This window comes from Diabrotica undecimpunctata, chromosome 4 (genome assembly GCF_040954645.1).
Source record: "Diabrotica undecimpunctata isolate CICGRU chromosome 4, icDiaUnde3, whole genome shotgun sequence".
NCBI classification, from domain to species: domain Eukaryota; kingdom Metazoa; phylum Arthropoda; class Insecta; order Coleoptera; family Chrysomelidae; genus Diabrotica; species Diabrotica undecimpunctata.
The window spans coordinates 120,967,205-121,039,293 of NC_092806.1; the positions used below are offsets into that span (position 1 = coordinate 120,967,205).

At 33.5% G+C, this 72,089-nt stretch overlaps 5 protein-coding genes across 5 annotated transcripts; all 5 read right to left on the reverse strand.

Moving 5' to 3' along the window:
• Positions 1-283: 283 nt before the first annotated feature.
• LOC140439936 (microsomal glutathione S-transferase 1-like) lies at positions 284-19,353 on the reverse strand. Its single transcript, XM_072530124.1, has 3 exons — positions 18,964-19,353; positions 18,680-18,756; positions 284-639 (listed from the first exon to the last, which is right to left on the reverse strand). The coding sequence occupies exons 1-3, from the start codon at positions 19,102-19,104 to the stop codon at positions 396-398; spliced, it is 462 nt and encodes a 153-aa protein (XP_072386225.1). The 5' UTR covers positions 19,105-19,353; the 3' UTR covers positions 284-395.
• Positions 19,354-24,729: 5,376 nt separating this feature from the next.
• Positions 24,730-25,809, reverse strand: LOC140438931 (ATP-dependent DNA helicase pif1-like). Its single transcript, XM_072528565.1, has one exon. It carries the CDS (start codon positions 25,807-25,809, stop codon positions 24,730-24,732), a length of 1,080 nt encoding a protein of 359 aa, XP_072384666.1.
• A 320-nt stretch (positions 25,810-26,129) lies between these two features.
• LOC140438932 (uncharacterized) lies at positions 26,130-27,938 on the reverse strand. The gene has a single exon (XM_072528566.1). The coding sequence runs from the start codon at positions 27,936-27,938 to the stop codon at positions 26,130-26,132; it is 1,809 nt and encodes a 602-aa protein (XP_072384667.1).
• An 8,885-nt stretch (positions 27,939-36,823) lies between these two features.
• LOC140439937 (microsomal glutathione S-transferase 1-like) lies at positions 36,824-42,634 on the reverse strand. Its single transcript, XM_072530125.1, has 3 exons — positions 42,494-42,634; positions 42,187-42,263; positions 36,824-37,183 (listed from the first exon to the last, which is right to left on the reverse strand). Exons 1-3 carry the CDS (start codon positions 42,632-42,634, stop codon positions 36,940-36,942), a joined length of 462 nt encoding a protein of 153 aa, XP_072386226.1. The 3' UTR covers positions 36,824-36,939.
• Positions 42,635-48,644: 6,010 nt separating this feature from the next.
• LOC140439938 (microsomal glutathione S-transferase 1-like) lies at positions 48,645-51,593 on the reverse strand. The gene is made up of 4 exons (XM_072530126.1): positions 51,434-51,593; positions 50,868-51,056; positions 50,713-50,789; positions 48,645-48,996 (listed from the first exon to the last, which is right to left on the reverse strand). Exons 2-4 carry the CDS (start codon positions 51,006-51,008, stop codon positions 48,753-48,755), a joined length of 462 nt encoding a protein of 153 aa, XP_072386227.1. The 5' UTR covers positions 51,009-51,056; positions 51,434-51,593; the 3' UTR covers positions 48,645-48,752.
• Between the last annotated feature and the right edge of the window lie 20,496 nt (positions 51,594-72,089).

Below are 72,089 nucleotides of genomic sequence, written 5' to 3' on the forward strand. Positions count from 1 at the left end.
AATAAAAACACAATAATAAACTAGTATGACATAAAATCATTTAAACAATTAAATTGTTAATGACGAATTATCTGACAGGTTTTCAGCCGCCCGATACCCTCGAAAAATAGAATCTACGCACAAAAAAAACATAAAAAACGTCAATGTACCGAGGGGACATAAAAGTGCATACTCAATTCCCCCTATGGCTCCTAGACTAATTATATTACGAAGTAATTACTAAAGACAATTCATGAGAAATGCAGAAGAAGTGACTAGTTACACTATAAATAAAACAATAAAGAAGAATAAAACCAATTTCTTTATTGTGTTTTTAAACTAATCTTTTACAAAACTATAAAAATATGTCTTTTAAAGAAATATTTATGTATCACAAAATTACTAATAATTATGGCTTATCTAAAGTTACATAAACTGACAATGCCCATATATCCAGTTATTCCGTATCCAACCAACCAACACAGTAATCTTGCTGGTTGGGGAATCGGAACAACAGCATACACAACAGTATGACCGATTCTTGCCAGTGTATATGCTAAAAATAACGTTTTTGCGAAATAGACTGCTGGATTGGTTAAAGTATAAATCAAACCAATTACAAAGAATAGTGGAATGTTTTCCATGTCGTTCAAGTGAGCTCTGAAATAAAAATAAGAACATTGTTAGTTACAGTTAATATTCACTAGAAGAATAATAATGATAATAAATGGTTTTATCACAGCAGATAATATTCTTAGAGGCTTTTAGCAGCTGGCTAGGCTGTCATGAGTCCTCTATGGTTTGTTTTTTAACCAGGAGGAGTAATTCAAATTTACCGCGCCTAATGCTTGTTTGTAATTGGTCCAACCACAGGCAAGTTTACTCTACTAAATTATGACATTTTGTCACTAATGACATTTATGAAATTTTAAAATTCGAAATTTATATCGATGATTTTTTGTATTTTCTGTGTTATTCCTTTAATTTTTAGATTTGCATTTTTATAAAAAACAGTTCTTTTCAGAACTATTTAGCGACGTATTACAGTTATTAAGATAACAATATGGATTCAATGCCAAGTACTAGTGGTAATTATCCTTCTTCGCCTAAAAAACGCCGAGTAGATTTGAGTCATTTATCATCAAATGCAAAGCAATGCATTATACACATGTACAAACAAATAAAAAACGGGTGTGGCAGTCCAGTGGGACTGCCGGTGGAAGCTACACTTCTATACACGCATTCGCTGTTACAAATTTATTTGGGAGTCAATCTGCACAATCATTGCATATTTAATTCTATAGGTAAGACATAGCAGAAAGAGAAACATAATTAATAACAATTTACTAACAATGAAGGATTGAATCAATATTTTGATGAAAATGTATATTTTTATTTTCATATATGTATGAAAGGAGTTGAATGCAAAATTGTTTTACACATACTCTGCAGTAAAATTCATTGTTTATTTTGTTATTAATATAATAATACAGTACAAATTAAACTGCAATATTCATAAGTATTTAAAAATGACAATAATATACATAAAAAATACACTACAATACAGTGCAACATAATTCCATATATAATAATACAATACAAATTAAAATGCAATATCAATAAGTATTTAAAAATGACAATAATGTAATAATATTAATAAAAAAGTCCTCCTCGACTGGGAATCAAACCCCGGTCTCCCGCGTGACGGGCGGGGATACTGACTACTACACTACCGAGGACATAACACAAATGTATTTCAAAATTGACAGTTCTGGATCATACAGTGATTTATTGAGATTATTATTTTGAAATACAAAAGAATAATATAATTATGAACATTTAATAAATAATACAAAACATATCACATAAATAATAATATTAATAAATATTTTATTATATGTATAATATTATATGTATATCTATCTTTATATATTATATATAATATTAAATTATATATACAAAAGGAACATTTTTATATTCGAGAGAAGAAGAGAGAGAAAATATATCTTCTGTCTCTATCTTACTCATTATCTTACATATGTAATGGTTTCACAGATTCACTCCCATACAAATTTCCAACGTGGAGCGCGCGTATAGAAGTATAACTTCAAAAATTGGTAATCCTGGAATAAAAGTAACAGCTATGGTAGCAAAAATAAAACAGGCAACAGGTTAGTTTTGCAGAATAGTTAAAATCAAGACTTACTAAAGTAATGTGCACAGTTTGAATTTGTCTTTCAGTTCGAACAGACGATAAAATCACATTAAGCGGAGATAAGTTTTTGCGGTAATTAAAAATCGATATTTACATTTAAATTTAAAGTTTGTGTAAATATATCGGTTTAATACTTGGAATTTTAGTGTAAATAAGTGATTTACCTCCCCTAATGGGGGAGGAAAAGAACAATAAGACGCAAATGTGCGATGTTAGTGTTGCGACAAGTTCCCCAGATATGGATATGGATAAGGATATGGAAATTGGTGCGAATTCCGGCAAAACAAGGGAAGTTAAACTGTATAATATTTCCTCTAATAATTATAACTTTCATAGCTGTTGCGTTTATATCGAGAACTTGGATAATCAGAACATCTCTCGTTTACATCCAATGGTGGTGGGGGAAATTTTGTATCAAAAACTTAAAATCAAAAACCTAAAGGAAATTAAATCTATAGGAAAAAATAGAGTTAAAGTCATTTTAAAATCTATTTTGGATGCAAATCATCTAGTAACACATAATAAGTTAAAAGATGAAAATTTAAAAGCCTATATCCCTAACCATCTCTTGGAAATCAAGGGAATAATTCACGATGTAGATACGAGGTATGATACTGATTATTTAAAAAAACATATAGACTCTTCCGTTAAAATTACAGACATTAAAAGAATGCATAGAAAGGTAGATAAAGACGGTAAAACAGAATACGTCCCCAGACGAAATATTATAGTTACATTTGAAGGAAATATTTTGCCAACTCATGTCGTAGTTAATTTTGTGTATTTACCGGTAGAAAGATTTGTAGGCAGGGTAATACAGTGCTACAAGTGTTTGAAATTTGGTCACATTTCTAAGCAATGCAAGGGTACACAAGAATTTTGTATACGATGTGCACAAATTAAAAATGATAGTCACATATGCGATACTAAAAAACCTTTTTGTATACATTGTAAAAGTGAAGATCATATTTCGATCTCCAAAAGTTGTCCCGTTTATGAGGAACAAAAAAAAATTAAAAATATTATGTTAGATCAAAAAATCTCCTTTCTAGAAGCAAAAAGATTTAAAGAATCATCTTTTTCCGAATTTGTTAGTAACAATAAATTTTCGATATTGTCAAATCTTGAAGAAAATTTTCCAAAACTACCTAACGTATCTGATGACATTATGTCATCTCATCCTACCATTCCAAGATCGTATATGAAAAAATCAACAAACTTTACTCATCCTGGACCTAGTAGGATTAATACTGAACATAATGCACTTAAAAAAAGGAAAGTTTCTACTCCTGTTTCACAATCCCCTACAGATTCCTCCACCTTTCCTTTTAGATTTGGCCCGTTACAGCCTCTACCACCTAATCCCAATAAACCTAATAGTTCAATAGATGCTGAAAAAAACAAGATGGTTATTTCGTTAGTCAAATTTTTTTCTGAATTTATAAAAAATGTAAAATCATTTGAGGATGCAGAAACACTGGATAATAATTTGTTAGCTAAGGGTTTGCATACTGTTCTCGAGGATATTTTTAAAGGTACTTAAATTTATGGCTCTAAACACTAAACTTAAAATTATGCAATGGAACGCTAGATCAGCTGTTGCAAATAAAAACAGCCTACTCAATTTCCTTATTAAAGAAGATGTTGATATTGCTCTTTTAAGTGAAACCTGGTTCAAAAATAATGTTGTATATAATTTTAAAGGTTATAATATTGTTCGTCAAGATCGTGCAGACGGTTTTGCTGGTGTCGCTGTTTTGGTAAAAACGGGTATCCGTTTTGAAATATTAAAATTAAATAAAAACTTCAATAAAGAGCTGCTTGCCTGTGGTATTAAAGTTAATTACAATAATACTCACTTGAGTTTTCTCTCTGTATATAGATGTCCAAAAACCAAAACCAGAATAGAAGATTGGACAAACTTATTTTCCCAAGTGAAGCACCCTTGCATTATTGGGGGTGATATGAATGCCCATAATGCGCTCTGGGGATCATCAAAAAATGATAATATTGGCGATCAAATTGTAGAGACCATACAGGATCTTGATTTCATTGTGATGAATAACGGTCAACCTACTTGTCAAGGAAACCCAGGACATTCAGATTCTATGATTGATATTACGGTTTGTTCCCCTTCCATTTTTGCTAAGACATTTTGGACTGTAGATTCTGATACACTTGGATCAAATCACTATGTTGTAAAAATAGAATTCGAATACCCAAGAGCTGTTAATGAGACGATATATCCCAAAAGTAAATGGAATACTAAGAAAGCTAATTGGGATATGTACGCTGAAATAATCGAGAATACTTTAAATGAAAGTGGACCTATATCCCCAAATGCTGAAGAAAAATATAATCTTTTATTAGACTGTATCAATAAAGCTTCCACACAATCTATTAGCCAATATAAACCCTTTAAGTGTAAGAAACGGACTCCTTCACCATGGTGGGATGCAGAATGCGATCTAATTGTTGCAGAAAGAAAAAATGCATTAATAAAATACAAGCAAGATCCATCAGTTGAAAATTTTATTAAATGTAAACAAGCTAGTGCACACGCTAAGAAATTATTGAAATCGAAAGCCAAACAAAGCTGGGTTGATTGGTGCTCAAAATTAAATAAACAAACGTCGCCTACCTCGATTTGGAATCAAGCGAAAAGGATGAACAGGAAAAGGGTCAATGCTCCATTACCACTAGAAGATTCGTGGATAGCAGAGTTCTTCGACAAAATTGCACCACCATATGTGAACAATCACGAAGATTTAATGTTATTCAATCCGAATCATAGTCATTTTCTCTTAAAACCGTTTACTATGCTAGAATTGGACTGTCCCTTAGTGACCGTCCTAACACTTCTCCTGGTTATGATGAAATCAAATATATTATGCTATTGAATTTACCAAATAATGCAAAAGAGTTACTTCTAAATATTTTTAATCAGATAATTAGAGAAGGTTCTAACATTTCGGCCTTCAAACATATTATTGTCGTTCCTATTCCCAAACCTGGGAAAAATCTAAAATTAGTTGAAGCTTACAGGCCCATATCTTTATTATCTTGTGTACAAAAAACTCTAGAGAGAATAATTAAGGCTAGGCTAGAATGGTGGTTACTAGAGCAGAACCTTCTACCCAAAGAACAATACGGATTCAGGAAAGGTTTTGGTACTTTGGATGCATTGGCTTCCCTAGTTGTAGACATTCAAAACAATTATTCCCGGAACAATTACTTACCGGTATTATTTCTTGATATAGAAGGAGCTTATGACTCTGTGTGTCTAACAGCACTCAAAGAAAAAATGACAAAAATATTTCAAATTCCAGCTCAATTTGCTGATAGTATTGTTAATCTTTATTCAAACAGATTAATTTATTTAAGAAAAGAACAAATGCTCATAGGTCCCAGAATTGTAAACAAAGGATTACCTCAGGGTTCTGTATTGAGTCCTATCCTGTTTAATTTGTACGTAGCGGATTTGTACAATATTAAAATAAATAACATACCATTTAACCTCATACAATACGCAGACGATTTCTGCATTTATACAGAACACAGAGAATATAAAAAAGCAATCAAAAACTTGGATAGTATCTATCAACTACTTCAAAAATGGCTTTATAAAAACAATTTTGAATTATCTTGTAATAAATCTCAGGTTTGCATTTTTACCAGACATTATAAACCTAACGATCAAATAATTAAATTGGGAGAGCATCAATATCCGCTAAAAAATAAGGTCAAATATTTAGGGATGACACTTGACAAACATTTGACTTGGAAGGATCACATTGAGGATATGTTAAACAAATGCAACAAGGGAATAAATTTCCTTAAATCGATTAATAAAACGTGGTGGGGTGCTGATGTAGACGTAAATTTATTATTTTACAGAGCGTATATTCGCTCTATTTTGGATTACGGAAGCATTTTTTATGGATCAGCCAGTAATGTATTGCTAAATAAAATTAACGTAATACACAATTCAGCTCTACGTACATGTTTAGGAGCTATGAAGTCCACACCAATTCAACCCTTGTATTTGGAAGCCTTGGAACCACCTTTAAATATCAGACGAAACTTCCTGACCGAAAAATTTCTGGTAAAGATATATATAAAAAATCAATCGTTATACACAAAGCTCATCACTCTGAATTGCTATGATTTGTCTACTAAATACTGGGAAAAAAAGAAATCGCCCTTAGTCTGCGAAGCTCTACAACATAATATGGAAGCATTAAAAGAGATAGATAAAGCTACGTATACACTTCAAAACATCTCATATGCAACATATCATGTTTCAAATGCAGATATCATGGTACCAAAATATAGTGACAGTATACACATAAATAGAAAGATTATTCACTCAATATTATCAGAATTCGAAAACTCCGTCGTTATATATACCGATGCCTCCAAATCATCAAACAGCACTGGATGCGCTTTTTTTATCCCATTGGAAAGAATAGAACGCACATTTAAGTTGAACTCCCAGATCTCTATTTTTACAGCAGAAGCTCTTGCAATATATGTGGCCTTACTTTATGCAACAGAAAGTAACTCGGACCACATAGTGATATTATCAGATTCTTTATCAGTTTTGACCTCTATTGGGAAACCGGGATTGCCAAATACGTACAGTTGCCCTTATATTTACAAAATTAAGGATATCAAACAAAAGTTAGTAACAAGGGGCAAAAATGTACTTTTTGTTTGGATTAAAGCACATATAGGTTTGGAAAATAACGAACATGTAGACCAATTAGCAAGAGAAAGTATTATGTCTGGTAGAGAAACTTCGTATAAAATCACGGCTTGCGACTTTCTGGCTTCCTTAAAATTAAGATTATACCAAAGGTGGGATAATTTATGGAAGGAATATTCCATTGTTAGCCCAAATAGATACACTTCTCTTCAAACAGATATTCCTAAAACTCCTTGGTATAAGTTTTTTAATGTACCTAGAAAATATGTTACCACGATCATAAGACTGAGATTTGGGCACGCTTGTTACCCCAAACATTTATTTAAACTTAAGGTTTTAGATAATGATCAATGTGAATTTTGTACAGAAGAAGGAAACCTAGATCATATATTTTTCAGTTGCCCCAGAAATATTATAACTTCATCCAGATTAATAAATAATTTACATAAACACAATATATTAGCCCCTTGGAACCTTCAGTACCTATTATCATTAGACTCGAGAGCAGTGTATGATTTATTAGTTATGTTTTTAAAAGATAGTAAAATAACCATGTGAATAATTATACATTAGTTAATAACGTAACCTTTGTCTCTAACCCAATTGTTTAAATTCCTTTCTTACCGTGGCCTAGTGTTGTATGTAAAAAAAAATGCCTTGATGGGCCCCTAGGCGAGAAGAGAGTGACCCTGTTTACCTGTTTTGTATATTTAATGTTTTGTTTTAATATAAACTCAGTCAATCTTTTTTTACCATGTTGAGTCTTCTGGCTAAATGACTAAAAGTCTATGCCAAAAAAAAAAAAAAAAAAAAAAAAAAGTAATGTGCTAATTTTAGGTGTTGCGAATTCAACTATTTACATAACAATTAAGGAATATAAGCAGACTGGAACAGTAAGATGTCCTAAAAATATTCACACTATTCATCAAATTCACACCAAGCCTTTATGAAGACTTGGTGTGAATTTGAACTGAAGCCCCTAAGCAGAGCATACAGCAGAGTGGATAATTTCATAGGTCCACTCCTGCTACGACGACAAGTAACAGAACATTAAGCATCTTATTATTAAGGCGCGTACACATCTGGCATGTGGCCGAAGCCTTGTGACCAAACATTTTCGGTAAATGTGTACGCCCCAACAAACGATAGCAAACGCATGTGTTTGCTTTTGCTAGAGTTCGTTCACTGGGCGGTACATCAAAAGAAAATGGAAAATGTCGAACATCGTCGCCAAATTTTTTTTATTTTTTAATTTACAATAATGGAGTGGACTAATTCTTGTTTAACTTTTATTGGTTTATATCGAGAGCGGGAAGTTTTATGGAATCCAGTGCATTACATTAACCTTTCTATTGGCGGTATCGCTTCCCTAAACTTTGAATCAGTAGACTTCATTCTGCAAAAAATTTGAAAAAGCCCGTATTCCATTTCAGCGTTTAGATCATTAACTAAATCTATCCCTCTATACCGACTTCTGCTTTTGAACAATCATGGCCACCAGCGCCGTTTTCGTCGTTTTTTTTTTTTTTTAGAAGTCTTTCACTGCTTCGGCGTCCGGTCCACTAATAATAATATAGAACGCATCTGCAATAATTATATCCTCATCCGATGTCATTTTTACAATTTACACCAAATAAATATCTGCCGTGTCACGAATGGCCAAAATTACCAGCGAAATTGATCGAATGACTGCAAACGAAATCGTTCGCTGTAATGTGAAAGAAAGACCAAATTTTCCATCGAACGTCGAAAACTTCGAATAAATTCGGTCGCCAGATGTGTACGCGCCTTTAGAGGTAGTTGATTTTCTTATGGGATGTAAGTCATAACGGTGCAGAATACAACGTTTCTACATTTTATTTTTCTGTTAATCGTTTTAAAAATACCGGTATACGATTTGGAAGATCGTATACTGTAGATCAAAGTAGCAAGGGTGTATAAAGATTCTAGAGATTTAAGTTAGTTTGTTTTAGTTTAATTTTTAAAAGTTGCTAATTACATATCTATCTATATTTTTAAGGTTAATATAGAATATAATGTATCTAATTTAAGGCAAATTAAGTTCTATTTTTAGCTGTATTATTTACTTTTATGGATTGTATATATTTATTTTATTGCATTTGTAAAAAAGATAATAAAATCCAAAAGATCTAAGGTGAATACCCAATTGCTCAAAATAAATGAAATACGTGCTGAGGTTTTAACTTGTATAAATTAAGAAATGAAAATATTAACATCAGAAATAACAAACACTGAGAATGTGAATAATATGTGGAGCAAAATCAAATATTCTGTTATAAAGACACACAACGAAACTCTAAAAAAAAGAAGAAAGAAAAAAATTATGGAAAAAAGAAGAACATAGAGAAACAAAAACCCAAACGAATACAATGAAAAATATAAATTAATAAGAAACAAAATAAAAGATGCCAAGGAAAAGTGGTTGAATTTACATAAAAAAGTTAGAGAACTGTCTGGAAAATCACTAATAAACACATCTAACCGGTTAAATGACAAAAACAATAAACCTATTAACAACCCAATTCAAATAAAAATAAGTATGGACTAAATATATTGAAGATCTTTTTATGGACACAAGAACGGAACCAACACAAATTGATAACGAGAACGCTCCAATAATATTAAAATCTTAAATCCAACATGTTATAAACAAGTCAAAATCTGACAGAGCCATGGCTACAGCACAGTATCAAAATTGTAGAAAGGAGAACTAACTCATATTTTCAATGTTGACCTTTGCGGGGTTGAGGGGAAAAAATCGACGAGTCAAAGGCGTGCAGTTTTTATTAAAAAAAATAATCAGGATTTTAGAACGAATTGATTGTCACAAAAATTATTTTCTTATTTTATAGATACCTTAGATGAAGAAAACTATAAAGGCAAAACTTAATAATCCACCATTGACAAAACCGTATTCGTTTCCAATATGGGTTATTATGAGTCTGCGTCCTTTTCCTGCGTCCTTGGGAATATTGTTTATTCCAGTAGATACACCTTCGATGAATGCCTGACGGGAACTTTTCACATTTGTATCAACCCATAGATATGGTACAGTATGACCTTCATTTAGCCAAGTCTCGTCCAAATAAAAAATTGTTTTCCCTTCTTCTCGGTACTTTTTAATAGTTCTTAGATAATCTCGTCTCCAACATACAATGTAATCTTTTTCAATTAAAACGGATTTTCTTCTATTCTTTTGCCAACGAAATCCCATCTCTCTCAATAGTCCCCATAATTTCTTGTTGCTTATGATTGGTAACCTTTCGTTTTCTCTAATTAATGTTTGGATTTTGTCCAATGTTGGAAATTCTTTGATAAAAAAAAATGAGTAAACGTTGCGTCTTATCATGTTTTTATGTATTTCTTCAATTTCCAAGGGTTTACTCCCTCCACTTTTCCCTCCATTTTTCTCTCTTAGACTGAAGGCACATTTAAAACTACACTTAACCGGGATAAAACTTGTTGTCGACGTCATTTTTAAATGCAAATAACAAAATATCGACACCAAAAACGTAGGTAGGTAAGACATGAACAATGTACATCCACAAATTAAATGGAAGATGGAAACAATTTCTAATTTATATTATTGGCATAAGCTGTAATGTGGCATAAAAACTACTTAAACTATCATTAGTGAAGCCTTATCAGTAATTCCAGGTAATCGTTCAAAGAAGGTATTCTTTTTGTGTCAGGCGATAACTTGTATAGAAAACAATAATCACCTTTAAATTACTGTTAACATTAATTTATTTCGTGAAACATTGAATTCTCTCGTTAATCACCCGTGTATAATTAACAATAATCGTGTGGCATATATACCGACGTTTTTACGCATAAAAAAGGTATAGTGAGATTAGTGGACACTTATTTTACAGAAGATTTTTTAAAAAATAATAAATTGTTGACGGAATCTTAAAATATTAATTTTTTTTATTTATTTCAAAACAAGTATAGGGTGACGCCTATGGTTTTTTGACCTGTTTAGGATTTGCATACATAATGTGCTATCAATATGATGGAAAAGGACTATAGTCCTTGTTAAATATATTTTTTAGAAAAACCCTTTATCTGTTTCAATTAATAAACTTATGACTGATTCAAGTATTAAATTTAATTTAAATAGGATTAGAAAAAGGGTAGTCTAGTAACTTTTAGCACAGGTAAAAATGAAACTTAAGTACTTAAACAATTCTTGGTACGAAACAGTACTAGTAATAAATGGGTCACTTTAGCTGAATATTTCTTTCCATAAAATATAAAAAATATGTTCAAATAAAAACTGACATTATACATAATCTAATCTGAGCCATCTATGTCATCTTTAGATTCATCAGTAGTATCTTCGCCTAGATCCACAACTACTGGTTCCATGGTAATTCTAATGAAGTTATCAAAGTTCCACATATTCTGCTATTCTTTCACTAGATTCTCTTCTTCTTCTTCCTCTTTATAAGCAATTCTGCTTGTTCATACCTCTATGGAAGGTTGTTACTCCATCTTTTGCGCGGTCGTCCGATACTTCTTCTGCCGATTGGTGACTTATCTCTTGCTATTTTGACGACACGGTTCTCCTCCACTCTGCTTATGCACTAGATTCTCGATATATTTTATTCACGACTGTAATCACATTTCTGAAGACACTATTAAGCAGATTTTTTACAAAATTGAATTTGAAAGTAACATTGTTCCTTGCTACTTCATTATTATTTGAGCCCACATACGTTCTATTCACATTGGTATGGCGGCAATCGAACTGCAATTACGCCTCGTTCTCGCACCATTTCATCTACTACATATTTAATATAATTGTAACGAAATAGCCCATCTTCGATACGTCATAATTCTTAGAAGGACGAATCTAGAAAACTTAAGAATCGGCATGTCAATAGCGCCCGTCTTTCGGACGGGTGATCTCGATCATACAATTAAAGGTGGGACAACGCCAGAATGTTCTCGAATAGTAACTTTATTATATATATGTAACGTTGTTAGGAGTGAGTTGAGTTGTTAAGATACTACCGAACTGTAAAGTTATAAATAAATATATATAAATTCGAACCGCTCGTTTTATTTATTCTCGATACAGTTGGTGTTACGGTGTGAGTAAAGAAAATATAAATTTAACAGTGACTTTTGAAAAAGACTTTTGAAAAAAAAAAAGTATTATTCGTCGGGAACATCAGCGTAGTGATCTTTATATAAAAGAACATTTAAAAAGTACGTGTGTGCCTGACCAAAGATGCTGCTAGTAGAACTTTCGATAACATACAGAAAAATGTAAACAACGTAGAAGAGAAGATCAAACAGTTAGAGAGCATGATAACTAATACAAAAGTGCTACCACCAGTTAATACAATAGCCTTAGATCCGGTAGTGAAAGAAGAATCACCTAGAGACGAAACGACACATAATATGAGATTCAAATTGCCACCATTTGATGGAAAGTCTTCTTGGTCCATATACCTTAGACAATTTTAAGCTATTGCAGCAGCCAATCATTGGACAGAACAAGAAAAAGCTATTTCCTTAACTGCTGCTTTACGAGGTGATGCTGCAGATATCCTAAGGTCGATTCCTAAGGGCCAAGAAAAATGTTACCAGACCTTGTTCAATTGACTAGATAAACGTTACGGAGATGCCCATCTACAACAAGTCTACAAAGTACAAATAAGAAGTAGAATCCAACGAGCAAGTGAGAGTTTGCAAGAATTTGAAGCAAATATTGCTCGTATAGCGCTGTTGGCCTATCCAGAGGCACCAGACAACATTTTGGAAGAAATTGCTGTAGATGCCTTCGTCAATGGGTTAAGAGACATTGAACTACAGAAAGCTTTACGACTAGCAAGACCGAAAGTTTTAGATGAAGCGCTCGCTATTGCCTTAGAACATGAAACAGCTAGTCAAACTTCACAGAGCTATCGAGTACGAACCTCTGAACATAGCGACGAAAAAAACGAGAAACGTCTGGAGGAAATCGTACGGAAAGTAGTTCGTGACATGATGCCGAAGAGACGTGAACCCAGATGTTCGAATGGTAACGACGTAGGTCACATTCGTCGTAAATTGCAAGAAAATAATACAACAGTCAGAAAGCTAGATCAAATGGAACACAGGGCTGGAAAAAGTCATTCAAATGCTGATGCTCAGTCAAGACGGCCATACAGTGCAAATCGTAATCGTTGTTTTGAATTAGAAGAACGACTTTGCCCCGTGAGACGAACCGCCTTCATTAATGATCAATGGCAGCCTCAACAGCTACAAGACGCTCAAGCAGATGATCCATGTATGAAAAGAGTATTGGATTGGATGCGTTGAAGTGAAAGACCTTTCTTGGCAAGACATTAGTGCATGTAGTCCAGAAGTCAAGTGTTACTGGAGCCAATGGAATTGCCTAGTGCTGAAAGATGATCTTCTGTATAGAACATTTGAGAACGATGATGGTACAGAAACTAAGCTTCAGTTGATTGTACCTAAAAGTAAAGTGTCAGAAGTATTGCGTCAGTTGCATGACGGTGCATCAGGTAGACACTTTGGTATCAAGAAGACTCTGCAAAAGGTTCGAGAACGGTTCTATTGGGTGAACTGTAAAGATGATGTAAGAAGATGGTGCCGTAAATGATAACTGTGTGCAACCAGTAATGGTCCAGCTGGTAAAAAGAGGGCACTCATGAGACAGTACAATGTTGGCAGTCCTATGGAAAGAGTAGCAATCGACGGTCCACTTCCAGAGACAAATGATGAAAATAAATATATCCTGGTAGCCATGGATTATTTTAAGAAGTGGACTGAGGCTTATGCGATACCAAATCAAGAAGCTGCTACCGTTGCAGAGGTACTTGTTAAAGAATTCTTTAGCCGATTTGGTGTTCCCTTGGAGATCCACTCCGACCAAGGGCGAAACTTCGAGTCAACTCTTTTCCAAAACGTTTGTAAATTGATTGGTGTCAATAAGACCAGAACGACACCCCTGCATCCTCAATCAGATGGAATGGTCGAGAGAATGAACCGAACAATGGGTAAACACCTATCCAAGGTTGTATCAGAACATAAAAGAGATTGGGACCAGCATATTCATTTATTTCTAATGGCCTACCGCTCGGCCGTGAATGAAACTACAGGCCAGACTCCAACCTGCCTGATGTTAGGTCGTGAAGTTCGTTTACCCTGCGACCTAGAGTTTGGCTGCAGACCTTCCGAAGAACAAGTTGCAAGCGAAGATTATGAGATCACGAAGAACACATCCAGATAGCCAGTGACGGAATGAAAGATCAATATGATTCTCGATGCAAGAGTGAAAGCTATGAAGTAGGTGATCTTGTTTGGCTTTATAATCCACAACGTCGTCGAGGCTTATCTCCCAAACTGCAAAGACAATGGGAAGGTCCATATGAAATTAAAAAGAAAATAAATGACGTAATATACCGAATTAAGAAGTTGCCGAAAGGTAAACCAAAAGTAGTTCACATAAATCGTCTTGCACCATATGCTGGCTCAAATGAAACAGAAGAAGCACGAACCATTCAACATGAGATCAAAGATGACCGGCGACCAAGCTTTAATGAATTTATGTCAAATTACGCAGAGAGAAAAAGTGCTAGATTCGGCGTGACCACAGAAGTTCAGCAGGATCTTTTTAGTGTTCCGCATAACGTCTCTCTAGCCCACTGTGTTGCCCAAGATCTTGAGATGACTAAAGGAATCTCATCCGTATTTTATAAGAAATTCGGTCGTTTGGACGAGTTAAAAAACCAGCAACCTAAAGTTGGAAGAGTACTGAGATTAGAAGATGGTTCTCGATCTTTGCTATATATGGTGACCAGGAAGTCGTATACAGACAGGGCAAGCTACAAGGATATATGGCGTGCTCTAACTAATTTGAAGAAAATTGTGTGCAATTACGACATCCAGAATTTGGCCTTACCCAAGATAGGCCATGCACTAGATAAACTGGACTGGAAGATTGTCAGAAGCATGCTTGAAGTGATCTTCCGAGAAACCGGCATACGAATTACTGTGTGTTGCATTAACCCGATGAGATCGTATCCTTCAAAGTCAGTAGACTGTTATTTCTTTCTAAAGGGTTCATGCAGAGCTGGAGAGTCCTGTAGATTCCGCCATCCTGTGCCTACATATAGAGTTACTGATCGGGACAATTAGATTGAAGAGGGGAGCAGTGTAACGAAATAGCCCATCTCCGATACGTCATAATTCTTAGAAGGACGAATCTAGCAAACTTAAGAATCGGCATGTTAATTTCGCCCGTCTTTCGGACGGGTGATCTCGATCATACAATTAAAGGTGGGACAACGCCAGAATGTTCTCGAATAGTAACTTTATTATATATGTATATGGAACGTTGTTAGGAGTGAATTGAGTTGTGAAGATACTACCGAACTGTAAAGTTATAAATAAATATATATAAATTCGAACCGCTCGTTTTATTTAATCTCGCTACAATATTTATCTTAATGACACCGTGCTAAGTTTAGTAACTCGATTTTCAATATTGGTTCATCGAATTTGATGTTTTTTAGTAAGCCAATCCGCAATCTCGGCTTTTTCCATTCAGTGGTTGATAACTCTTCTACACGCCGGCAGTGGCATGGAGCGTTATCCATAACAATAACAAATCCTGGTTCGATTTTTAATGGAATATCTGAAACCCATCTTTCATAATGATCTGCATCCATTTCCTCATGGTAATCTTCAGTAATTATAGAAACAAATGCATTTAAGCCTTCTTCAACAAATCCTGAGTCACTACCAATATGGCTAATAATAGGGCGTTTTCCCTTTTTAAATGGGGCTCTTAAACCTGTCAACAAACCAGTTAGGAAACCATGTCGTTTCCTTTTCACATTTTTAAATCCTGCCATATTTTTGTCACAGTAGGTATGTCCTTCAGTTAACCATATTTCATCTATATACGTTTTTTTCCATCTGTTCGAAATTCTGTTATTTGTTTCAGATACTTTCTGCGCCATAAAATGATTTCTTATTTTTCAATAGGGGTTCTGTCCCTCTTTCTCTTTCTCTTGAAATACCTTTAAAGTTCATTTTCACATTAGATTGAAGAGAAGAAGCAATTTTTTTATAGTTGGTAATTCCTTTTTGAAATAAAATTCAAAGTATTATTATCGTTTGTTTCATCGTCTGTTTTAATTATTCTGTACACACTAGCTTCGAGACCTTTTGTCAAAATACTACATAATGTAACTACATCGCTTACAATCATATTTTGTTCTCTGGCTCTAAGTCCCTCAAACACATTTCCGATCATAGTTTTTTTCTTCGGGAGTTACATTGTGACGTTTCTTATTCATATACGGTTAACTATACTACTGTCAGTTATATTAATCATTTGTCACCAAATTGAATTAAACTAAATTGCTCACAATTCATAAAAAGTAAATGTAAAAGCTCCTTCACTAGTAATAATACAACAAACAATTATGTTCTTTGCTTTCTGAAACCCCTGTCAGTGCGCTTATGAAACCGACGTACAGATAACAAACAATACAATTTCTACCCCCGAACAATGGCGTTGTTGTCAGTTACATCGCCGTAATTTGCGATGATGTTTTTGATGGCAGACATTATCTACCGTTAGAGTATGGCTACCAAAACTACCAAATTGCAGATAACTTCAAGTTGAATCATACACGCTGACAACGTTACATTTTTCTTAGAACCTAAGTCTTTGCCAAAACATTTCAACAGTTTAAAAATAGACCAGTCAAATTATTGAAATTAATTGCATATAAAATAAGATCTCTTCTATCTCATCGCATCGTTGTTGTCAATTTTTAAGAGATTAAACAGATTCTGCAATAATCCTCTAATTTATCTATTAAATAATACTTAAATTTTCTCCTTTTGTCGGAACAAAAATATTTTTTCTATAGGGTTAACGTCTAATTTTACTGGGCCACAAAAATAATTAAAACATGAGACACTTTATACAATTGTAATATTTGATTATAGATAAAGTTCACATCGAGCTGATTAAACTTATAGATGAAGACAATTTAAGCGCAATAACTATCTTCTTTAACAATATATACAAATCTGGTGAGATATCTACAGAATGGCTACTATCGACCTTTGTTCCAATACCAAAAACCAAGAACCACAAACACTATAATGATTATAGATTAATCAGTTCAATGTCACCATTATTGAAAACATTTTTAAATGTTAAACATGCAAAAATATTGAGAAAGTATAAAGCGGATATTAGTAATAGACAGTTTAGCTTTTCTAATGGCTTTGGAACAGTAAAAGCTCTTTATAATTTCTCTCTTACAACTCTTACTCAAAAATGTCGAGACCAACAAAAAGTTCTTGTCATCGCATTTATAGACTATGAGAAAGCTTTTGACAAAGTTAAACATAACATTCTCATGGAATGTTTAAAGCGAGAAGGACTCGCTCGAACAAAAATAATATTAACATAGTGAGAAATCGCTGTTGAAACCAACCGCTCATTCATTCTGTCATTGTTTTCAATTAATCACCATACAAATTTATTCATTGTAAGGACTTGTACTAATTTCACCTAACAATGATAATTAGCCCAGTCTGGTTATGCAAAAATCATCGATTTCATTTTTACCTTATGAAACAGTTACCCTCTCCACTTTCCTATGTCGATCTTTCGAAAGTACCTTCGTTTCAAAGGGTTGTAAGTTTCGAAAAATTGGATGAATTTTATAGCTGTAAGTTTCAATATAAAGTTTAGATTTTCATTTAAAATTTGTGCAAATTTTACTTCTTAATGTTTATACACAATGGAGATATGATTTTTTTTAAAATGGTCCCTAACTTCGTTCCTATTGGTCATAGAAGGTTTTTTTTTAATGTGAGTTTATTTACCAGCTATCCAATGGTTGTACGTACAAGTCTGTAGCTTGAAAAATAAAAGTAATTACAATTGTTTATAAATAAAAAACATACCCCTTCTTCAAACGTTTATTCTGTAAATAATTTCGATGAAAACGCAATATAAATTTAACTTCTGATATAGTTTAAGTCTTAAAGAATCCTATGAAATTTGCTAAATGTGTCTAGCATCATTCATAGGGCAAGTTCAATAGTTTAAATAATTAGCCTCAGGGATAAATAAATTAAATAACTTTTAAACTATTTGACCGATCGGGGGGAAATTTCGCACAAATTTAAAAGACGGCAATTCCTCGATGTTCAAATGTATTAATAACATTTTATTTTGTTAATAAAAAAATTAATAAAATTTATAAATTAGTGCAAAAAAAAACTGCTTTTTTGCAAATATCTCCGCAAATTATTTATCAATTTTAATTGAAAAAACGGTAAAATAAAGATATTCTTGATATAAAAAAATGATATAAATGTTGTTTATTTAAAATATAAGGGAAAAAACTTATAGACAAAAAATCAAATTGTGACCATAAATTATTGTTTAAAAAAAAAACGCAAGGTAAATATACGAGTATCTTTTCATCTATTCGTCATCTAGTAACCCCCACCTATGTCTTAAAAGCTTCAGATATCTGCGAAACATTTTTCGACCTTTTTTTTCCAGACTGGGCTAAATCAGATATCAGATAAGATTCTGATAAACATTACATTACCTAGCTTTTCACCGCTTCTATTTTTCCAAAACAGAATGTACTGGATTCAATAGCAGAAATTCAAAAATAAATGCTAAACATTGATGTTTATTCATTAAAAAACAGGTTTTTTTATATAATCAAAAACAAGGAAAATGTTCTTACCTTCTAACTCTCTCCACATTTTCATTTACTTGTGGCTTGACACGTTGTCGTTTAGCATCTTCTGGATTAGCAAATGCCTAAAATATTAATAAATGATCCGTTAATCCAACTAACCTATCATTTACTAATTATTTTACATATTACATATATGAAGAACTGATTTTACTAAGGATAATGAATTTAATTTTTGAGAAAATTATTAGAGTGAAAGTTAAAATGATAAACAAGAAACTATTGAAATATTACTTAAGATAAATAAATATAAATATAAAATTGCACTTTACCTTATGCTTAAATCTCTTTGTACCAGTTAAAATGGACATGAACATCATCTTAAGAACAAGAATCGAGCAGTAGAAAAGAAGTGATCTAAGAACTTCATTATTCAAAGATAATGTCGAAGAAGAATGAACTGCTTGAACCATTGTATTGTCTCAGGATAGAAAATAGTGTAACTACCTTCTTCTACCCTTCCAAAACAGTGAAAACAAGTTAATTATACTTTGAACCGTTATCAGTTGTTATCTGTAATACCTATATTATGCCACAAGAATATCTATAAAATGGCTTTAATCAATTGCATATATTGAAAAGTAAACAACAAAGTTAATTTTGTGAGATAGTATCAAATGTACCCATTCTAAATAGATAAAAATTATTATTCACGTACCTTAAACACTGATTACAAATTATTACAAGTGTCATAATCAACAACACTTCCAAATCCCCATGTGGTAGGCCGAATATTCTGATAAGAATTATCAGAATATGCAATCGATTGTAGGTGATCAGTAGATGATTGTAATGGATTCAGTCTTTTGTAGGCCAGTTAATTAATTCATAATTATATAATTGTAAAATAAATATTCTACAATTAGCGAATAAAGTCTACAATAACATGATCTATTATTTTTACTGTAAGTCTGTCTTTGTGATTTCCAGGTGCCCTTGTGTATATCTTTCCGAGTCAAGTTAAAATTATACAATAGATTAAAAAAAACTATGAAATCACAGCAACAAAAATATTTTTAGCACCAAATTTTGTTAGACTCGGTTAATATTCGTGTTTTATACCATACAAGTTAAGCGTTTACAGCGTGAACTGTTGTATTCCAATTCTTCATTTGGGAGAATTTTCAGTTTTTTATTGACGCTTGTAAAACGAAAGTATTTGCTTAGTTCCGTAGTTGCAGAAATGTGTTGATTAATATTTTGTTTCTTTATTCTGCTGTGTAAACATACTTCTGCAAAATGTCAGGACATTAATTATTTCCCCTATTAAATAAACTAACACGGTTATTTGACACTCAAGAAAATTAAATTTCCTTCGAATCTTGATCATTGCGTTTCGTTGTATTTACTGTCATCAACACAATACATGTATAACTCCTTGTCAATGTATAACTTCTTCCAAAAAAGCCGTTTTGACATGTTTTTAGAAGAAATTGTGTACATACAGACCGAAACAAGCATCTGGGGTTGCTAGTACTTTTTCTAGTGATGGACTAAGTAATTTAATAGTCTTCTGAAATAAAAAGAATATACTAATCTGAGTATCTTACATCTTGAGGTTTATAGTCGACTTCCTCTGATTCGCTCAGTCGAAACTATATTAATGTTGTAGATATATTGTGACATATAGACATATAATGTTGTAGATATATACTCGTCCATCGTGAGTCATGCATTCTCGCTACATGGCCTGCCCAATTCCATTTAAGTTCCACTATGCGTTCCACAACATCAGCAATACTCGTCCTTCTTCGCAGATCTTCGTTTCTTATTCGGTCCCGCAACGTCACTCCCAGTATATATCGTCCCATTAGTATCTGTGCCACTCTCAATTTCGAAGCCGTAGTCTTGGTTAGAGTCATAGTTTCCGCCCCATAGGTCATGACCGGTAATACGCATTGGTCACACACTTTTCTTTTGAGGCTAATTGGTATGTTGGCCCTAAGTGTGTCTTGCAGTTTTCCAAAGGCTGCCCACGCTAAAGTAATTCGTCTTTGGATTTCGCATGTTTGGTTATCCTTGCTGATTCTTATTTCGTGACCCAAATACGTATATTTCTCCACCAGTTCTACCACTTTGTTTTAAATAGTTAAATGATTATTGGATATATAAGATAAACATACACTTACTATAAAAATAAAATGTTTAACTATCATAAATGTTTAAATAAGACGTTTAATAAACGTGAACCCTTTACCAAAATAAAATAAAATTAAAACTAAATAAAATTAAACCAAGTTAAACAGAATGGATAGAAGAAGTAATGACGAAATAAAGCAAAGAACATCAATACAAACAGACATACTAACATATATAGAACAAAAAAGACTAAAGTGGTATGGACATGTAAGAAGAACTAGCGACAGCAGATGGATAAGGAGAATAACCGAATGGAGCCCCATAGAAAGGAGGAAAAGAGGACGACCCCGAAGATCCTGGAGGAACGAAGTAGATGACGCCATGAGTAAGAGAGGCCTAAACGATAGAGAATGGGATAACAGAGAGAGACGGAAACGGTTGAGCGAGGGAAGGCAGTGCAATACTGTAGAATCCCTGAATATATATAAACAGAATTACGTAGAATTAAATAACAATGAAAGAAAATTAAGTAAAATTAAGTAAAACCTGTAAAAACGTTGCTATACCGTTTCTGCTTCATTTCCCATGTAAAATCCAATAAAAAAAATGCTAAAAGTTCATTTTGCTCATTTTTTTTTTAGCGTTTTGTGGTGCGGGTGGAATAATTTGTCGGATTGTGACGTATAAGGAGAGGAGTAGCAAATATGTTGAGACAGAAAAAACACACATTGCGGCATTACTAAGAGGGCATTACATCATATCTCCTTTGTTATTGGGATACGTTAAATAAAGAGAAGGATATCACGAATATATTAATATGGAACAAACATGGCGACTACCAAAAGGGCACTACACAGTGTCTTCATTATTAATCAACGTATAGTTATATACGAGGTGTCATACGGCACTATGGATAAAAATATTTTAACTAAAAGACAAATTTTGATTTATTGAAGTACAGAAGGCCTTTGGCTGTATACAAAATAAACAACTGATCAAGTCCTAGCATGCGACATATCAAATGAAAGGAGAGGATATACCGAATATATTTAGAGAAAAAAACAAACAGAGACTACCAAAAGGGACCACACATCGTCTTCATTCTTAATGAACGTTTACGAAAAATTTACAACTTATAATTATGAATCTTTTATCTTATTAAAATATCTTAAAATAGTATTATCCAGAAACTTATAAACATACAAACAAGTGGGTATATTAGTTAAACTCTGAAGAGTATTTGAAGTCTGTATTCAGAAGTATTTTGAACAAGATCGAAAGTTTTTTTAAAATCTATAAAATAAGTGCAAACTGGCACTGGCACATTTTAAGACCGTTGAACTAGGACCTGAATACGAAATAAGGCTTCTCTTCTTCCGGAACCTTCACGAAATCCAAACTGCGTGCAGTGCCGCCCTTAAAAGATTCACATTTTTATAAATTTTACTATGAATTACCTTTAAAAATATTTTTAAAACATGGCTCATTAGGCTAATTAGGCGGTAATCCGAGCATTTCTCTGTTAAATGTTTTTAACCAATGTGATAAACGTAGATTTCAGCCAGTTGGAATTTTTCCGCTTCGGCAAATCAGATTAAGGAGATTAACCAATATAGATATTCATCGAGTTAATTTTTTATGACTTTTAAGACATCTGTGTATGTCATCGTGTCCTAACGCTTTATTATTTTTGGATAATGATATTGCGTATTTAACCTCTTCTGTTATAAAATCTTCTGTTCTAATGTAGAATTGTAAATCTGTATGTACATAATATGTATGTACATATCGGCAATCCGCCAAAAACCAAATTATATTAGGTTAAATCTAATTTAAATTATTTACGTATGCTGCAGTCAATTAAAATGTTTTTTTACAGTTCACTTTCATTGTCATCAGTCTCATCACTGTTAATGTGAATTACAACTGGTTCTATTTCTTCCATTAAATTATCGATTTCCCACATACTATGTTAAACTTTAATCACGTGATTCTTGTAGTTGTTCCACTTTTCTGGAGTAACTTAACTATAACCTTCACGGATTAAGTTACTCACTTCAGCCTCTTTAAAGTTGGAGTTTTTGCCTGCCACATATATTTTTGCTTCACTCCATACCGGTTCAATTGGATTCAATTCGCAGTGATATGGAGGTATTCTTAACAATTTAACATTGTTCTGTTTTGCAATATCATCGATAATAATATAACCATCATACTGTGACTTAAAAGTATTTACCACATAATAACAATTCATATTTCACGTAATCTTTAAACTATAAATCTTTTAACTATTTCTTTATTTCCTCTTGTTACTATTTGTATTGGGAATTTTTTTCAATTTCCTCTAATGATCCGTTTTTTCGGGTAGGTTTGGTAGAAGTTGAGTCTCACTAATTTTCCAAAACAGTGTTATCCATTTTATCATGGTAATCTGCGGTAAGTGTATTCGGCTCCGTCGACAAATCTGTCTTTACCTACTGCGTACACTAATACAAATCGTGGACCATTTGCTTTTAATCCTGTAGTCAAACCACGAATAAAAATGTGTCCCGGTGTGATTTTACAGTACCTACTGTCCACCCACATACTACTAACGATGTGTCCGATATTTACCCAGGATTCGTCAATATATAAACTATGTTGTAATTTTCTTCGCGGCACCTGCGAGTTTGACAAAGATATTGATGGAGTCAGGATATAATCTCAGGTTTTTCTATTAAGATTGACTTCCTACCTCTTTTTGCAAACACAAATCCGATATCCTTTATCAATATATACGACGTTGTTCTTGAAAAATGGGGTAAATCCTCATCCTTATTTACTATAGCTATAACAGTAGACAACGTAGGAAGTATGTTTTTCAAGAAAAATCCGTAGATTTTTTTACGGATAGAACTTCTGGTTCTTTCGGAGTAGGTTTTAACTCAGGATGCAGATAGCTCTCTACCATTTGTTCGTTTCTTTGCTGGTTACACTCCAATAGCCTAAGAAGTTTCATTTCGTACAGCATAAATTGTTCTTTTGGAAATGCCTGTTTCTTTAGATATCTGTTTGATTGCCTTAAAACCCAAACACAGATTTTTAAATCAAGGCGTTACTTCTGGAATATTCTATTTAGACGGACTCAAGTGTCCGCCTACTTAAAACTGAAAACACTAAGCTCCAAGGTTCTATAAGATTTACATCATTACACACATAATTATTTTGTTTTTAATTTCTATGTTGACTTCTGTACTGAGTGTAGTCTTTTTTCCTACGTCTTTCCTCCATCAGATTAAAGATCTCTTTGGTCGTCCAAACTTTATTTTTTCTTCTTAGTTCTCCTTGGCATATTAGTTATGTGTTTTCAAAAATTGGGTTTTTGATACCCGTCTGAACATCTTCTGTATCCTGTTCGACTGTAAAAATATTTATGTTCTGTAGCCTTCTGTTGAGTTCGCTTTTTAGTTCACTTGCGACTATGTGATTGCCTAGTAAGTGTAGAAATATCAGGTCTGGTTTTATCATTTTACAGCCAAATTTTATTAAGAGAAAGTTTCATTTTAGCTACTACTGAGCTATGGCCAATGTACATCTGCCCCAGGATAACTCTTTGCTGATTTAATACTGTCTTTTAAACATTTGTATGTCTGTATAAAATCTATTTGATTTTTAAAGATTTTTTTCGGCGTGTCTCCTCTGAAAACCATAAGCGTGGCAATTTTTTTTAGTTTGGATTCCAATGCTGAAAATCCCGCCCTCCCATATACTTTTTTTAATGATATTGTACCGTTTTTAAATGAAACGAGCGGTTCTTAATTTATATAAATACTAGCTGACCCGGCGAACTTTGTTCCGCCTTAATGGCAATAAATAAGCAGATTGTGTTTTTTTTTTTATTGGAAAAAATACAAAAAAAAATTAAATAACTACATTAATCATTCATTATTATTTCTGTATTTTAGTACATAGGTTGCTCTTCACTTAAGTACCTTGTGATACACGACATTTTTTGTTTTATTATCAGGCGCAAAAACAAACAACGCAGATGGTCTTCCGACCCGTGAACATGCCACGTATAATTGACCATGGGAAAAACATGAATGTTCTAGATTTAAACCACAAACTTTTAAGGATTGGCCTTGTGATTTGTTGATGGTCATGGCAAATGCAAGACGTATCGGAAATTGAAGTCTTTTAAATTCAAACGGCATATCGGTTGGGATCATCGGAATCCTCGGAATGAGAACTTCCTCACCTTTGAATTTTCCTATCATTATCGTAGCGTAAATTACATTGTTCATCAATTTACTAACCACCAAACGCGTACCGTTGCACAGTTTTGGTTGGTTTATGTTTCGAAGCATGATTACTACGGAGCCAACCTTTAGGCGTAAATTGTGCGGTGGTAAGCCAGGCACGTCCAAAGAGTTTAAAAATTCAATTGGATAGTTGGTGGCTTCATCTTCATTTGTGACGCAGTCAATAGATTTGAATGAATGCATTGTTCCAATGATCTTATTTTGAATTATGTAGTTCAGGTCATCTACATCTTTATTCTTAGCCGCTAAAATTGCTCGCTCACTCAACCATTCATTATTTTTGTAGTTAGAAATAATATTTGGAAATACATTGTTGATAAGTTCGTCTTTTGATGAGACAAAATTATAGAAATTATTTGGAAATGATATTAATCCGCTCGATTCATCGACAGGTACTTGACCATTACCGATAGTCAGCAATTGCTCCGAGAAATCTTCAGCAGATGTATCATTAAGCAATGTAACTCTCATGTTTGTTGTCAGCTGCAGTTTCTTCACATAGCGCCATAGATTTGACAATTTGAGGCAAGCGTTTATTTCATCGGCAGCCGTAGATCTTGGAATTACTGGCAGTATTTGGAGGAAATCGCCAGACAGTAAAATCATTGCTCCTCCAAAACATCTCGAGTCATTGCGTAAATCTTTTAATGTTCGGTTAAGTGCTTCTAATGCACGTTTATGCGCCATTGTGCATTCGTCCCAGATGATGATTTTCGATGCCGCTAAAACTTTGGCCATTGCTGAGTGTTTTGCAATATTACACGTTGGTTCTTCAATAATTTGAAGATTTAACGGTAATTTGAATGCTGAATGAGCCTACGGCATCCTTCTAACAATGTGGCTGCTATTCCAGAAGAAGCAACTGCAACCGCTATGTTGGATCTCGCCCGAACAGTTGCTAAGCCTAATGACATAAGGAATGTCTTGCCAGTTCCACCAGGGGCATCTAGGAAATATAAACCACCATTTTCATCAGCGATTGCCTTCATTAAAGTATCATAAACTTCCTTTTGTTGGTAATTCAACAGGGGTACATTCCTTTGAACTACTAAATCTAATTAGTGGTGATCATATTCACGTTCCCGTTCCAATTCTCGATTAAATGCGTCATTCATTTCACGATTTGGCGCTGGCATTCCTAACCTGATTAATAAATTACCGCACATGAGGTAACACATATCTTCGATCAAGAGTAAAGCACGATTATGTATCTCCTCATTCATCTCAATATCGTGATTTCTGGAACTGACACGACTTTGATGTAAAATATCTTCTGACATACTATCCTTGTATTTGTGCCACAGGTTACATGGGTTTGATGGAAAACATGTCGAAATTATGATAGCGAATAATGTGCGTATCTGACTTGGAGATGCAGAGATAATGGCTTCAGCGATTGTCGTATCCCAATGGGTATCGTTTTCTAATAAGTTCAATTCTTCACATGCAGCACGATATGTTGGGAATATTACACCATTAACAGTTCGTAGTGTCTCAAATGAAGTTGGCCCACGCACATTTACCAGCAACAACCGCAAATAGAAACATTCATCATTCTTTGGATGAACTGTATACATACGACCAAGAGCATCAGTAGAACGCACATCTGGATACCCAGGAACCGCATCACCTTGCTTCCGTCTTTGAAAATTCTTGGATGAAGCATTCCAAGTATAATAACGTGGCATCTCCGAGTAAAGCAAAGTTCGTGCAAACTGATCGCTTTGGCAGATTGCAAAAAAACTGGTCAATGTAGTTGCTGGAGGTGTTTCAGCACGTTGCGTAGCATTCGAAGCCGTGAAATATACTCGTTGACCATTCTCCAGATGCACCGCCAAATGTATAACAGTAGGGTGACGTTCGTGAATTGGAAATGCGAATATACGCCAAATCGCTTCATTACAGTTCACATAACGACCAACTTGATAGCGTGAAATTTCATCGTTGGTATTTGAGGATTGCAATCCAAAAACCGCCATATCACTGCCTTTCGTGACATATTTGCAAATATATTTTATGGACTTAACTGAATTCCAGTATTCAACGTTGCAATGTGTCTTGAACGTTTTAGAAATAAGTGGCGAATATGGAACAATCCAACTGTTGTCGACAACGAAATCCATTCTTTTCACTTTCGTTGTGACAGTTCGACCGTTGTCATCTGGTGATCGACGCCGATACAGCGGATACCCATCGTTGCCAGTGACAGTCTCCGCCGTTAATTTCCGTGGATATCGTTTAGAGCACTTTCCATCGACCATGCAAGGTGATTGGGGATTGATGGCACCACACGGTCCATGAATCATATTAGTAGTAACAACATCATGTAGGTCTGGATCGACTTCATGATCAGGAATCTCGGCACATATGATATCATCTATTTGGTCAGGCTGAATTCTTTCCACTAACCAAATAAGAATGTGTGCGTGCGGCAGGCCTCGCTTTTGCCATTCGATTGAATACATCCAGCATCGAGTATCTCCAAAGACGCGTTGTTTAACAATAAAGTTCATCAGGGACCGAATTTTTTGCCTGAATATACGTGCTGTGATGTCGTGTCTATCATTTGATGTTTGTCCGGGAAGCAGCAATTGAGTAATTTCTATCCATTTTGGATTACAGGTAAAAGTAATAAAGAGATCTGGCCGGCCGTAATGACGAACATATGTCATTGCATCTTGTGCATATTCATGCATATGACGTGGGCTACCAATGTACGTCGCCGGCAGAATAGTTAATCGACCAATATTAGCTGCATTTCCTTCAGTACTAACTGCATCACGTAAATGGATGTACTCCTCAGAACGCAGTTTGGCTTCGTTCAACCTAATAAATGTTAAACGTTCCGTTTCTATTTTTACATACATGTCAAGCAATACTGCTGAAACAATCGACGAAACCGCAGCAAATAGTTGTCAGCATTTTGACGAATCATCAAACGATATGCATAATAATTCATTGAGCTAACTTTCTTTGTAGTTTCTTCACCTGAAATTAAAAATTTGATAATTAACCATTTCAAAGACAAATAATACAGACATTAACCATTATTAAGATACTGATACTTTACCATTCAATGGATTTATCATTTTAATATTAAAATAATATCCATCTTCTCCTTGCCAAAACATCAGTGGGTATTGCAATGCGTCATATGATCGATGAGTTTCAGATATTTGTTGCAGTTGCCCAGTATCGCGACGTGTAAGCACAATATCGCGTTTTTCCAATTGTTCACCAACAATCAGGATGGCAACTTCGTCTACTGTTGGAGCATTAAATGTGCGTTCGTGTGTTCCAGATGGTCGTTTATCTGCTTTGATGACAACTTTATAGTCATCATTTGGCATGCGCTCTAAAGCACTCTTAAACAACCTGACCAACGCATGATGTTCATGAAGCAGACACTGCAAGTCTTGAATAATTGCTCGCTTCATTCCTGCATTGATCCCTAGGCGTCGATCAAGTTGTTCTTCCATGTTGCCCATGAAATATATTTGTAAAAATTTATTCTGTGTATCTTCGAAAGGTAGTAATGATCCAATTCGATGGTGAATCTGTCCTTGTATCTACAAAATAAAAACCAGACAGTATTAACTGGGTTATAAACACTTTTTCTGTGGGAGAGTAGAGTTCAGTATTAGCAAATATAATACATACCAATAGATAAAGTAAGTTATTCTTTAACTACATTCTATGTAAGTACAAAAATAAATACCTTAAATGTCGGATTAAATCCTCCTTCTTCGATAATGTCTCCGATAATGTCGTCCCAAATGACGTCATTTGGAAACAACTATTGTATTTTCGAGTATTTGCAAGAAAGTGGCGTGATTCTTGTGTTTCGCCACAAAGCAATGAATACAATGGCTCATGTGGCGGAGTCAACACTGGCAATTTCACTTTACCATTAAGGCAGCATAATCCAGGCGTTTCTCCGGAAAACTTGAATGCACCACAATACTCGCAAACAACGTCCATTTGCCCAATGCAAACGCTAGGATGCAAGCTGTAATCATTGCTGCAATCGTATCGAAACGCTGCTCGATTCAAATCAGCTAAATATCTTGTTCTGCGTCGCAAATTATCTATTTGTTGCCTTCTGTTGTTCGCTCGACGATTCTGCATTGCCAACCGAGCTGTTTCACGGGCTGCTTCACTTTGCTCTCGTGATTGAGAAGCACGAAGTCGAGCCATACTATCGCGGCGCTGTTCACGTGCAATTTCTTGTTCTTCTTCAGTCCTTTCATTTGCAGTATTTTGTATTCTTCTTGCATTACGGCTTTGTCGGGAAAGATTCGATCGTCTTGGTCGCGGCATTATTAATTAAACTTCACTTCACTTCAATTACGGCTTTGTCGGGAAAGATTCGATCGTCTTGGTCGCGGCATTATTAATTAAACTTCACTTCACTTCAATCCACTTGTTAATTATTTATTTAATAGAAATAGTTTTAATATTGATTTCTTACAAATATCAAATTGTCATCCATACGTCATTACATAGCTGTCATTTTACGTCAATTACATAGCTGTCATTTGCGTTTTGTTATTCCAAGTCTGATTCTTTTTTGTTATACCACGTTTTATAGTGACTGACGTTTCATGTCAAGTCATACGGGAACGCTGTCGAACGGGATAAAAAGTATCCTATGTCCGTCTCCTGGCTCTAAGCTACCTCCCTACCAATTTTCAGCCAAATCTGTTCTGCCGTTCTTGAGTTATAAGTGGTGTAACTAACACGACTTTCTTTTATATATATAGATATTTATTTATAAGTTTACAGCACGAAAATATCTTATCAACTAACTTTAACTGATAAAAGGTATGTATATATATATAAAAGTTATTATGTACTAGAATATTCTGGAGTAGTCCACTTCTAATTCGTTTGTTTGACGGGTCGATCTCTCCCGCGCTCGATACATCTAGAAACTTCTCGTCGTCTCGTGATGCAACCGATATATGGGCTACGTCGAATGCATGTTCGTAACACTGCTCCCCTCTTAGATCTAAGCGTCCCGATCAGCAACTCTATATGTAGGCCCAGGATGGCGGAATCTACAGGACTATTCAACTCTTCATGAACCCCTCAGAAAGAAATAACAGTTCACTGTCTTTGAAGGATACGATCTCTTCGGATTAATGCAACACACAGTAATTCGTACGCCGGTTTCTCGGAAGATCACTTCAAGCATACTTCTGACAATCTTCCAATCCAGATTTTCTAGTGCATGGCCTATCTTGGGTAAGGCAAAATTCTTGATGTCATAATTGTACACAATTTTCTTCAAATTAGTTAGAGCACGCCATATATCCTCGTAGCTTACCCTCTCTGTATACGACTTCCTGGTTACCATATACAGCAAAGATCGAGGACCATCTTCTAATCTCAGTACTCTTCCAACTTTAGGCTGCTGATTTTTTAACTCGTTCAAACGACCTGTCTTATAAAATACGGATGAGATTCCTTTAGTCGTCTCAAGATCTTGGGCAACACAGTGGGCCAGAGAGACGTTATGCGGAACACTAAAAAGATCCTGCTGAACTTCTGTGGTCACGCCGAATCTAGCACTCTTTCTCTCTGCGTAATGTGACACAAATTCATTAAAGCTTGGTCGCCGGTCATCTTTGCTCTCATGTTGAAGGATTCGTGCTTCTTCTGTTTCATTTGAGCCAGCATATGACGAAAGACGATTTATGTGAACTACTTTTGGTTTACCTTTCGGCAACTTCTTAATTAGGTATATTACGTCATTTATTCTCTTTTTAATTTCATACGGACCTTCCCATTGTCTTTGCAGTTTAGGAAACAAGCCTCGACGACGTTGTGGATTATAAAGCCAAACAAGATCGCCTACTTCAAAGCTTTTATTTCTGCATCGAGAATCATATTGATCTTTCATTCTGTCACTGGCTAACTGGATGTGTTGTCGGGCAAGTTCATGAATGTTTTTTATTCTTAACTTCAGGCGGTCGACACATTCTTCGCTTGCAACATGTTCTTCGGAAGGTCTGCAGCCAAACTCTAGGTCGCAGGGCAAACGAACTTCATGACCTAACATCAGGCAGGTTGGAGTCTGGCCTGTAGTTTCATTTACGGTCGAGCGGTAGGCCATTAGAAATAAATGAATGTGCTGGTCCCAATCTCTTTGATGTTCTGATATAACTTTGGACAGGTGTTTACCCATCGTTCGGTTCATCCTCTCGACCATTCCATCTGATTGAGGATGAAGGGGTTATCGTTCTAGTCTTATTGACACCAATCAATTTACAAACGTTTTGGAAAAGGGTTGACTCGAAGTTTTGCCCTTGGTCGGAGTGGATCTCCAAGGGACACCAAATCGGCTAAAAAAATCTTTAGCCAGTACCTCTGCAACGGTAGCAGCTTCTTAATTTGGTATCGCATAGGCCTCAGTCCATTTCTTAAAATAATCCATGGCTACCAGGATATATTTATTTCCATCATTCGTCTCTGGAAGTGGACCTGCAATGTCGATTGCTACTCTTTTCATAGGACTACCAACATTGTACTGTTTCATGGGTGCCCTCTTTTTACCAACTGGACCATTACTGGTTGCACACAGTTCACATTTCCGGCACCATCTTCTTACATCATCTTTACAGTTCACCCAATAGAACCGTTCTTGAACCTTTTGCAGAGTCTTCATAATACCAAAGTCGCCACCTGAAGCACCATCATGCAACTGACGCAACACTTCTGACACTTTACTTTTAGGTACAATCAACTGAAGCTTAGTTTCTGTACCATCATCGTTCTTAAAGGTTCTATAAAGAAGATCATCTTTTAGCACTAGGCAATTCCATTGGCTCCAGTAACACTTGACTTCTGGACTACATGCACTAATGTCTTGCCAAGAAGGTCTTTCACTTCAACGCATCCAATCCAATACTCTTTTTATACATGGACCATCTGCTTGAGCGTCTTGTAGCTGTTGAGGCTATCATTAATCATTAATGACGGTGGTTCGTCTCACGGGGCAAAGTCGTTCTTAATTTAAGACAGTGATTACAATTTGCACTGCACGGCTGTCTTAAAAGAGAATCAGCATTTAAGTGAACTCTTCCAGGACTGTGTTCGATTTGTTCTAGCTTTCTGACTGTTGTATTATTTTCTTTCAATTTACGGCGAATGTGACCTACGTCGCCATCATTCCAACATCTGGTTTTGCGTGTCTTCGGCATCGTGTTACGAACTACTTTCCGCACGATTTCCTCCAGACGTTTATCGTTCTAATCGTCGCTCTCTTCAGAGGTTCGTACTCGATAGCTCCGTGAAGCTCGACTAGCTGTTTCGTGTTCCAAGGCAATGGCGAGCGCTTCATCCAAAACTTTCGGTCTTGCTGGTCGTAAAGTTTTCTGTAGTTCACTGTCTCTCAATCCATTGACGAAGGTATCTACAGCAATTTCTTCCAATATGTTGTCTGGTGCCGCTGGATAAGCCAACAGCGCTATACGAGCTACATCTGCTTCAAATTCTTGCAAACTCTCACTTGCTCGTTGAATTCTACTTCTTATTTGTACTTTGTAGACTTGTTGTAGATGGGCATCTCCATAACGTTTATCTAGTCGAGTGAACAAGGTCTGGTAACATTTTTCTTGACCTTTATTAATCGATCTTAGGATATCCGCAGCATCACCTCGTAAAGCAGCAGTCAAGGAAACAGCCTTTTCTTGTTCTGTCCAATGATTGGCTGCCGCAATAGCTTCAAATTGTCTAAGGTATATGGACCAAGAAGACTTTATATCAAATGGTGGCAATTTGAATCTCATATAATGTGTCGTTTCGTCTCTTTCACTACAGAATCTAAAACGACTGCATTAACTGGAGGTAGCACTTTCGTATTATTACATTAGTTATCATGCTCTCTAGCTATTTGATCTCTTCTACGTCGTTTACATTTTTCTGTATGTTATTGAATGTTCTAGAAACTTCTTCAAATTTCTCATCATTTTTATTTTTATTATTATCATTTTTTCTAGAAGTTTCTTTAATCATTTGCGAGAAATTTTCAAATTTCTCGTCATTTTTTCTAAAAGTTTCTTCGATCTTCGTTAAAACTGCTTCTTCTGCTGATTGAAAATGGAATGTCTCTGGGTCATCTCCATTCTTGTTGAGAACATTATTCAGTCGTCCTTGAAGGATTTTCTTGGACCCGCTGCAGTCTTCATCGCGTTCTTCTAGTTGCTCACGCAACTGTATTACTGAAAGTTGTACTAACAGCATCTTTGTTCAGGCACACACGTACGTTTAAAATGTTCTTTTTTTTTACAAAGATCACTACCGAACTACGCGGATGTTCCCGACGAACAATACTTTTCAAAAGTTCAAAAGTCTTTTTTTAGCAATCACTGCATTTTTAAATCTCACACCGGACACCCCTGTACCGTTTTTAAATGAAACGAGCGGTTCTTAATTTATATAAATATGTTTATTTATAAGCTTACCGCACGAAAATATCTTATCAACTAACTTTAACCCATAAAAGGTCTGTATATATATATATATATATATATATATATATATATATATATATATATATATATATATATATAAAAGTTATTATGTACTAGAATATTCTGGAGTAGTCCACCTCTAATTCGTTTGTTTAACGGGTCGATCTCTAACGACAAAACGACAATCGTACATAAAATGTAATTATATATTTACAGTAAAACATCAAATCCTATCTAAACAAAACGACTTTAGAATACCATCTAAGTAATGTGTGGTTGGAGAGTAAACCTGAATAATATTGCTGTTAGAAGACGAGATGCTTAATTATAAAAATACTAGCTGATGCGGCAAAGTTCGTTGCCTTAGAATTAAATAATGTGTCTAAAAAATTAACAGAAAATAAAACTAAAAAAAACACTCAAATATATTATGCATGAAAAAAGTTCAATCAATTTAATACTTTCTGATAAAAATATTTTTATTTTTTTTTGCGTTAAATAATTATACAACGATGACAGTTTTCCTACACGCGCATAATTGCTCATGCGCGAAACATCGAAACTAAAGTTAGTTCCGCAAACTTCCAACGGTTGGCTTTGCGATTTGCTTGTCTTTTCAGAAGCCAAAAGCACGGGAAATTTTAAACGTTTAACATCAAATGGTACGATCGTTGAAATCATCATTATACGCGGGATGAAGACGTCCTGTGCTTTGTATTTTTCCTTGATGATCGTTGTCGCAATGACATTATTCATTAGCCTTTTCACAGTCAGTCTCGTTCCATTGCACAGTCGAGGTTGATTTTTGTTACGCAACATAATGACAACTGATCCTACTTTCAATTGTAAATTGTTAGGTGGGAGTCCAGGCAATTTCAATTAATTAATTCAAAAACTCTGTAGGATAGTTGACTACGTCTTTCCGATTTATTCAACTTTCCTAGAAGAAACTTCAGAGTAGTATATTCAACCCAATATACATATAAAATTTCACAAAAAATCGGTCAAGCCGTTTCGAAGAAATGTGGCAACTAACTCTGTGACACTAATAACTCTGTCACACTAATTTCGCTATTAAAAAATAGAGGTTGGTGATTGAAGGGTGAAAATTAAGGGTTGTATATATTGTAAGCCACATCATAAAAAATATAAATAAATTTTTTTTTTCCAAAAACTAAAAAAATGTTTGGGATGGACCATCCTAGGCGTGTGAAAAATAGATCACGACCGATTCTCATACCTACCGAATATAAATATAAAATTTTATGTGAGTGCCAAATTTCATCAAAATCGGTGAAGTGGTTTCGGAGGAGTATGATAACTAACTCTGTGACACTAATATGGCTTTTAAAAAATAGGGGTTAGTAATAGAAGGATGAAAATTAGGGGCTATTGTATTTCTTAATGCTACATCATAAAAAAATAAAAATAAAACATTTTATAAAAAAATCAAGATAGTGTTTGAAGTGAACCACTCTTACCCCCTTACGAGTATGAAAAATAGATTACATTCGATTATGAGACTTACCGAACATACATAGTAAATTTCATAAAAATTGGTCAAGCCGTTTCGAAGAAGTATGGCAACTAACTCTTTGACACTAATATGGCAATTAAAAATAGAGGTTAGTAATATTAGGGTGAAAATTAAGGGATGTATGTTTTTTTTATTATCACATCATAAAAAAATAAGAAATTTTGTTAAAAAAATAAAAAAAAACGTTTGGGATGGACCACCCTTATCACTTAGGAATATGAAAAATATATTACGACATATTATCAGACCTACCTAATATACATAAAAATTTCATAAAAATCAGTAACTCCGCTTCGCACGAGTATGGCAACTGACTCTGTGACACTAATATGGCTATTAAACAATAGAGGTTGGTGATAGAAGGGTAAAAATTAAGGAGTCGTACGTATTGTTTATTACCACATCATAAAAAATAAATAAAAATAAAAAATTTTGCGCAGAAAATAAAAAAAAATGTTTGGAGTGTACTACCCTTACTCCTTAGATGTATGAAAAATATATTACGACTTATTCTCAAACCTATCGAGTATATATGTATGTAAAATTTCATAAAAATCGGTCCAGTCATGGCAACTAACTCCGTGACAGTAATATGGCTATTAAAAAGAAGGGGTTATTATTAGAGGGGTGAAAATTTAGGGCTGTATGTATTTTTTAATACCAAATCATAAAAACAAAAAAAAATAAAAAATTTGTTTAATAAATAATAAAAATATTTGGAGTGAACCACTCTTACCCCTTAGGGGTATGAAAAATAGATAATCTATTCTCAGACCTACAGAATACACATAAAATTTCATAAAAATCCGTGCAGCCGTTTTAGAGAAGGAAGATTTCACATGGCAACAACATGCGGTGTTAGCAAGAGGTCACTCATCGAAGTATTAACCGCAACCGACACTGTTTGACTTAGGTGATCGAAAGAGAACCGGAATATTCAGTGTGGTATGGCTATTGCCCAATCTATCAATACTTTTGTTAATCCTAGCTTCCTTTATGAGTCATATGAGTATGGCGCGATCTATTGGATATATTGCGATTTAAAGAGAGAAAAACTGTTTGTGAAGTTTTTCTGTCAAGTATTTTTTAAATTATCTTTTACAAAATCCTGGTCATAACAAACACAACAAAGAAAGAATTATCTAATTTTGTGCAGTCGTTCTGAAGTGATGCCTGTACAAACATTTCGGCGATTCATTTTTATTAATATAGATTGCTTAATCATATATGGGAACACAGGATTTTACTGATTTTTGAGTTTACATTATTATAGTGATTGCGACCATCGTTGCCTACAATATGGTTTTCGTCTATTGAAGTAATAAATATTCTGAGTTGAATTTAAAGTCAATAGGTATTCTCCTTCTAATATTCTTATGCGTTTTCATTTTCTTAAAGAAGAACTAATAGAATCTTAAAGCTTGGTTTCTCTTGGTATCCGAATCAAGAATTATGTCAGATTCTTCAAAATGAGCCCATCTGCGTGAAGATCCATTAAGTACAAAGATTGCGCTTAGAGAACACATGAAAATTGTACTTTTAGTACATTGTTCCATTTGATATTTCGTGTATGTAATTGTTTCAGGCTCTTATTTCTGCAACATAATTTTTTCGAGATAAATGATGACTGGGATTATAAAGTTAGGTTTATGTCAACTTTGTTTTGTAGTTTAAAGATATAATTTCAGTTATGCACACTCAAAAGGTGATTAATGAGAAATGCGGAATAAGTGACTAGTTAAAAGAAGAATATAACCAATTTCTTTATTGTCTTTTTAGACTAATCTTTTACAAAACTATAAAAATCTGTCTTTTAAAGAAATATTTTATCACAAAATTACTAACAATTATTGCTTATTTAAAGGTAAGCAAACTGACAACGCCCATATATCCAGTTATTCCGTATCCAACCATCCAACACAGTGCTCTTGCTGGTTGAGGAATGGGAACAACAGCATACACAATAGTGTGACCGATTCTTGCTAGTGTATATGCCAAAAATAACGTTTTTGCGAAATAAACTGCTGGATTGGTTAAAGTGTAAATCAAGCCAATCACAAAGAATAGTGGAACGTTTTCAACGTCGTTCAAGTGAGCTCTGCAAAAAAAATAAAACCACTGTTAGTTATAGTCAATATACACTTGAAGAATAATAATGATAATAAATAATTGTTTATAACAGCAAAGAAGGTATTTTTAGCAAGTTAAGCTGTCATGAGCCCTAGAGTATAAAAGGAAGGCAACAGAACATTAAGCATCTTATTAATAGAGGTAGTTGACTTTCTTATGGGATATGAGTCATAACAGTGCAGAACACAATATTTCTATATTTTACTTTTTCTTGTTTTAAAAATATCTGTATTGATTTAGGAGATCATATACTGAAAATCAAAGTAGCAAGGGCATAAACAGATTCTAGATATTTAAGTTAGTTACCTAGATATCTATATGTTTAAGAAATATATAGATATACAATAAATTTAAGGTGAATAAAGTTGTACTTTTAGCTATATTGTTATTTAAATTTATGTTTTGTATATATTTATTAGTAAAAGAAATAATGGTTCATCAAATATTGAGAGAAAAATTGACAGAATTTGTCATTTACAGATATTCATATATTCAGAAAGCATACAGCTGGTTTCAAATACAGTGGCGAGCAGTTCCAGGAAATATTTTATAGCATACACAATAGAAACAGCTTTGCAGTGGTGTTGAAATTTTAAACAATTTGAGAAGAATATTCTAAATTCTTGTATATTTAAAACCACAAAATATTGTGTTAGGTTAAACACAGACAGTGCGGCTTGCGCCGCGTCTGCGCTTCGTCAGCTGCGGCGCGGCTTAAAACACATGAGGCGGTTTAACAGTGGCAGTAGCTTTGCCATTGTCTTCGTTGTTGTCAAATTTAGTCGAGTTTTGGACGTAGAATGGTATGATGATGTCTCTAGAATCATCTAGTGAAAGTGACGACGATTTGTTTTTCCTAATAAGTGCAAGTTTACTTCATATTAGATCAAAGAAGAAGAAGAAACCCAGATATTGGATACATCCTATAGTAAACGAATGAAAAAATAAAGGAATGTTTTACACGTTAGTCAACGAAATTAAAAATGGCCCAGAAAAGCATCCTTCCAAATAAAACTGTGGGAAAGTTAGAGTAAAAGTCAAATTAAGAATGTCTAGCCACAAATACAATAAAACAACAATAAACTCACAATGGAACATGGACAAAATGCACAATACAGAGAAACAACAAAACTATAGAGAACAACTTGAACAAATCTTGAACTCTGAAAGAGAATACAATGATATAGAACAGCTATGGGAAACGACTGCCGAAATAATAACCAAGACAGCGGACAAGATCTTTGGAAGGAGTAGGCAGAAGAGGGCAAAAACATGGTATGACGAGGAATGTCGGAAACAGCTGGAAAAAAGACAGACAGTAAGGAAGACTTGGATACAACTGCAAACAAACCAAAGTAAAAAGAAATATGACGACTGCCGAAAAGAAACAAGAAAAATAATACGCACAAAGAAAAGAAACTATGAACAACAAAAATATGAAGCTATGGAGAGAGACGGGCCCAAACCAGGCTCCAGAGGATTCTATAAAGCAATTTCCTCTGAGAAAAGAGGACATAGAACCAATTCCATCCATACCCTGAGAGACAATCAAGGCCGTATGATAATCGACGGTAAAGAAGTAACTGAAGAATGGAAAGAGTATTTTAGGAACCTTCTAAACATCATACAGGAAGAACAGCACAAAGTAGAGATCTATATCACAGCGGACATGCCCGTCAAAAATCCCTCCATTGAAGAAACCCAAAAGGCCTTAAATAAGCTGAAAAAAAAAAATCCACCAGCTAATATCGCACATATGGTTAGAAGAAAGGATACCAGCACGATGGAAGGAAAACATAATAGTGCCCATCCACAAAAAAGGGGACAAAACAAAATGCGCGAATTATAGAGGAATTTCACTCCTAAACACGGCATATAAAACCCTCTCAAACATAATTCTTAGTAGACTAATCCGTTATGCTGAAAATGTCCTAGGCAAATATCAAGCCGGTTTTAGGGCAAACAGATCAACAATAGATCAACTATTCACGCTGAGAAAACTTCTAGAAAAGGGTTGGGAGTATAACAGACCCATACACAATCTTCTCATAGACTTTCGACAGGCATATGATAGCGTAGAAAGAAGCCAAGTATGGAATGCCATGGCGGAGCTCTCAATACCAAAGAAACTCATTCGAATGACCAAAGTCTGTATGGAGGGTGGAATATCTAAAGTACGTGTAAATAATAAACTGTCTGGCAGCTTTGAAATCAACAGTGGACTCAAACAGGGTGATGCGTTATATCCACTACTTTTTAACCTTGTATTAGAGAAAGCCATGAGGTCGGCCGAAATAAAAACAGAATTGCTATCGGTTCAAGGTCCCAAGCTATTACTCGCATATGCAGATGACATAGATCTCGTTGGAGACTCCATCCTATCCACGAAAGACATCTTCAACAAGGTGGAAGGAGCAACAAGTGAAGTAGGGCTGAAGATTAATGAAAAGAAGACGAAATATATGTGTATAAATAGAATGACACGAAAAGACAGAATAGGACAAAATGTGACGATCAACACCTTCAATTTTGAAAGAGTACATGGGAAAGTAGAAAGAAGAAAGTATCTGGGGTCCGTAATCACAGCTGACAACGATATTACTGAAGAAATAAAAGACAGAATCCAATCTGCAAACCGCTGTCTATTCGCACTGGATAAGCTCATAAAATCAAAAAATCTTACAAGAAGTTCAAAGATCAAAATGTATAAATCCATCGTCAGACCTGTAATAACATACGGATGCGAAACGTGGACCATGACCAAAGCAAACGAAGAAAAGCTCAGACGCTTTGAACGAAAAATACTTAGAAAAATTTTCGGAGCTTGCCATGACATCACCACAAACCAGTATAAGATCAGAACCAATATCAAATTAAAAACACTCTACAATGACGCCGATATTGTCCAAGAAATTAAATCAAAGCGACTAAGATGGGCAGGCCACGTGCACAGACTGCATAACGATAGAATTGTAAAACTAGTATGAGAAGAGATTCCCACAGGCAAAGGACCATTCGGACGTCCCAGAATGCGATGGAGAGATAACGTCCAAGCAGATCTCCGGAAAATGAACATTCCATTTGACCCTAGGTTGATGGAAGACCGAACAAATTGGAAAAAAGTTGTACAGTCAGCCAAGACCCACCCAGGGTTGTAGCGCTGCGTGATGATGATGATAAAACCTCTTCCCAAGCATGTTTTTTTTTTATTTTATTCGAATATTCATTTGAGCGCATATCCCAAATTGCTGGCCGTGTGTGAATTTCGGTAGTTAATTTATCGATGTATATAGCTTCAATAATATATACAAAATTTGGCAAACACTCACAAAAGTAATCAAATAAAACCGTTGCAAAACAGTCACACGTCTGTGTTGAAGCACGAGATATCTATTACTGATGTGCCGCCAGAAGTCATAAAACCGCCGACGGCGCATGGTACTCAGCATAAGCCGCGCGGCGAGTTTACAAACGACGGCTCGCCTGTGTTGCACCCCTATTTGTGTTTAACCTTACTCAGTCAAATAAATGAATTGTTTTCAAGAATTTCTAACCACTGGATTTGAAACGAGTTTTTAATTCACTCTTATTATATCTGCCAGTCTCAGAAAGATATGTGTGAATACACGCATTAGAAACTTTTTGTAGAATGGATGTGTAGTACTACAAAACATATTAAATTGATATTCAATCAACCAATAGATTGATTGACTTAAGCCCTATAGAAATGGTTTTGATGCAAATAAAAAAATGGAAATACAAAACAAAATCATAATTTTACATTAGGAGCTGTAGAGTATTGGTGTAACAGTAATTTGCCAAAATAACTGTAAATAACTAGAAGAAAATGTGTGCAAATGTTGTCAAGGTTGAAAAGAGAAACTTGCAAAATGAACTTTGCATATATATAATTACTAAAGTGTTAAGGAGTAATTTAAATGATTCCAGCAATTACGATAGTGCATGTGTATATGCTTCAAAGTTAAAACAATCTTTATCAATCAGTAATAAAGAGAAGTTAAAATTTTTAACAAAAATTCGAGCCCATGATTTCAAAAGCTAATTGATTTGCAGGCTGTCTCCATAACCACTCAGACACCACTGCTTGACATAAGATGATTTTTTTTATAAAACACAATACCTAGCAAGCATTTATATTGAGTAGTTATAGATTTGGAAAAAGACAAAATGCATTACAAAAGTATTAATTGTCTATTGAATTACTTTTAAACGAATATTGTGACTTAATGTTTTCAATTCAAGTTAATGTAGACCATTGAAATTTATAATCATCGATTTTCTTTGGTTCATCTCTTTTCTTTTTTCACACCATTCAATCTTTATATGGGTCTAAGTATCACAAGTATAATTAAGGTAAGTATGTAGTAGAAAATCTTAATTTAGAGTTTTATAACTAAGGATAATTGTCTAGAAAGCTCATAGATGAGTGCAATTGCACTCTGTGATGTTGAATAATGTAAATTCAATTCACACTACAAACAGAAAACCAAGAATGTTTACAATTTCATCTCTCAGAAACCGATTTTAAAATCGCCTAGGCATAATTAATTACAACATTCCGCATTTAAGAATTTCTTTATTTATATATTAAAATTTTTTATTATAGGTATCGCCATTTCTGAAATTTGTGAGGACTAAGGACTAAGTTGTGATAGGGTGAAATCATTTTTGATTTTATTTTTATTCCTGGTTCATTATGTCAATTGTTCCAATTATTCACCTCAAAAATTTGTTTATTATGTGAACTTGTGCTGGTTTTCCAAACACAGATAATCAGATATGACATAATTTTATGATAAGATTACATGAACTAACTTTTTAGCACTTCTATTTTTCCGAAACAAAATGTACTGGATTCAATAGCAGAAATTTAAAACTAAATACTAAGCATTGACATTTATTTATTTAAAAATATGTTTCTTTTTATATAATCAACTAAAATATTCTTACCTTCTAACTCTCTCCACATTTTCATTTACTTGTGGCTTGACATGCTGTGGTTTAGCATCTTCTGGATTAGCAAATGCCTACAATATTATTAAATGATCAATTAATCCAATTAACCTTAACATTTACTGCTTATTTGTCTAATACTGATACATAAATGAAGAACTAATTTTACTATGAATAAAGAATTGAATGTTTTAGAAAGTTATTAAAGAGAAAGTTAAGATTATAAATAAGGAAATATTAAAATATTATCGATATTAAGTAGGTACTTGAGATAAATAAATACAAATATAAAATTTCACTTTACCTTGTGCTTAATTCTCTTTGAAGCAGTTAAAATAGACATAAACATCATTTTAAGAACAAGAATAGAGCAGTAGAAAAGGAGTGATCTAAGGACTTCATTGTCCAAAGATAATGCTGAAGAAGAATTAACTGCTTGAGCCATTGTGTTGTCTTAGGATAGAAAATATGGTACCAACTACCTTCTTGCGCTCTTCTAAAAAAGTGAAAACAAGTTAATTAAACTTTGAACCTTTATCAGTTGTTATCTACAATAAGTATATTGCGTATTCGTTGTGAGTATCCACAACGAATATAGACGTATATATGCATCTATATTCGTTGGTATGGATAAATTTATTGAAAAGTAAACAAAGTTAATTTTTGAAAGTAGTAAGTATAATTATCTACCCACCTTAAATAGATAATTATTATTCACGCACCTTACGCACTGATTATACAAAATTACACCTTTCCCGATTCAGGTTAGAATTAGAATTGACAATACCTACCTACAAATAAATTTCCAAATAATCGCAAAACGCAAGTCAAAGTCAATGGTCAATACCTACTTTTACTTTCGAACACTCAACGCTTCCAAGGCATCAACTAAAAGATAACCATAGGCGTAGGGTTGGGTATATGTATCTTTCTAGAAGCAAATAGATACTTAAAATATTATTATAATAATATCTAAAATGAAATCTGTTATGTATTTAATGAGGCACCGACTATTGTACAAAACTATTTATTAAACGATACAGTGGTTACAAACATACATTATGGATGGATCCGTAGACCCACGGCGTTCCATCACCTAACCTCACTATCGACCCCTAGTCTTTTCCACAGTGTCTCTTATTCCGCTGCCGGACTCATATATAACATCTCCTCCCTCGTTAGAGATCAAGTATAATGGGAGCTTTTACTAGTCTTCCAGAGCGCGTTCTAATATTGTAATCATTGGATGTTTCATCACTCGGTATAGATGTGTTTGTTTCTTCTTGTGATGAACTTGGAATGGGCTCCTTCGGTTCTAATTGAATAGGCTCGTTTTTTAAATTTGGATTCACTGGGATTTCAATTGTAACACTGTCACGTAACACTGGCACATCATCACTCACTATAGGAGGTTCTGCTTGAGCTTCGTTAGAATCTGGGATTCTATCTTCACCTCTGTCTTTTCTCATATCATTTGCGTGTGTAAATTTTATTACACCATTACTACATACTAGATAAGTACAGTAACTTAAAATTTTCATAATCTTTCCTTTCTGCCATAATTTTGTTTGTTTGTTTTTAATATAGACACTTTCATTTACTTTATACCATGTATGCCCATTTTTAATTGGGATAGATGCATGCTTACTATTATGACAAGAAGGTTTCAACATATTAAATCTAGTTCTAGGACGCACTTTAAAAATACTTTCATTTGGAGAAATCCCTGTAGCTGTTGTAGGAGTTGTTCTATAAGAGAATAAAAAGTTTTGAATTTTCTGAATAACCAATCGTTTATTAATCTCCTCTCTCTTAATAGTCAACAGGGCTTTTTCCAAATTTTTCTTTACTATTTGAACACTACGCTCCGCAGCACCATTACTTTGAGGGTGATATGGAGGTGTCTTCAATGGTTTAATTCCATTTGCTTGACAAAATGTCACAAATTCACTGGAATTGAAAGGAGGTCCATTGTCTGAGACTAATTCGACAGGAAGACCAATTACAGTAAACATATCTCTTAATTTTGATATAGTTTCTGATGCCTCTGTACCATTTGACATTAATTTTACATCTAACCATTTTGATTTCTGATCGATTAAAATTAAAAATGTGTACTTAAATTTAACAATGAAATCTATATATACTCTGTAAAAGTTGTGTGGTGCAGACGGCACCGGACATAATTCCTTGCTTGAATTTGTGAAATTTTGACATTGTTGACATACATTAAAACATGATATGAATTTTTCAATATGTTCATTCACATTTGGCCACCAACAATATGAACGTACCAACATTTTAGTACGAACAATACCATTATGTTGTTCGTGAAATAAGTCTAACACCTTATCTTGTAATTGATTTGGAATAACTACTCTATTTCCCACTAGGATACAATTTTGTTCAATTGACAATTCATTTCTATGTTTAAAGTATGATTTCAAAGATTCATCACTCACTTTCCTAGGCCAACCTGATAAAATGAAATCTTTTACTTTTAATAACAACAAATCTTAGTTTGTTTCATTTGCAATATGACACGCGTTTAAAGGCATTTGATCTACCAAACTAAAAGAATACAAATAGTCTGTAATTTTTGTATTATCACTACAGGGTAAACGTGATAAACCATCAGCATTGTTAATTATTGGAGATGGATCATAATGAGTAATAACACTATTAGATGTTAACCACTTTTTACTTTCTTGAAATACTTTATCACATTCAGGTGACCAGCTACTACTGAAATTAATATTATTTTGACACAGTTTGTATAATGGTTTTAATTTGGAAGACAACATTGGGATAAACTTTCCATAGTAGTTTAGCAAACCTAAATATGACTTTAATTCAGTTGTATTCTTTGGTGTTGAAGCTGAGTTAATTGCTAGTATTTTTTCTTCAGTAGGATGTATTCCTTTGGCATCTATAATATGACCTAAAAATTCTACTTTAGTTTCGAAAAATTTACACTTATTTACATTAATTTTTACATCATAGTCATGTAAACGTTTCAACACTTTTCTGACATTCTCATAACAAATTATAAGTGACTCACCATATACTAGAATATCATCTAAGTAACATTTAGTATTTTGTACCCCTGCCAAAATACTATCCATCACCGACTGAAAAATACCTGGTGCAGAGCTGATACCATAAGTTAGTCTAGTGAAGGCAAACAAACCTATATGGGTGTTTATTACTAACATTTTTTGTGTATTTTTACTGACCTTTAGCTGTTGATAAGCACCTTTTAAATCTAAAACTGTAAAGTATTTATGTCTGCTTAGACATGCGAAGATATTTTCTGGTAATGGTAATGCGCAATGATCACTATCTAAGACTTTGTTTAATCTTTTTTTAAAATTTACACAAATTCTTAGTTCCTCAGACAATTGTTTTGGAACTACTACTATGGGACTAGCCCAGTTACTGTAACTGACTTTTTCTAAAATTCCTAACTCCACTAGTTTTTTTATTTCCAATTCAACTTTATCTTTTAGGGCAAATGGCATATCATAGGCCCTATGAAAAATGGGTTGCGCATTTTCTTTTAAATTTAAATCAATTTCAAAACCCTTAATGAATGAATTATTATTCTCATCAAAATTTGATTTAAATTCCCTTTTTAATTGTGAAATTAAACTTGAAGTTTCAAGGTTTTCCAATTCCAGCTGACTAACAAATTCATTATGTGAACAGTTAACTATTTGTCTCCAATTAGGATGCAATACATTTAACCAAATCCTACCCAACAGTGGAGTAAAATTATGTTTACTTTCTAAAATGACAATAGGTAATTTTATAGTATTGTTTTTATGTTTTACTAATACATCAGTTTCTCCCACAATTTTTACTCCCTCGCCAGTTAATACCTTTAAACAATACTTAACAGAATAAATATTTAAAGCTGATAAAAACTTTTTAAAGTCCTTTATATGAATTACTGTATGACATGCACCTGTATCAATGTCAAATAAAATTGAATTACCTTCTACTTCTAATACTATTTTCTCTGGAGCTGAATTTTCAGGTTCCAATGAAGACAAGAAACCTAGCAATAATGAATTTTCCTCCTCACTTTCATCCTGTATATCATCTTCTTCTAACAAACTAACTTTCGAACGACATACTGCACTTGTATGTCCCACTTTCTTACAACTGAAACATTGCCATGCTTTGGCTGGACATTTTGATGAGTCATGTTTTCTACCACATCTAAAGCATGGCTTGGGTTGGACATTACTTCTACCAGTTTGATGGCCATCATCTTTCTTCACTGTAGCTTCCCTCTTTCTGAACATTACTTTATCTAACTTCCCTTCTATTGCCGCTACATTTTCCTGTTCCATCCTTCTAACTTGACCTTCTGTAAGTTCTATTAACAAGGCTATCTCATAAGCTCTTTCAAAGGAAATGTTGTCTTCTGCCAGGAGTTTACGTCTTATTTGAACTGATCGTACATCACATACAAACCTGTCTCTGAGACATTCTTTCAAAAATTGCCCAAATTTACAATATTGAGCAACACTTTTCAGTTTTGACACAAAACTTTTAATATCCTCCTGAGGTTCTTGATTTGTAAAATTTATACCTTTCAGCGATAACTAACCGCTTTGGACTATAATGTTCAATCAGAACTCTTTTTAACTCCTCAAATGTTTTTGAACTTGGTACCTCTGGTGCTAATAAGTCTTTTAAGACACTGTAAGTCTCTCCGTCAATTAAAGAAATCAATAATGGAACTTCCTTGTCTTTTTCCACTACATTACATATAAACAACTGCTCAAGTCTCTCTATATAAGAGGTGATATCACTTTTCGCAGGATTGAACTGCTCAATGTATCCAATTAACGACATTTTTCGACTTTTGCGTGGATTCTTTCTGTGACTCGTCGCCAAATATGTTATGTATTTAATGAGGCACCGACTATTGTACAAAACTATTTATTAAACGATACAGTGGTTACAAACATACATTATGGATGGACCCGTAGACCCACGGCGTTCCATCACCTAACCTCACTATCGACCCCTAGTCTTTTCCACAGTGTCTCTTATTCCGCTGCCGGACTCATATATAACAAAATCCTTTTAACTGTATATATTTAGTAACTATGAATAAATAGAGTAAAACCCCATGTTTAATTCTTATTCAGTAACTGAATGCATTGTTTAGGTTCACGATTTTATTCAAAATATAAGAAATTAAGAGGTGTAAAAAATAGATAGGTAGGTGTAAAAAATAGATAATTTCAAAAAACATTGTTCACAAGACATTTACCGAACAACTATTACATCTTTACCATCACCAACGAGTGCAAGATTTATACCAAGGTGATTTACCTCGAAGATTAAGATTTTGTAGGTGGTTTTAAAACAAAATCGCCAGAGAACCCGAATTTCCGTGCAAAGTGTTGTGTGCAGATGAAGCTTGTTTTACGAGAAATGGTGTGTTTAATTTTCACAATTGTCACGTGTGGAATGATGAAAACCCGTATGCCGTATGTAGGACAAATTTTCAAAAACAATTTAGTATAAATTTATGGGCTGGGATATTGGTAATCATCTGATTGGTCCGTACGAACTTCCTAGATGATTGAATGGAGAAACCTATTTAAATGTTTTGCAGCAATTTCTACCGATACTTCTTGAAGACGTTCCATTAAAATACGCTCTGAAATGTGGTTTCTTCATGACGGGGCTGCAGCACATTTTACGAGACATATTAAAAATTTCCTGGACATCACTTATCCTTACCGTTGGATCGGTAGAAATGGACACGTTCTGTGGCCACCCAGAACGCAATGTTATGGACTTTTATTTTTGGGGACATCTAAAATCATTAGTATACGACAACCAGGATGAAATTATTAAAACAGAAGCTCAATTGCGACAACGAATTTTTGATGCTGGTGAAATAATCCGACATAATTTACATACTTATAATATTAAGAATAATATTCGTGGAATAAATGCGTGTATCTGCAAATGGTGGCCACTTCGAACACTTATTGTCATAATAATTTTTCATGTAAGTAAAAACAGTATTCAAACCTTTAATAAAAACAAATATGCTTTTTCTCTATCGCTGTTATTAGTATCAATACATATTATGCCTAACGATCGATAATTCATGATAGCTGATTTACAGTAATTAACCAAGGACAACAAGGAACGTAACGTTGCCGGCTGTATTTGCTTTTCTGTGAACAATAATCAAATGGATTAAAATTAATAATTGTTTTTGTGCTTTCTTTTTTGTTTTAAATGCTGCAATCAGCCCATATCGTTAAGGAACGCACTATTTTCCGGGACACTCTGTATAGTTAGCTTTATGTCAACTTTGTTTTGTAAATTAAAGATATGATTTCAGTTATTCGCACTCAAGGCAATTAATGAGAAATGCAGAATAAGTGACTAGTTAGACTATAAACAAAATAATGAAGAAGAATAAAACCAATTTATTTATTGTCTTTTTAGACTAATTTTTTACAAAACTATAAAAATCTCTTTTAAAGAAATATTTTATCACACAAATTACTAACAATTATTGCTTATTTAAAGGTAAGCAAACTGGCAACGCCCATATATCCAGTTATTCCGTATCCAAACATAAAACACAGCATTCTTGCTGGTTGAGGAATGGGAACAACAGCATACACAACAGTGTGGCAGATTCTTGCTAGTGTATATGCCAAAAATAACGCTTTTGCGAAATAAACTGCTGGATTGGTTAAAGTGTAAATCAAGCCAATCATAAAGAATAGTGGAATGTTTTCAATGTCGTTCAAGTGAGCTCTGAAAAAAAAATAACAACACTGTTAGTTAGTCAATATACACTCTAAGAATAATAATGATAATAAATAATTGTTTATAACAGCAAAGAAGGTATTTTTAGCAAATTAAGCTGTCATGAGCCCTAGAGCATAAAAGCAAAGAATATAGACGCTAAAGCGTCTATATTCTTTGATAAAAGGAAGACAACAGAACATTAAGAATCTTGTTAACAGAGGTAGTTGACTTTCTTATGGGAAATGAGTTATAACAGTGCCAGAACACAATATTTCTACATTTTACTTTTCTGTTACTTGTTTTAAAAATATCTGTATTGATTTAGATCATATACTGAAAATCAAAGTAGCATGAGCATATACAGATTCTAGATATTTTAGTTAGTTATAGAGATATCTATATGTTTAAGAAATATACAATATATTTAAGGTGAATAAAGTTTTACTTTTAGCTTTATTGTTATTTAAATTTATGGTTTGTATATATTTATTGGTAAAAGAAATAATGGTTCATCAAATATTGAGAGAAAATTGACAGAATTTGTCATTTACAGATATTCTTATATTCAGAAAGCATACAGCTGGTTTCAAATACAGTGGCGAGCAGTCCTCGGAAATATTTTATAGCATACACAATAGAAACAGCTTTGCAGTAGCGTTACAGTTTTAAACAACTTGAGAAGAATATTCAATATTTAAAACCGCAAAATATTGTGTTACTCAGTTAAATAAATAAAATAATAAATTAATTGTTTTCAAGAATTTCTAACCACTGGATTTGAAACGAGTTTGTAATTCACTCTCATTATATCTTCCAGACTCAGAAAGAAATGTGTGAATACATGCATTAGAAAGTTTTTGTAGAATGGAGGTGTAGTACTACACAACATATTAAATTGATACCAGAATCTAAAGTGATAGCTTACAAAGAGTTTAAATATATACAAACACTGTTTATATACAAGCAGATATGTTATCTTGATAGACAAAAAAAATACCACTTGTAATATCAATGTTAAAACAGCAACTCACATAAAATCATCAGTTGACACAAATAAGTTCATGTTCAATATAAATTTGACAAGTCATTGTAAAAATGTGGACATATTTTCTTAAAACTTCCACCATATCATCCGGACTTAAGCCCTATAGAAATGATGTTGACGCAAATAAAAAATGGAAATACAAAACAAAATCATAATTTTACATTAGGAGATAGTAGGAGAAAGTATTGGTGTAGTAGTAATTTGCCAAAATAACTGTAGATAACTAGAAGAAAATGTGTGAACATGTTGATGTGTGGATATGTATATGATTCAAAGTTAAAACAATCTTTATCAATAAGTAATAATGAGAAGTTAAAAATTTTAACAAAAATTCGAGCCCATGATTTCAAAAGCTAATTGATTTGCAGGCTGTCTCCATAACCACTCAGACACCACTGCTTGACTTAAGATGATTTATAAAACACAATACCTAGCAGTCATATATATTGAGTAGTTAAAGATTTGGAAAAATACAAAATGCATTACAAAATCTTAATTTAGAGTTTTATAACTAAGGATAATCATCCAGAAAGCTCATAGATGAGTGCATTTGCCTGTGATGTTGAATAATGTGGTGCTGGATTCAATAGCAGAAATTTTAAACTAAATACCAAACATTGGTATTTATTTATTAAAAAATAGGTTTCTTTTTATATAATCAAGTAAAATGTTCTTACCTTCTAACTCTCTCCACATTTTCATTTTGTTGTAGCTTGAGATTCTGTAGTTTAGCATCTTCTGGATTAACAAATGCCTAAAATGAAAAATTAATTTTGCTTTGAATAAAAAATTTCACATCATCAAAAATAAATAATATAAAATTTCACTTTACCTTGTGCTTAAGTCTCTTTGAAACAGTTAAAATGGACATGAACATCATCTTAAGAACAAGAATAGAGCAGTAGAAAAGAAGTGATCTAAGGACTTCATTGTCTAAAGACAATGCTGAAGAAGCATTAACTGCTTGGGCCATTGTATTGTCTTAGGATAAAAAATATGATAACTACCTTCTTGCACTCTTCTAAAAAAGTGAAAACAAGTTAATTAAACTTTGTACCTTTATCAATGGTACAATGAATACCATATATATCACCATATCATATAATATATCAATAATGTGTTCATTGTACCATGATTGCTATCTGCTATCCATAATCAAAGAATATAGACGCTTATAATAGTTATATTATATACAAAGACTACAGACGCTTATATAAGCGTCTATATTTTTTGATAGTATATTGTGTCATAGGAGTATCGGTAACGAACATAGACGTATATATGCGTCTATATTCGTTGGAATAGAAAAAAAGCTTGAATAAATTTATTGAAAAGTAAACAACAAAGTTAAAGTTTATGGCTACAACCTTAAATAGATAATAATTATTATTCACGTACCTTATGCACTGATTACAAATTATACCTTTGCTAACGCAGGTTAGAATAACAGAATTAGAATTAACAATAACAATAATAACAAGACAAATAAACACACGCAAGTCAAAGTGACAAAGTCAATGGTCAATGCTTAAAACACTCAACACTTCCAACTCATCACCTAAAAAATAACCATAGGCGTAGGGTGGGAGGGTTGGTGGGTAAATTATTCATAATAGAGAACTTGTGATTTTGTGAACACGTTATTAAAAATAGATTTAAAAACTAAAGTTAGTTATAGCAGAATTATGTTAATATTAGAAGAATATTCAGAATATTGAATAATGCAGAGTTAAGTAAGTAAAAGAATTTTATTGTTTAAATGATGTATATATTCAGTACAGATTACTGAAAATAATGCTTCAAGGCAAAGTATTCAGAAAGCGAGGAATTAGGAGAAGAAGAATATCATGGTTAAAAAACCTGAGGAAATGGTTCTCTATAACAACAACTAATTTATTTAAAGCACCAGATCAGTTAATAAAATAATTATAGCTAGAATGATCGCCAATATTCGAAACGAATAGGCACCAACAGAAGAAGAAATAATGATGTATTCAAACAGGAGTGTATTGCAATAGAGGAAGTATTGAATCTGCGTTTGTTAACATATCTACTCGTTGAATTATCCTTTTTACTGTGCGTACAGATAATCCAGTAGCTTTGTTTACACGCTGCCCATTATCGGTTAGATTATCTTTAGGAAACAATGTCTGTAGGTATATACTTAAACACTCTGTAAACTATCCCTTTGAATTCTGGGATCAATTTGATACTGGGTACTTAACCATGGAATCTTTTTTGTGTATTTAGGAGCTGTATGCCACTTTTCATTGGTTGGAAACGAGATATCCATGTGTAGGGGAGACCGGGGAGAGTTCGGACACAGGGAGACATCGGACACATTTGAATTTCGCACATTTTTGAAGATGCACTGTTGTCATTTGGTAAACACAACCTTATTTGTACATAATTATAGGTTATGTATTGACAGCTGTGATTTCGGTCGTAGTCACAGAGTTATCTATTGTGAAGTGTTTTGTCGAGTTTTGTTCTAAAAATATCGGTGCAATCCAGAAGATATATTTTAAAATACATAGACTTACCACGTATAAAACTTTGGTGCTGTAATCTACTATACTTATTTCATTAATTTGCGTTTATGTTGTTGCAATATTTAGGTAAGTTTTTTTATAAACCCATTGTATTACCAATGTTTGCATTAGGGGAGAGTTCGGACACAGTGTCCGAACTCTCCCCTGTGTGTCCGAAGTCTCCCCTGATCTGTAGTTATTCTATTTTTCTCTTACAGCTCATAATGCCCCGTACATATACAAGGGTAACAGAACGACAATTTTCTGCAGACACTATGAAAAATGCCACATCAGAGGTGCTTGACGGCAAATTGAGCATTCGGAATAGCGCCAAAACCTACGGCGTTCCTAAATCTAGTCTTCTAGATTACATAAAGAAAGCTAGAGCTGTGGGTATAGACAACGTAACATTCTCTCCAAATTTCAAGCAATCTCAAGTGTTTACCGATATAATGGAAAAAATGCTTGAAAAATATTTATTAGATTGTTCTTCCATGTTTCATGGACTAACGCCTAAAGCTGCAAGACGTTTAGCTTTTGAATTTGCCAAGAAAAACCATGTTAAAATGCCTACTACATGGAGCGAAAATGAAGAAGCTGGAACAGACTGGTTTTCAGGTTTCATGAAACGTCATCCTGTACTATCTATTAGAACACCTGAAGCCACTAGTCTCGCTAGAATGACGAGTTTTAACAAAGTTACTGTTGAGACGTTTCAAAATAAATTAGAAGAAGTTTTACGTCGTCATTCTTTTGGATCTTCAGCGATTTTCAATTTAGATGAAGTGAGTCAATTAACAATTTTGTTTAGTTATTTTGATAATTAATATCACTTATTTTTTAGACTGGGTTCTAGTTTACTACAGTTCAGCGTGTACCTAAAATAATTGGAAGAAAAGGTCAACATCAAATAGGGCAGGTGACCTCACGTGAACGTGGAGAATTAGTTACACAAGTGGGCATAATTTCTGCTGATGGAAAAGCATTGCCTCCTATATGGGTATTCCCACGGCAACGTTTTGATGAAAACCGCATGATGAAAGGGGTTCCTCAAGTTGCTTTAGGATTAGTATCTCCTTCAGGATGGATGACAAGTGATAATTTTTTGAAAGTACTTAAACATGTTGTCAAAAATACACTCTGCTCTGATACTAATAAAATTTTACTAATCATGGATAACCACGAGTCCCATCTCTCAGTGGAGGGACTTGATTACTGCAAAGAAAATGGAATTACTGTTTTGACACTACCACCTCATACTTCTAATAAGTTACAACCTTTGGACCGAACAGTGTTTGGTCCTTTCAAAAAGTTTTTTAATGATGGTGCTAATTCCTGGATGTTGTCTAATCCTGGTCAGACACTTTCTATATATGACTTGCCTGCTATTTGTTCTTCTGCTTGGGACAGAGCTGCCAATCCAGTTAATATTAAAAGTGGTTTCAAGTGTACAGGTATTTGGCCTTTTGACAGGAATATATTCGGAGAAGAAGAGTTCTTATCTTCTTACGTGACAGATAGACCAATGCCTACTACAGAACCGGAACTCGGAAAAAGAGATTTTGATAGCTTGTCCAAACCGGGGCCAAGCAAAGTTTTAGTTTCTCCGAGTCACTCAACTTCTCCAAACATCATTTCTCCAGAAATGGTTAGACCGTTTCCCAAGGCGCCAGAACGTAAAACATCAAATAGAGGGAGGCCTAAGGGCAAATGTATCATTGCCACGGATACTCCAGCAAAAGACGAAATTGCCAACAGGAAACTAAAACGATCTGTTACAAGGAAAGTAAATCCTAAAAAAAGACAGAAAGTCACTAAAAAAATTGTTGAAACATCTTCTTCTTCTTCCTCTGAAGACATAATGAGCAATGAAAAATCCTCTGACTTCATAGAGCAAGATGACGAAGTGGATACAGAAGAAACAAATATTGCAAATGGTCAGTTTATAATTGCCAGAGTTTATGGAAAAACACCAGCTACATTTCGGCACTATGTTGCAGAAATTCAGGAAAAACAGATAAAAGGATACGACGTAAAATTTTATAAAAAACATGCCACTTCTAATCGGTTTATCTCCACTGAAGAAGATGCTTTTGTTATATTTGAAGACATAAAATGTATTTTACCGAAGCCCTTGAAAGATACACGTCAAAGATATGAAAATATGATCTATTTTAATACAGATTTAGAAGATTATTCATTGCATTAATTTTTTAATATCTAAACATGTCTATTTTTTTTAAATACATTTTTATAAGTAACATATGTTGTACTGTCCGAAGTCTCCCAGTACTGTCCGAAGTCTCCCAGTTCCTAGTCCGAAGTCTCCCCGTTTCTGGGGAGACTTCGGACAAATGACCCCCTGCAATATTTTTTTATTTTTGTTGTTAATTTATTGATTTGATATATTCTGCTCTTGATTGGTTATGCCTGAACCTTGGAAGCTTAAGTTAACTACTTTAAAAGGTAAATATATCAATACACTTTTCTAATAAAAATTAATTTTTAAAAATGGTCCGAACTCTCCCCGGTCTCCCCTACACATATTAATAATTGTTGTGATTAAACGAAATAGTTTTCGGTGACTCATTTGAGGAGTCTTGCCTCAATAGCTCTGTTATTTTCTAACGGCATTACTGGTTTTCTTAGGATGTTTTCGTTCACGCTTGCTTTTCCCTTGTATCTGTTCTTCGGGTGCCGTCTTATATTGTTCTCTTTTTTCTGATAGTAAGTTGTTATAGTGTTACATCCATTGTTTTTCTATTATTACCTGTGTTAACAATTTCTCTTTTCTTTCTGTTGTTGACTTTAATTGACTAAATTTCCACTTCTGTGTGGTTGGATCTTTTATTTCCAACTGAGTCATCTTTTGAGCATCCTGGTAGTGGAATTATGTCAACAAAAGATACTTCAAACTTTTTGTCATGTGTCGAACTTTCTTTATTCCCCTTAATTTCCTTATTATTCTTCTCCTTATCTAATCCACTTTTTTTCTCTTAGTCTAGTGTATTTTTATCTTTTTCTTGTATGAATGATTCACCTGGAGCAAAGTCTTCATCGATAAAATTTTCAGGATTATATGGAAATATTCCTGTCTTCTCAAAACCTTTAATGGCTTTGACTGGTGTGGCTACGCGACCGTATGAATTTTTAAATATTTCAGCTATTTCAAATATCGTGATACGCTCATGAGGATGACTTCGAAGATAATTAATTGCCACATTCAATGTTATACCAATTATACCTTGATTTTACCGATGAGTAAAAAGCTACTCGATGCGATGTGTGCGGGGGTATGGTTAACATAATAATTCCTCGTTCTTTACATAAATTATATCTCTCTAATGTACAGTGGCTACTGTGATTGTCGATGATTAACAAAACTGGATCCTCCTTTGAAGGTTTTACAACACTGTAAAAATGCTGGAGCCATTCGAGAAATATTTGCTCATTTATCCACCGATTATCCGAGCAGCAGTAGACTGCACCAGGTGGCCCATTTTTCTTTAACTCTGGTTTCATCCTTTTGCGGGCATAAATAAAAAAAGGTGGAATATATGTTCCTGAGGCACTTATGCAGCACATAATGGTTTTCTTTGGTCTCTTTCTGCGCTCGTCTGCATTATATATTTTGGATACCGAAAATTTATATTTATCCAATATGGATTTTAAATTAGAGAAACGTAGGTTTACTTCAGTTTTGTTAAACGCAGATATGCGGTTAATACTTGTCGCCTCCGGTTTTCTTAATCGAATAGTTGGATTTCTTTTAAGGAAGCCGTGAAGCCAGTCTCTTCCAGCAATTTCTTTTTCTTTGGAAAATGGATGATGTAAATTTTTTTTCTTTAACGTATTTATAGGCACATTTTTTTATTTCTGTGGGAGTTATCACATAAAAATATTTTGATATCTTTATGACCTGCTTTGTCAAAACTTCTTCTTCTTTGGTAAATACAGAATTACGACCTAAAGAAGCAGCTGTTGTATCATTTCGCTTTAGTCGTAGTTGTATTGTAGATCTGAAAATTGCAAAACTTCTTGCAACTTCACGGACGCTTCTACCATTATTTACTGCATTTATTATTCTATTGCTGCACTCAGCATTCCATCGTGCTTTGTCACTTTTTTTCTTGTAAACTCGAGGCATCTGAAATATAAGAATTTATAAAGAAATACTCTGTATTATATAAATACAAGTTGGGGATAATAGTGGCCGGCCAGCATAACCTCCAGGCGTGTGGCTATTATAATCCCAAAATACATATTTATACTGATCGACTCATAATCATTAATCACTTAAATTAGAGCAAGAACTTTTTATATAGTCTTAAACTACGTTAAAAATTTAACAAATGGGTACCAATTATGCAGCTAAATAAACTTAATTACATACTTCTACATACCTTTAAAAATCTTGCACTAATACATCAACTCCAACAAAGTATGACATTGTCAAAAATTCCTTCTTTGCCGGCAAAACATCGTCATTGTTTTAGGTACAGTTTGAACGAAACACTGTTAGATAGCGCAACAAGTATTAAACGCGAAATAATATTAGGCCGTAAATGTAAATATTTCATAGCTACTATTACCCCAGCAGCCACCATTCCCCCCTACCCTATTGATTTCCGGATAATTTCTATCCCACAATTTACTTTTCTCCGCTGTAACTGTCCTTCTGGCATCGTCTTTCTTTCCGATTAATTTCTGTCTGTCTTCTTCTGATTTTGAGCTGATGCTTGTCAAGTAAGTAAGTACAATGTCTTTTTTCTTCGACTTGCTGTTGTATATCGTCTGTCCACCATTGATTCTGGCTCTTGTGTTCAAGTGCTTCTTCCGCTGCTTTATGATTACTTCTGGTTATATTAGTATACATTTCCTGGAATGATTGATTTGGATCCTCTATAAGCTTTTCATCTAGTCTTGTCTAGCAAAGAAAGCACACATTACCTTGCATAACACCATATAAATTATACTTTGGATCCGGTATTTAATATTCTTGTTCATATGGATGAATCTGATTATTTTTATTATTATGGGACAAATATTTTGTTCTTACAAATAATGATCTGGGTCACTTGTTGTTCCTATTAAATCATTTCCCCTTATAGGAACCGTTGATTATCTTGAGGTATATTCACAGATATCGATAAGTCTTTTGCCGTTGTCACTAAGATAATCTTTCCCACGCAGACCTACTACTTTTATATCCATTTATTGACCAGTTCTATTATTTAATTATAACATCATTTGGCTTGGTAAAAATTGTGCCATTGCATTAATCGTATGATCGTCTGATGGAACATAGGTACAAATAACTGAACTACTTCTCGAAATCGATGTTCATTTTGATAATTTTTTCATCATCGATAAATGTCATCCAATTAATAACAACATTAAATCATCTGTTTAAATTTGTATGGCACTTCTCGTTTTAAAATAATTTCATATAAATACAATTATTATTTTTAAACATTTTATTTAGTTTATACAATATATATATATATATGTGGCTAAACACCCCTTTAGGGGTTACGCCGCTTACGCTCTCTAGATCTATGTTTTGAGGTAGATCAGTCCTCATGTTCCTTATTTAATTTTCTCAGTTATTTTTCTCCATTGTGTCCTATCTCTGGTTTTTCCTTTCCACTGTCGTATGCCCGCCTTGTTGAGATCATTTACAACTTCTTGTAACCATGTAGATCTTGGTCTTCCACGTCTTCTTTTGCCAGCTGGTGTCCATTCCAATATTGAGAATATCGTCGTAGTTGATCCTGATCTCCATACGTGTCCTAGCCATTTTGCTCTTTGTTGTTTTATTTTACACACTATATCTTCCTTAATTTCTTCCAGTAGCTCAAGGTTCGTTCTTTGTCTAAATTCATTTTCATTTATTTTTATTGGTCCCAGTATTGCTCTTAGTATTTTTCTTTCTTGTATTCTAAGGTTTTCCTCTTGTTTTTTTGTCATGCTGAGGGTTTCGGCTGCATACATCATCGTCGGTCGAATTATTGTTTTGTATACCTTCATTTTCGATTTCTTACTCAATAGTTTATTTTTTAGTAATTTCTTATTTGCATGGAAGGTCTTATTTGCTGTAATAATCCTTTCTTTGATTTCTGTTTCTCTTTCTCCATTGTTTGTTATTAATATTCCCAAGTACTTAAATTTTTCGACTTCTTCAAAAATGTATTCGCCTAGTCTAACCTTTTTGTTTTCGAAGTTTTTATCAAATCTCATTATTTTTGTTTTTTCTTGGTTTATTTTTAATCCCATTACTTTTCCTTCTGTTACCATTTCATTTAACATTTTTTCCATTGTTTTTCTATTTTTTGTTATTAGCACAATATCGTCAGCGTATGCTATTATTTGTCCTTCTCTAGTTCTAAGGGTACCTTTGTTTATTTTCCTGACGATGTATTCCAGGGCAAGATTAAACAGGGTTGCTGATAACGAATCTCCTTGTCTAACCCCTTTATTTATGACAAATTCTTCTGTGTCTCCTACTTGAGTTTTTATACTCACTACAGTTCTACTCATTGTCATTTTTATTAATCGTCTTAATTTGTTTTGTATTCCCATTTCTTTCAGAGCTACCATTAATTTTGATCTTTTTATTGTATCAAATGCTTGCTGAAAATCTATAAAAAGCAGTTCAATTTCTATTTTATATCCATGAGCTTTTTCCATAATTTGTTTAACTGTATGTATGGCATCTGTTGTAGACTTTCCCTTAATAAATCCGCATTGATAGTGTCCTATGATATTCGTCATAGCGTTGGTCAGTCTTCGATGTATTAAGGTCGACATAATTTTATATGCTGTGTTTAATAGCGTCAGTCCTCTGTAGTTATTACACATTTGTTGGTCTCCTTTTTTATGAATCGTGATAATTTGTCCTTTGTTCCATTCTTCCGGCATTTTTTCTTTGTCCCATATGTCTTTTATTAAATTGTACAGTTTTTCTTTTAATTCTTCACCACCATATTTTATAAGTTCCATATTGATCCCGTCTGATCCTGAAGATTTACCATTACGGCTGCTATTTATAATTTCCTCAACTTCCTCTTTTGTTGGTCTTTCTAGCTGGTTTCCTAACATCATTGTCTCTTCTTCTACGTTTTCATTTAGGTCTTGATCTTCTTGCTCTGTTAATAATTCTTTAAAATAGTGAGTCCAAATTTCTTTATACTCTTCATCATTTTCTGATACTTTTCCATTTTTATCTTTTATGCCTTTTATCTTTCCTTTAAAAGTTTTGTTTTGCTCGCTAATTTTCTTATAAAATGCTTTTGTGTTTCTGTTCTTACTTTCTTTTTCTATTTCTTTTATCTTATCATCTAACCAGGCGCGTTTAATTTTCCTTATTTTTTTCTTACATTCATTCCTTATTCTATTGTATTCTTCCCTATAATCCTGTCTATTTGTTCTTATCCACATTTGTCTAATTTCTATCTTCTTTTTTAGCATGTTATGGCATTCTTCATTATACCATTCTTGTTTTTTTTTGTTTCTTTTTATTCCTATGTGTACATCCGCTGTTTCATTTATACATTTTTTTAAATTTCTCCATTCTGTTTCTATATCCTTTGTATATTTACACTGTTCCTTTAGTTTTTTGTTCATGTCATCAGCATACTTAATCCTTATGTCTGGAGCATTCAGTTTTTCTACGTACCATTTGTCTTTCATTGTCGTGTTTTTTAGAGTTCTTTTGACTTTTTGTTTTACCTTTGCAGTCACCATAAAATGATCTGTGTCTGCATGCGCACCTCTGTAAGTTCTCACGTCCGTAACCGATGTTTGTTTCCTTCTTGTAATCAGAATATGGTCTATTTGGGACCATGTTTTTTGGTCTGGGGAAATCCATGTTACTTTATGGTATTTAGGATGTTCGAAATTTGTACTAATGATAATCATATTGGTACTAGCTGCTAGGTTACATAATCTTTGACCATTGTCATTTGTTTTTTCGTGTAATGTGTGTTTACCTGCTACTTGGTTAATGTAGTCTTCCTTACCTACTTGTGCGTTAAAATCTCCCATTACCAGTATTGTGTCTTCTCTAGGTAAATTCTCCATTTCTCGTTCAAGTTCCTCATACATTTTGTCTTTTTCCTCCGCAGCAGCACTTTCAGTTGGAGCATATACGTTTATGATTGATATATTAAATGGTTTGGCGTTAATTCTCAGGTAAGCCATACGTTCATTTATTGGTTTAAATTGCATAATGTTATTTTTTATTTTTCCCATAATTATGAAAGCAACTCCATATTGACCTTGTTTTCCATGTCCCGAATACTGTAGTGTGTAGTTTTTTTTATTTATTTCTCCTTGACCTGCCCATCTAATTTCTTGAATCACTGCAATATCAATTTGGTATCTTTCTAGTTCTGAGACAATCTCCTGCATTTTTCCTGGTTCAAGCATTGTTCTGATGTTCCACGTACTTATTTTTAGTTCATCGCAGTTTATACAATACTCAAACTTAATATTAAATAATATTTATTTATCCTTTACTATTAATTAAATATTCCGCCTGAATTTGATAAGTCTATCAGAAGTAAACAATGTATACTTTGTTAATACGTTAGGAGGTGGCGTTAGGAGCAAACATATTAATTTATTGAATTATTTTAATATAATATAATTTGTTTAAAATATAAAAAATAATAAATAAATAATAAGATTACTTTATTTAATTTTATATTACACTTCTGTTTATAATTATTCTCCTTTGCAGATAGCTAGAGTGGACATATTATGTTTCTTGTTATTATTGGAGGTTTCTTTTAATTTTTTATAGAGGTTGAATGTACTATATTTTTTGTCTAGATTATATTTCGTCACACATTTCATGTATCCACTTTTCTTTTGTTGATACCAGCAGAGTACAAACCCGAAAACTGTGGCTAGACAAAATCAGATTCATGAAGTTTGCGACTGAATACAGAAGGATTAAGGTTTTTTTAGGCTTAAATATCAAACGAGATATATGTAATAATAGTGGGAAGAAAATTCTAAGTAGTTTCAATTCAGACGAGAACGCGATCTCAGGCAAAAGGATTTGCTATCCTGCACTCTATTTAATTAAGCTTCGGTTGTTCAGATATTTATTTGTTATACCTGTAATCATGGGCGTCCGCAGGATCAAAACTAGATTTGACAAATAAAAAAATTGGTTAGATAAGCACTAATAAATATAGACGTAAATTGAGAGTCTTCACTGAGAGGGAAGAGAGGGAAGGGGTTTCCCTCGGAAAAGTTTTGAAAATAACGTTTTCACCTTCATACAAAAATGAAGCAAACTGAATATAATTTAAATATTTAAAAACTTTTTTAATGCTTTATACAAAAAAGTGATGCTAACAAGTTTATTTACTCCTGGATAAGCCTTCGATTTGTGAAGGAAGATAAATTGTCTGTTCCTAAACACTATTATTTAAACAACAATTTACGCGGATCAATTGTAAATTCTTGTAAAACTTTTTCTACAAACTCTTCCTTTTTTTGGTAATATTTGTTTGCGATGAATGCTCATTAGAGCTAACCCATTAAGGCGATCTTCGACCATTGTAGTCCGCAACCATGTTTTTATTCTTCGAAGACTGCTGAACGACCTCTCAACTGTACACGTAGTGCAAGGCAATATTGTGCAAGGTTGTTGTTGTTGTCTAACTCATTATTAAGGCGTTTTTTATTCTAATGTTCTATCCATACTTTTAGCTCTGCATCTATTCTATCTATTTCATAGTGATTTAAGGATTGTCTCAGTTCTAATTTAAGGCAATTTAAATCAATTTTTGAAAAATGCTTGGGGTGCAGAAGACTCAGAGCGAAGGCTGGCGTATTTTCTTCGGAAAATCGTATCTCTAGAGAAGATATGATAGAATCCAGATACGGAAGAATCGGTATTCACTAGGCGTATTAGCTGGTTGATTGCTTCTATGTTGTTGCATGTTTACAGTTCTAGGGGTAGATAATTCAAAACCGCATTCTTCGGCTATCTTATTGGCTTCATGCAATAAAGTTGTTTTTTAAAAATCCCCATGATTTGACGAATATGTTCCGCTATCTTTAAAACATCAGTTTGCGCAGATTGTAGGCGGTTGACTATTTATAGGCTCTGGATATTCAGAATATTTTGCAATCAAAATGTCAGCGACGATAATTTCTGACTTGCATGCACAGAGTGCACATGATAAGATGTTTTTCTAGTAGACAAATTTCCTTCAACGGATAGGGTTTGGAAGGCCTGTACAATTTCAATTAAATTTTTTCGAAAAACCCTAATTACCTTGTACCGTGTTTCGCAGAGGCTAGGGATATTTGCTATCATAGTCCTTCTTAATACTGATTCACGGAAGAAATTGGTTATATCTTTAATAGTGACAATAGTATTTCGCACTTCATTTAAACGATTCAAATCGTTCACAACTGAATTTAATATGTGTGACGTACAGTGGAAAAAAAAGATTTGCTCCATTTTTTCCTTAAAATTGCTTGAACTCCGCCTTCCTTTCCCGACATAGTGGAGCAACCATCAAACCCCAGGCCGACACACTTGAGTGGATCAACTTCATGATGTGTCAGGAAATCATCAATTGAGTATTCAGAGCATCGAGCTGAACAAATCCTGTAAATTCTTCACGAATTTCTTCTGCTTCTTCATTAAAATACCTCAATCCAATTGACAACTGTTCTTTGCCTGAAATGTCAGCGGTTTCGTCAGCTAATATTGCTATTGTAGTTTGCTTTTTTGACTTTTTCAAAAAATTCTGTCCTAATTACGTGGCCGCAGATGTCAATTCTTTCATTTTGTGTCCTCACTGACTTGTATGAGGCATTCTTAGCGCCTTGTTCAAAATGCTCCTGCAAAATTTTGTCTCCGGCATCAATTCGAAAATTACACAAGTCTTGGAAAACATCTTCACTCGATTCTTTCCCACGGAGAAGTAAGTCATGAGTGCCTGAGAAGACGATATATGAGATAACTAAACTTAAGACTTTTCTGTTAGTTTCTATTGTTTTGCTCGCAAACTCGTTGATCTGAATGTCAACTGGTTTCGCTGTTAAAAAAGCTTCTGCAGCCTCACTAGCCATCTTATGGCAATGATTTTTTGCATGATCGTTGCAACATGTGTGGATATCTATGTATTTGTTAAAGGCCCTTATCATAAATGACCCCAATGTCCCTTTGATTGTCAATTTAGGTGGAGGAAAGACGACACAGAATTTACAAAAGGCTCATTTGTAAAGGACACTATGTCCATTTTCTTACTTTTTCAGGAGAGCAGTTTTAAAATTTTTTAAATTTGTAATCAGTAAATACTCCAATGTTTCTTATATTTAACCAAGATTAATATATTATTATTGTGGTGTGTATAATCGTTTTTCATTCCATGAAGTGTTATAGACCTGAGGTTTACCGTTCATTATTTAAATTTTTTTTAAAAATGTGTAGTTGGACATAGTGTTGTTTACTTCTAACAATTTTTTTAAATAATGTGGCATTGCATGTTAAGGTCTTTACGAAATAAACAATACAAACACATTAAACAGCCTATACTATTATTTTATTAGAGGTAAATATTATAATGTTATAATAATTGAGTAAAATTATAGACGACAAGTTTCAAAAGTGTTAAAGATGCTCCATATCATCTTCATCTTCTTGTGGGTAATCGTTTGTGGCTACATCGCTATTGTTAAATTTTAATAAAACGCATGACAAACTGACGGAACAAAAGGCAGTAATGCAATTAAGTCATTGTACTTTTGTTTTGTGATTGGTAATGGGATTACTGAGACTTGATTTAATTGGGCTGGAAACGTTACTTGCTGTCTTCGATACCTCATGAAGTCCACTTCATACATATTTTGATTATTGAAATCGGTCTTATAAAAGAACTTTCCAATGTGTTCTTGTTGGACTTGTAGGAAAACACATGTTGACAGTAGAACAAGGTCTTTATTAACATTTTTTTTCTACTTACAAAAGGAGGATTAGATGACAATTTCTTATCGAACAGCGTTTTGAAGTTTTTGAAATCTGCAAGTCCCATATTGTGCACTGTGTATTTACATGATGTTTGCCTAACTAGTTGTTGCCAGTCCCATGGTGTTAAAATGGCCAAATTGGAGAGTTTCTTTCTTTTTCTTTCGATTAAAGCATGAACAGTGTCTGCTTCCATATATGTGTGCCCTTACAGTAAAAACTTTTGAGTGATCTTCTTTATTTGCAGTATCCAAAAATAGCACATTATAATACTTATATTTTTATTTTGTCCATAGCAGTTATTGGTCCAAAGAGTGATGTCCCCTACTTGACTACCTGGAATTGTATTGTCAGCCCATTTCAAAATTGACGAGGCAATTTCATTTGCACCTCGGGTCCCTTTCGATTCGTCCCACATTATACATTGTACAGAAGAATCACTGGCATCATGTAATGTAAAATTTAATATCCAAAGCTTCCTTTTGTAGAAACTAATACAATTGTTTTTTAGTGGTGAAGGCAAACATTTTTGCAAATCACCAGATAGTACTTTGTATATTGGTGACTCTTTAGCTATTATAAAGTCCAATTATTTTAAGTTATACCGAGTTTTAGATTCAATTAGGTGAGCATCATGATCAGCCTGTACGTACACTGGTTAGTTCATCTGCAGTAAGATTATTTTTTAATTGAGCGGTGAATGTACTGCATGTATCGCAAATGTCTCTTTCGGGCGGTTTAAACGACAACTTGAAGTCTTTATTAAAAATATCTGTGTACAATCACTTTCTTGCTCTGAGCTTTGGATCTACATGTCTTTCATTGCATTCATCAATGTACAGTTGATACATCTTTTCTATTGTAAGTTCTGTGCCCAGATAATCTCTCTTACTCCTTTCTCTGGAATAATGACTCTCGTATTTTGGGAATGATTTAATATGTTGATGTATACTATTTATGGTTTCGGTAGGAGTTTTATTGGTTGACGTGTGTGTGTTGACGAGCTTTTATTAAACCTCCTGGCTCAATTTTTTTTAACATATTTACTACTACTAAATTAGATATACAAAGTGTGTTTACAAACATAACCTTGCACACCTTCAATAGCTGATTGTTCACTGTAAAATGGTAGTGTAGTGTATTATTTTTAGATTTGGTAGAATTTAGATCTTTTGTTCTTGATCGAAGAGTAGGTTGGATGTCGATACATGAGAAGATAAATTGCTTTTTAAGATCTGAAACATTTGTCTCAGTCCAGTATGAGTTGAAAATTTTTTGTTTTTCGTATTCTGGCCATCTTTCAGAGCATTTCGTGCGACACATGCAAGGAGGCTTTAACATTTTTGCAGGCATGTCTTTGCCTCTTTTACTGAGATACTCTTTCCCACCAGCTATTTTTTGTTTGCGAACATTACAGGTCCAATTTTGTTCATTGACTACACGTTTTTTACCTTTTTGTTTGCACTTAGTTATATTTTGTACATTTCTTTTAACACTTTTCTCTTCTTCTAAAATAACTTCATTATGTTCATTGAAATTGCCTGCATCACTGCTTAGGGATAAATCGTCCTAAAGAAGATTTTTTTTATTGCCCCACTAATCGCTAATCGTAGGAGTAATAATAGCTTTCTCTTTTACCTTTGTTTTCGCTGGTTTACTTATACGTCTCATATCATTGTCGCCCGATTCTGAGCTTTCACCACTTAGAGGCTCATAGATTTTATCAATATCCAGCTAACAAACCAGCTAAAAGAAGGACTTGAATCGTGTTTTATTATAATTTATGAAAATATTTTAATTCAAAAATAATGTTAAAAAATAAAAAATTTAGACATGACTTTAAATTATTATGTTTAATTTCAAATCGAGAGCTGTCATTCGTTTCTCGTAAAGTGTAGCACAAAACTGTATTGAGTTGTGGCGTACTAGAATAAATAAAACACACTGGAAAAATTAAAAATTTAATTTGAAATTAATACAAAATAAATAACTTTTACAGTGAACAAGTCTGGAATTTAAATATATATATATATATATATATATATATATATATATATATATATATATATATATATATATATATATATATATATATATATACCCTTATCTCTTGCCGTACTGCTCCACCATAGGCCGATCAGATACCAGCATATTCTAGACTAAGCCGCAGATTAATTTAGAATTTTAAACTGCTGCGTTAGCCTTTTTGTTTTCTGTACACCGAGCTGGGGTTTGAACTGACATCTCTCGCATTGAAGCGAAGGAGAAGCCAGCCGCCCAGCCCGCTTGGCTATCCGATCGACTTTAAATATATGTATTATAATTCGAAACTGCTGAAATAATAGTATTTTGTCATATCTCCATTATTAAAAAATTCTTCAAACATTTTGGACATTAACTCAACCGTCTCTCTGGTTATTAAATTTATTAGATACCGTTTTTTGTTGTTAATAATAAAAATAATATTTATCTAAACACATTTTTGAACGTTATTTTTTTTATTTAGATTTAGTGCAATTCCGTTATCTGTGATGGCAACAACGAATTAATTCAAAAACCATTAGGTCAAGTCTGAACACAGGTTTACGTTAGGAAAAAAAAGTGTACCAGTTTTATATGACGGGAACTGTACCTACATGAAAAAATTTCTGAGTTCTATTAAATTTAGGTTTGCATTTTTAAGAATAGTGTCTGCATTTCTGGGGGTGGGGAGGGGGCAAAATATTAATTTTTTGCAGCCCAAAATATTAAATTTGCAAACCAAAATATTATTTTTTCCAAAACTTGTTCAAAAAACGTAAAAAATTACAATATTTATTTTTGTTTTAATTTTTGTCCATGCCTTTTTTGTGACTCAAAATACGTAGGCATAGCTACTGCTTCAAGAAAAAGTTTTAAGGTCATGTCAAGAAAAAAAATTAATTTTCTATAGGTTTTCTCAATAACCTTTTCTTCTCAATAAGTTTTTTTTCCACATGTATTGGACATTCGTTATCATTGGAGATCTAAAAATAAATTGACACCATACAAAATCCAATATGACGCTCATAGGAAATAAAAAACTTGATGATAGTTTCATCTAACCGAAACGTGGCAATAAAAAAAAAGCTAGAAATTATTAGGTTAAAAAGTTTCTTAAAAAAAAATATTTTTTACTTGCTAAACCAAATAATGTAACTTAACTCTGAGTACACTATCCATCAAATTTTCTAAAAATTTCCCTATTTAACCAAATTTGAAAAAAATCAATCAAATTTTATCACAACTTTTGAAAAGGTAAAAGATGCCAGTTTTTTTGCACGAAGTAATGTGACTGCAATACAAAAAAGTTATAGGCAAAGATATATTGCTTTATTAGATATAGATATAGATTATTATATAGAAAATATATATTGTTTTATTTTTTGCATTATTTTCTAGGCATAACTTTTAGAAAAAAAAATAATATTTTTACACCTCAAAAAATGCCTATTATTCTATTCGATTGAAAATTTAATTTTCTTCAAAATACTTACCTTAATATAAAAATATCAAAAACAAAACACACATTTTTTATATTTAAGTATCATACTCTATTTATAAATAGAATTTACGGCATAACAGACATACTTAGTACGAGAGTTGAAATCGAGCCATTAAGGAGTTCCAGATTAGTCCCACAATGTAAAAGATGCCAGGCTTACGGACACACGTGGAAATACTGTAAAAAGGAGCCAAGATGTGTAAAATGTATTGGGAAACACCTTTCTAAAGATTGCCAAAAATCACCAGAAGATAAACCAAAATGTGTTCATTGTGGAGAAAACCATCCTACAAACTACTGCGGATGTTATGTAGCTAAAAAATTACAAACAATGAGAAACGAGAGAACAAACAAAGACAATGTTATAAAAGCGCCCCATAGAGTTATTGAAAGCAAAAAACTAAAAACAGCAGAGATCAGTGAAAATAGAAGTTACAGCGATGTAACAAAGAATGCAAGGAGACATGCATCATCGCAACAAGAAAAAGAAACTGATATTACATTAAAAATGATATTGGAAGAGCTCACCAAGATTGATGACAAAATAACTCAAATCGATATCAGAGTTACCCGACTAGAGTATAGCGCTAAAGGAGCTATTCCGAAAATCAGAAATGGCTAAGGACCTCCGAATAATGGCGAGGAACGCAAATGGACTGTTACAACATCAGATCACGTTGCAAGCAGTACTAAATATTGAGAAAATTGATCTGTGTCTCGTTTCTGAAACACACTTCACTAAAGTGTCATATGTAAAATTTAGGGGGTATAGAGTATATTCTACTGTACACCCAGATAATGCAGCTAAAGGAGGAAGCGCTATCATAATTAAAGATAACATCTTGCATCATGAGGAATTAAAATATGCAACTGAGCACATACAAGCTACAACAGTCTGTGTAAAGATGAAAACAAATACCGTAAATATAAGTTCAATATATTGTCCTCCTAGACACTTCATTAAAAGAGAACAATATAAAGAGTTTATGAAAAACTTTAGGAAAAAGATACATCATCGGTGGAGACTTTAATGCAAAAAATACCCACTGGGGCTCTAGGCTAACTACAACTAAAGGAAAAGAACTATTGTCAGCTGTTAAGGAACAAAAGGGTGAAGTAATCTCTACTGCTAGACCAACATACTGGCCTACCGATAGGAACAAAATTCTAGACCTGATAGGTTTCTTTATTTACAAAAATATCTCAGCCAACTATCTGGATATCAATGACGGTTGGGATATTAACTCTGATTACTCACCGATAATTTTAACTATGAGTGATACAGTGATTAAAAAAGAGTTCAATCCAATATTGACTAATAAAAAAAAACTGACTGGGAGAACTTCAAAATAAATCTTGAACACAAAATTAATCTTGCTGTGCTATTGAGAAACACGAGGCAACTTGATGACGAATTAGAAGTTTTTATAAAAAATTACCAACAGGTAGCTTGGGAAAATACTCCCACAATAACTTCTAGAACAAAACGGTCAACTATCCAAAAGAAATCAGAGAACTCATCGTAGAAAAAAGGAAGAAAAAAAATGGCAGCAATACACAGCTCCACGAGACAATACTATTCTAAATAATGATACACAAAAACTAAAAACAAAACCAGGTAAATATTCTAATGAAGTGATGTCCTATCGACCAATATCACTTGTTCCGGTGATATCAAAACTATTTGAAACACTTCTATTGAAAAGATTTAAACCAATAATAGAAAGAAAAAAATCTTATAACAAATCATCAATTTGGTTTCAGAAATCAATATTCCACTATAGTTCACAGAATAACGAATATAATAGAAAAAAAATTAGAAGAAAAGAAAGTCTGCTCTGCAATCTTCTTGGAGGTAGCACAGGCGTTTGATAAAGTCTGGCATGACGGTTTAAACTATAAACTAAGAACGTTCATGCCTAAATAGTATTCAGAAATCTTGAAATCATACATTGCGAATAGATATTTCAGAGTAAAACAAGAAGAAGTGTACACCGGCTTAAGGGAGATCAAAGCTGGCGTGCCACAAGGGAGTGTCTTAGGTCCTGTACCTACTGTGTACGTGTGACGTTCCAGAGCTAGAACAAAACACTATTGCCACCTTCGTGGATGATACAGCCATACTAGCGATAGGAGACACTAGTGAAGAAGCGACTGATAAGTTGCAACTATCAGTAAATAGAATACATAACTGGACCAAAAAATGGCGAATAAAATTAAATGAGACTAAATCTGCACACATTAACTTTACAAAAAAAAAATAGAAAATTTCCGAGTTAGAATAAATGATACCCAAATTCCTTATGAAACATCAGCAAAATACTTGGGCATTACCCTAGATGCGAAGCTGCGCTGGAAAGTCCATGTCAAAAAGAAAAGAGGGGAGCTTGATATTAGATATAAGAAATTGTATTGGCTGATTGAAAAAAATTCAACTTTATCAATTCATAATAAATTATTCATCTACAAGCAAGTACTGAGGCCAGTATGGGTATATGGGTGCCAACTCTGGGGCTGTACCAAAGCTAGTAATCTACATATTATCCAGAGATTTCAAAACAAAGTACTGAGAAACATTGTGGATGCTCCTTTGTATATCCATAACAGAAACCTCCAGCTGGACCTGGGTATGGAAACTATGATCGAAATAATCAAGAGAACAGCAGCAAGTCACGAGCAGAGGCTGCATAGTCATGTGAATGTCGAGGCAATTCAGCTTCTTGACAACACTGAACTAAAGAGAAGACTCATATGGACAAAACCATTTGAGTTAGTGTAAATGTGTAACAGTTTAGTGTAAAAAGCAGAGTATAGTGTTGTGAAGTTATTGCATGTTAGTTTTAGTGTATTAGTTGATAGAAAAAATAAGAGTAAGCCCTTAGATTTAAGTATTTGCTGTTTATTAAGTTAGGTCAGAAAATAACTGATAATTGGTCATTTGTGATCAGATAGCAGTATATAAACACCGCATAGGTGTTAAAAAAAAGTATCATATGAACATATTCAATAATAAAAATTCCTTTTAAAAATGATAGTCAAGACTAGTCAATAGCGTAACTAATCTAGTATCTAGATTTACTAGTTATAACTTACCAAGTGGAAAAAATTTCTGAATATCTATCGTGAAACAAATACAGCAAAGACACAAAACACTCGTACAAATATCAAAATTCGAGAGATCACTCTCGCAACTTATTACTTCTACATCTACTATCTACTAAAGCTAAAGAATGACTAAAAAACTGAAATGAATAATGAATCCTAGAGCAAAGCTTGTAATCAAAGTTCAAAGAATCTAAAATTCGTTGAATTGCATATTTGGACTTACTAGTTGTTCTTGGAAATACTTCCGGTTTGAGCTAAAGGTATTCCTAAAAACCATAAGGCCATCAAAATATTTGGTTCTACGAGTTCAGGGATGGTTGCTGTTGCTTTCAGATTTAAAAAAGATTAGGTAAGTAAAATAATAATTATCATTAATTTTCATTAAAGTTTTGTTAAATTTATGTGGTTTTTTCGTCCCAGCTAGAACGTAGAAACAGAGTGGTTTCAACAGTGGTTGTGTTGCTTTCAGATTTAAAAAATATTAAGTAAATAAAATAATAATTATCATTAATTTTCATTAAAGTTTTGTTAAGTTTATGTGGTTTTTTCGTCCCAGCTAGAACGTAGAAACAGAGTGGTTTCATTCAAAGTCAAAATTAAATTACAACTTTGTATTTTTCTATATTGCTTATTTACCAATTTTACACTGTCCCTCCCCTGTCCATGCCTATAATTAATGCAATGTTAAAAATTACGCACTATAAAGTTTTTCGTCGTCTTAGTCACCTGTTTTAAATTCTTCATATTGTTTATTTCAGATTTTTACTTTACATGTGACTTTTGGCATTGTCATGTTTACTGATCGTATTAACTTAATACAAATTATGATACTGTAAATTGCTTGAAATAACTTCTTTCGTCTCTAGTATAAGCTGCTTTCAAATTTATGAACAGATA

Bases quoted from the DNA above. Each gene is read 5' to 3' on its own strand.
- LOC140439936 (XM_072530124.1), bottom strand. From the start codon at position 19,104: ATGGTTCAAGCAGTTCATTCTTCTTCGACATTATCTTTGAATAATGAA. The intron at 18,757-18,963 runs GTAAAGTGCAAT...TTAATATTTTAG, and splicing joins CAAAGAGATTTAAGCATAAG to GCATTTGCTAATCCAGAAGA. The intron at 640-18,679 runs GTAAGAACATTT...TTTTTATTTCAG, and splicing joins AATGTGGAGAGAGTTAGAAG to AGCTCACTTGAACGACATGG.
- LOC140438931 (XM_072528565.1), bottom strand. From the start codon at position 25,809: ATGGCCAAAGTTTTAGCGGCATCGAAAATCATCATCTGGGACGAATGC.
- LOC140438932 (XM_072528566.1), bottom strand. From the start codon at position 27,938: ATGTATGTAAAAATAGAAACGGAACGTTTAACATTTATTAGGTTGAAC.
- LOC140439937 (XM_072530125.1), bottom strand. From the start codon at position 42,634: ATGGCTCAAGCAGTTAATTCTTCTTCAGCATTATCTTTGGACAATGAA. The intron at 42,264-42,493 runs GTAAAGTGAAAT...ATAATATTGTAG, and splicing joins CAAAGAGAATTAAGCACAAG to GCATTTGCTAATCCAGAAGA. The intron at 37,184-42,186 runs GTAAGAATATTT...TTTTTTTTGCAG, and splicing joins AATGTGGAGAGAGTTAGAAG to AGCTCACTTGAACGACGTTG.
- LOC140439938 (XM_072530126.1), bottom strand. From the start codon at position 51,008: ATGGCCCAAGCAGTTAATGCTTCTTCAGCATTGTCTTTAGACAATGAA. The intron at 50,790-50,867 runs GTAAAGTGAAAT...TTTTCATTTTAG, and splicing joins CAAAGAGACTTAAGCACAAG to GCATTTGTTAATCCAGAAGA. The intron at 48,997-50,712 runs GTAAGAACATTT...TTTTTTTTTCAG, and splicing joins AATGTGGAGAGAGTTAGAAG to AGCTCACTTGAACGACATTG.